Source organism: Papio anubis, chromosome 20 (assembly GCF_008728515.1).
Source record: "Papio anubis isolate 15944 chromosome 20, Panubis1.0, whole genome shotgun sequence".
NCBI classification, from domain to species: Eukaryota; Metazoa; Chordata; class Mammalia; order Primates; family Cercopithecidae; genus Papio; species Papio anubis.
The window spans coordinates 28,924,839-28,981,373 of NC_044995.1; the positions used below are offsets into that span (position 1 = coordinate 28,924,839).

At 38.7% G+C, this 56,535-nt stretch overlaps 1 protein-coding gene across 2 annotated transcripts; it reads right to left on the reverse strand.

The window, feature by feature from the left end:
- Positions 1-5,439: 5,439 nt before the first annotated feature.
- On the reverse strand, positions 5,440-41,858 carry LOC101023860 (zinc finger protein 254). 2 transcript variants are annotated; one of them, XM_021930286.2, is made up of 4 exons: positions 41,245-41,858; positions 23,220-23,346; positions 22,642-22,737; positions 5,440-8,657 (listed from the first exon to the last, which is right to left on the reverse strand). In XM_021930286.2, the coding sequence occupies exons 1-4, from the start codon at positions 41,272-41,274 to the stop codon at positions 7,348-7,350; spliced, it is 1,563 nt and encodes a 520-aa protein (XP_021785978.2). In that variant the 5' UTR covers positions 41,275-41,858; the 3' UTR covers positions 5,440-7,347. The 2 variants fall into 2 exon arrangements, with proteins under 2 accessions (XP_021785978.2, XP_021785979.1); XM_021930287.2 differs by lacking the exon at positions 5,440-8,657 and adding an exon at positions 17,378-17,427 and having other exon boundaries at positions 41,245-41,828.
- Between the last annotated feature and the right edge of the window lie 14,677 nt (positions 41,859-56,535).

Below are 56,535 nucleotides of genomic sequence, written 5' to 3' on the forward strand. Positions count from 1 at the left end.
ACCTCACATTTCAATACTAACATTGAATGTAAATGGCCTAAATGCTCCACTTAAAACAGAACTGCAGAATGGATAAGAACTAACAACCCAACTATCTGCTATCTTCAGGAGACTCACCTAACACATAAGGACGCACATAAACTTAAAGGGGTGGAAAAAGGCGTTTCATGCAAATGGACACCAAAAACAAGCAGGGGTAGCTATTCTTATATAAGACAAAACAAACTTTAAAGTAACAGTGGTTAAAAGAGACAAAGAGGGGCATTATATAATGGCAAATGGCTGGTCCAACAGGAAAACATCACAACCCTAAACATATATCCACCTAATACTGGAGGGCCCAAATTTATAAAACAATTGATAGCAGACCTAAGAAATGAGATAGACAGCAACAACGTAATAGTGGGGAACTTCAACTCCACTGACAGCACTAGACAGGCCATCAAGACAGAAAGTCAACAAAGAAAGAGTGGATTTAAACTATACCCTGGAAAAAAATGGACTTAACATACACAAAACATTTCATTCAACAACTACAGAACACAATTCTACTCAACAGTGTGTGGAACTTTCTCCAAGACAGATCATATGATAGGTTATAAAATGAGCCTCAACCGTTTAAGAAAATTGAAATTATATCCAAGCACTCTCAGACCACAGTAGAATAAAACTGGAAATCAACTCCCAATGGAAACTTCAAAACCACGTAAATATACGGAAATTAAATAACCTGCTCCTGAATAAGCACTGGGGCAAAAACCAAATCAATATGAAAATTAAGAAATTCTTCAAACAGAATGACAATAATGACACAACCTATCAAAACCTCTGGGACACAGCTAAGGTGGTGCTAAGAGGAAAGTTCATAGCCCTAAATGCTTACATCAAAAAGTCTGAAAGAGCACAAACAGACAATCTTAGGTCACACCACATGAAACTAGAGAAACAAGAACAAACCAAACCCAAACCCAGAAGAAAAAACAGAAAATAACCAAGATCAGAGCAGAACTAAATGAAATTGAAACAAAAAAATACAAAAGATAAATGAAACAAAAAGCTGCTTCTTTGAAAATATAAATAAAATTGATAGACCATTAGCAAGATTAACCAAGAAAAGAGAGAAAATCCAAATAACCTCACTGAGAAATGAAACAGGAGATAACTGACACCACTGAAATACAAAAAATCATTCAAGACTACTATGAACACCTCTACACACATAAATTAGAAAACCTAGAAGAGAAGAATAAATTCTTGTAAAAATACAACCCTCTTAGCTTAAATCAGGAAGAACTAGATACCCTGAACAGACCAATAACAAGCAGTGAGATTAAAATAGTAATTTAAAAAATTAGCAATAAAAAGTCCAAGAGCAGACAGATTCAAAGCAGAATTCTACCAGACATTCAAAGAATTGGTACCAATCTTCTTGACACTATTCCACCAGATAGAGAAATAAGGAACCCTCCCTAATTCATTCTATTAAGTCAGCATCACCCTAGTACCAAAATCAGGAAAAGACACAACTACGAAAGAAAACTGCAGGCCAATATCCTTGATAAACACTGATGCTAAAATCCTTAAAAAAATACTAGCTAACCGAATCCAACAACATGTCAAAAAGATAATCCACCATGACAAAGTGGGTTTCATAGCAGGAATGCAGGGATGGTCTGACACACACAAGTCAACAAATGTGATACACCACAAAAATAGAATTGAAAACAAAAATAGCATGATCATCTCAATAGACACAGAAAAAGCATTCGACAAAATCCAGCATCCCTTTGTAAGTAAAACTCTCAGCTTGGTCTGGCGCACGGTGGCTCACGCCTGTAACCCCAGCACTTTGGGAGGCGGAGGCAGGCAGATCACCTGACGTCAGGAGTTCAAGACCAGCCTGACCAATATGATGAAACCTCGTCTCTACTAAAAGTACAAAAATTAGCCGGGCATGGTGACATGTGCCTGTAATCTCAGCTACTTGGGAGGCTGAGACAGAAGAATCCTTTGAACCCAGAAGGCAGAGGTTGTGGTGAGCCAAGATCGTGCCATTGCACTCCAGCCTGGGCAACAAGAGTAAAACTCTGTCAAAACAAACAAACAAAACCTCTCAGGAAAGTTGGCATACAAAGAATAGCTTAAGGTAATAAAAGCTATCTACAACAAACCCACAGCCAACATAATACTGAATGAGGAAAAGTTGAAAGTATTCTGAGAATGGAAACAAGACTTGGATGCCCACTCTCACCAACATAGTCCTGGACATCCTCCAGAGTTATCCAGAAAAAGAAAAAAAGGGCATCCAAGTCAGTAAACAGGAAGTCAAACTGTCCCTGGTTGCTGATGATATGAACATTTACCTCGAAAAGCCTAAGGACTCCTCCAGAAGGCTCCTACAACTGATAAAAGAATTCAGCAAAGTTTCTGGATACAAGATTAATGTACACAAATCAGTAGCTCTTTTATTCTTTTATTCACTAACAGAAACCAAATGGAGAATTAAATCAAGAACTCCCCTTTTACAATAGCTGAAAAAAAAGAAAAAGAAAAACTTAGGCATATACCTAATGAAGGAGTCAAAAGACCTCTAAAAGGAAAACTACAAAACACTACTGAAAGAAATCATAGATGACATCAACAAATGGAAACACATTCCATGCTCAAGGATGGGTAGAATCAATATTGTGAAAATGATCATACTGCCAAAAGCAATCTACGAATTCAGCACAACTCCCATCAAAATACTACCATCATTCTTCACAGTTAGAGAAAACAATTCTAAAATTCATATGGAACCAAAAAAGGGCCCACAGAGCCAAAGAAAAACTAAGCAAAAAACAAATCTGGAGGCACCACACTACCTGATTTCAAACTATACTACAAAATCATAGTGTCCAAAACAGCATGGTATTGGTATAAAAATAGACACACACACCAATGGAACAGAGAATCCAGAAATAAACTGAAATAATTACAGCCAAGCAATCTTCAAAAAAGTAAAAATACATAAAGTGGGGAAAAGACATTGATTTCAACAAATGGTGTTGGGATAATTGGCTAGCCACATATAGGAGAATAAAACCGGATCCTCATCTCTCACCTTATTTAAAAAAAAAAAAAAAAAATCAACACAAGATGGATTAAGGACTTAAACCTAAGACCTGAAACTATAAAAATTCTGGAAGATAACAATGGAAAAACCCTTCTAGACATTGGCTAGGCAAAAATTTCATGACCAAAAACCCAAAAGCAAATGCAGTATAAACAAAGATAAATAGCTGGGACTTAATTAAATAGAGAGCTTTTGCATGGCAAAAGGAACAGTAAACAGACAACTCACAGAGTGGGAGAAAATCTTCACAATCTATACATCTGACAAAGGACTAATATACAGAATCTACAAGGAACTCAAACAAATCAGTAAGAAAAAAAAATCAAAAACTGTGCTAAAGATAATTCTCAAAAGAAGATATACAAATGGACAACAAACATACGAAAAAATGCTCAACATCACTATTGATCAGGGAAATGAAAATCAAAACCACAATGCAAAACCACCTTATTCCTGCAAGAATAGTCATAATCAAAAGATCAAAAGACTGTAGATGTTGGCGTGGATGCGGTGATTAGGGAACACTTTGTAAAAAGTAAAGTAGAGGTTCCTCTTCAAAGTTTTTTCCCCTCATCTAATTAGGAATAAATGGTAACTTTTCTTAGAAGCAAAATTTATTCAAAGACCTGTACTCCTAAATATTTGCCCTGATATGCTTATAGTGGTCCACGCAAGCATTAGGTCATAGCCCGTTCCTCTTCCTTATTTAAAAGTAGTTTTACCTTTCTCAGCATTCCACAAGTTACTCACTCCTTTCTTTGTTCTCCTTTACCTTTGCCTCTTTTAAAAAGTTCTAAGTTGCTAGCTAATCAGGACAAATACAGAATGTGAGGTCCCATTCCAGCCAACGGAAACCGGACACAACAGTAGGGTGGAAGCGTCAGGTTATAAATGACCCTGTCTCCTTTGTTCATTGTACTTTCATGGCAAAACTGCTGGCGAGTGTGCACTTTCTGCAGGAAGTAAAAATGGCCTTATTAAACAAATTAAATTTATGTTCAAGTGCTACATTTCAAACAACTTCTACACTGCTGGTGGGAATGTAAACTAGTACAGCTGCAATGAAAAACAGTGTAGATATTCATTAAAGAACTAAAAGTAGAACTACCATTTGATCCAGCAATCCCACTACTGGGTATCTATCCAGAGAAAAACTAGTCATTATTTGAAAAATATACTTGCACATGCATGTTTCTAGCAGCACAATCCGCAACTAAAAAAATCACAGAACCAACTGAAATGCCCAGCAATCAATGAGTGGATACACACACACACACACACACACACACCCCAGACTACTACTCAGCCACAAAAAGGAATGAATTAACAGCATTTGCAATGACCTGGATGAGACTGGAGACTGTAATTCTAAGTGAAGTAACTCAGGAATGGAAAACCAAATATCATATGTTCTCACTGATATGTGGGAGATAAGCTATGAGGACACAAAAGCATAAGAATTATACAATGAACTTTGGGGACTTTGGGGAAAGAGTGGCAGGGGGAGATAAAAGACAACTTATATGGTGGAGTGTATCTTGCTCAGATGATGGTTGCACCAGGATCTCACAGGTCACCACTTAAGAACTTATTCATCTAACCAAATACCACATGTACCCCAATAACTTAAGGAACAGCAAAATTAAAAATATATATATTCTTATAATTACAGACCAGCTCACATAATACTTCTAAAACTATTACACAGGTCAGGCATACTGGCTCACGCCTGTAATCCCAGGACTTTCAGAGGCCAAGGTGGGTGGATCGCCTAAGGTCAGGAGTTGAAGACCAGCCTGACCAACATGGTGAAACCTCATCTCTACTAAAAATACAAAAATTAGCTGGGCATGGTGGCGGGCACCTGTAATCCCAGCTACTTGGGAGGCTGAGGCAGGAGAATTGCTTGAACATAAAAGGCAGAGATTACAGTGAGCTGAGATCGCACCATTGAACTTCAGCCTTGGTGACAGAGCAAGAACTTCAGCCTTGGTGACAGAGCAAGACTCTGTCTCAAAAATAAATAGATAAACAAACAAGCAAACAAGAAACAAAAAAACCACAAAGTTGTGGGTCTAGCACGAGTACCAGTCAAGTTAAAACATAGAATCCGCATGGGGAGATTCTGAATCATAAGCCCAAAGACTGTACAGTAATAAATTCAACACAAAGCAAATAGCATGAATTTGGTTTCAGCATTTTTGAAAATTTTTGTTTTCTAGTAAATTAGACACCTTATTAAAATAATTTATTTTGTTCCAATATTGCTTTTTGCTGCTAAAAACTTTCAAACCTGTACTCACACAAACATACTTACTCCATAATTTATTTACACCTAAGGTTTATCTTTAACAGATGTATATATATTTAATTTTATGTAAATCAATTCTAAGAGTCCATATGTGCTTGCGGGCAGAGGCCACACGTTCAAAGAAAAATATATTAAATTTTTTAAAAATATTTATTCAGAACTCAGAAATGTATGGATTTTACATGTTTGTATATAATTTTTTATTATGACCATAAAAATGACCCTGTAGTCAATAACAATTGTAAATTTAAAAATAACTAAAACAGTAGAATTGAATTGCTTGTAGTAAAAAGAATAAATGCTAGAGGTAATGGATATCTCATTTCCTCTAATGTGATTATTATATAGAGTATGCCTGCATCAAAATATACCATAAATGGCATACATATATACACATATTATGTATCCAGAAAAATTAAGAAAAATAAATTTAAATCTGAAAATAAGAATAAAAATTTAACCTATAGGAACAATATTCTTTAACTTATTGGCAATTTAAAGTCACTGGCAAAAAAGATTGCTAGAGATGACAGTCCATTATCTTACAAAAGTGTATTGTTATCATCTTTTACCTACACCCTTGAGTAAAGTGGAATAGGTTAATGTTAGTGGCATGAGAACACTTCATTGAATTCACAATAGTATTTAACATGTTAAAAAGTTGAATTGAAAAGCTAAGTTCACACATAATTTATAATTTAAAAATATACTGCATATTATTCCATAGAAGTACAATTAATAAAATAACATATAACTTAATTTTAACTAAAATTAAGAATATTTTTCATTCATAGTGAACACCTACCTCATGCATCACTCAATATTATAAGTTAACCACAAAGAGCCTCTCTAATTTTCATCATGCATCTTACATTTTAATGTCCTTATCTTTTCATAGAAAAGATCATAAATAATGCCTAATAAAAATCTCATATATTTTATGCAGCAACAATTAGTCACATGCTTTCACATGTGAATACACTAGGAATGATGAAACAGTATGAAGTAATTTAAGAGTTTAACACATTATTCACTTTTTTAAAAATCTGTTTTTTAAAAGTACTTTGTAAAGTTATATACAAATAATGTTTACACAAATTGTAGTTTGTATTATTTTCTACACTCAGCACTCTGATTTAGTGTAATGTCTAATGTTTGAGCACCCTAGATATTTCTACTGTGAATTGTTCCCTGATATATAGACTTAATTTTGGATTGAGTATCTTTCATATTTAATGCATCTACAAAAATATATTTTAGATGAACACCTCAGTGGTTTATAATTTGTAGTTTTTGAAAAAATGTTTTTCCAAATTCATTACACTTGCAGGGTTTTCTTCAATATAAACTCCCTGATGTTCAACACAATTTTAACAACTGCCTGAGGGTTTTTCTCTAGTACAAAATGTGTACAATAAGATCTGTGATGCAAGTAAAGATATTACAATCCTTCATATTTGTAATGCTTTTTCAAAATAAATACTCTTCTATACTTTAAAAACATATTTTCTGATCTTCTGAGAGTAGATTTTAATGTTTTTATTTAGTATGAACTCTATGATTTTGAGTAAGATGTGGGCAGGCATTAATGGCTTTTTTACTTTGCCTATATTTGTACATTTGTTCTGAAGTATAAATGCTTTCCTGTGCAATAAGGTGTGAGCATTGGTTCGAAGCCTGGCCACATTGTTCACACTGGTAGTTCTCCAGTATGAATTATCTTACCTACAATCAAGTGTGACAATCATTTAAAGGCTTTGTCACATTCTTCACATTTCTAGGATTTTTCAGCAGAATGATTTTCTTTAAAGTTTGAGGTACTGTCAAAAGCATCAGCACCTCTCTCAGGTTTGTAGTTTCTCTCCAGTATGAATAATCTTATATCTACTAAGAATTGAGGACTTTCATAGGCTTTGGCACATTATTCATACTTGCAATATTTCTCTCCAATATGAGTTATCCTATCCGTGGTGAGGTAGGGCTGGTTAACAGCTTTGCCACATTTTCCCCATTTATAGGGTTGCTCTCCAGTATGAATTCTCTTATGTTTAGTGAGGGTTGAGGACCAGAAAAAGGCTTTGCCACATTCTTCACATTTGTAGGGTTTTACTCCAGTATGAATTACCTTATGTTTAGTAAAAGTTGAAGACCGGCTAAAAGATTTGCCACACTCTTCACATTTGTAGGGTTTCTCTCCAGTATGAATTCTCTTATGGTTAGTAAGGATTGAAGACTGCTTAAAGGCTTTGCCACATTTCTCACATTGGTAGGGTTTCTCTTCAGTATGAATTATCTTATGTTTAGTAAGAGTCGAGGACCAGTTAAAGGCTTTGCCACATTCTTCACATTTGTAGGGTTTCTCTCCAGTATGAATTATCTTATGCGTAGTAAGGGTTGAGGATTGGCTAAAAGCTTTGCCACATTCTTCACATTTGTAGGGTTTCTCTCCAGTGTGCATCCTCTTATGTCTAGTTAGGGTTGAGGACCATATAAATGTCTTGCCACATTCTTCACATTTGTAGGGTTTCTCCCTAGTATGAATTCTCTTATGTTTAGTAAGGGTTGAGGACCAGATAAAAGCTTTGCCACATTCTTCACACTTGTAAGGTTTCTCTCCAGTATGAATTATCTTATGTGTAGTAAGATTTGAGGGTCGATTAAAAGCTTCACCACATTCTTCACATTTGTAGAGTTTCTCTCCAGCATGAATTATTTCATGTGTAGTAAGGGTTGAGAGTTGCTTAGAAGCTTTGCCATACTCTTCACATTTGCAGGGTTTCTCTTCAGTATAAATTTTCCTATGATTAGTAAGGGTTGAGGACCAATTAAAGGTTTTTCCACATTCTTTACATTTGTAGGACATCTCTCTATGATAAATGCTTTTGTGTTGGGTTTTATGTGAAAGCATGCAAAATGATTTGACACATTTTTTACCTTTAGAAGATTTCTTTTCAGTATGTCTTATCTTATGTCTGTTTGAATTTAAAAATTTAAATAAGACTTTCAAATATTTTTCACTTTGAAATACTTTGCTCTGGGCAGTTGTGAAACACTGGTTATGTCCATTATAACCTTCTTTGTTCACCTTACACTCATCCACACTTTTATAGCCTTTTCTTAACTGTAAATTCTCAGGTCCATATTTTTCATATCTTCTCGGTATTACTTTTTGAAAAGAATCATCCATGCCCTTCTCTGGCCAAAGGTCTTGAGCAAAAAGAGGACATATACCTGAAAAAATAATTAAATAAATAAATTACTCCATTTACTAGACTCAGATGAATATAGTTTTAAAATCTTACCTATAAAATTATACAAACTACATAAACAAGATGGCACTGCAAAATACCACAGGCCCTAATTCTTTCATAGACATAAATGTAACAAAAACATACAGACCAAAACACATCTGTGGAAAAGTTATAAATGAGTCAAGTGTGTGCAGTGTCCCAGGTGAGCACAATGCAAAAGAAACACGTGGAAGAAAAAGAAAAGTCTGTTAAATTTACTAAACACATCTTTTCCTGGTTCCCACTATAACATAGTGCCTTTACAACTAAATTGCCAACTCTTGGTTTCTGTTTTAAAAGAAAGGTAAAATACTGGCACATTCATTGTCATTTCTGGCTTTTAGTGGTTTTTCCTGACACTGGTTTCTGTCTCTCATGACATAAAGTACTGAAAGACATGGTGGTATATTTTGGAATGAGAGTTTGAGTCTGCTGAGACCAAAGAAAAATGTTACATACAGCAGCAGACAGACTGCAGTGCCACAGAAATGGAACAGGTGTAGCAAGTGATGACTGACTCTACAAAGTAACATGAGTAAACTCTCTTAACTAAAGAATAAACACAAAATTTCAGACAACACATATCCTAAGAACATGTTTAAGGAACTCTCATAATCAACAGCCAAGAAAATTGTTTTCAGAATATGCCAGGACAAAGCTACATTATAAAGATTTTGACAAGAAGATTTTTTTAATGTCCAAATCTCAATCAAAGATTATAATATATACAAAATAGGACAATACAATACCACCAAAAATATAAAATTTTCTGAAAGAAACCATAAAAAAGATGTATACATTAATTTTAATATTTGGTAATAAACTGATTAAAATAGGAACAGAGACAACTATGGAAAATTAGAAAAATGAGGATGAGAATAAAAAATATTTAAGATATCAAAAAACAGAAATTGTGGAGATAAAATATACACCAAAAAACTGACAGATCCTGAAAGTAAAAAAAAAAAAAAAGATGTAAAAATAAAAAAGCTCAACAAACAAACTAGAATAACAAAAAGATATTTATTACAAACACATACATGAGCACAATTTCAAAAGTCACAGACAAAAAGATTATCTTTGAAGCTGCAAGATAAAACTGATGTGCCAGGTCAGGCACGGTGACTCACACCTGTAATCCAGGCACTTTGGGAGGCTGAGGTGGGCTGATCACCTGAGGTCAGGAGTTTGAGACCAACCTGACCAACAAGGCGAAACCCCATCTCTACTAAAACTACAAAAATTAGCCAGGCGTGGTGGTGTATGCCTGTAATCCCAGCTACTCAGGAAACTGAGGCTGGAGAACCACCTGAACCCCGTAAGTGGAGATTGCAGTGAGCTCATGTCACACCACTACACTCCAGCCTGGCTGAGGGATACAGTGAGACGCTGTCTCCACAAAAAAAAAAAAAGAAAGAAAAAAAAAAGAAAAGAAAAGAAGTGATGTGCCATTTACAAACATACTCTTATGAGATAATCAGCGAACTGTTAACAAAAATTTTGCAGGCCATAAGGGAACTGTGTGATGTAGTCATGAAAAAATTGTGGAAAAAAAAAAATAGCTTCAATTAATTGAGAATAATACCATCAGTGAATCTGTCCTCCCAAATAAAAAAAGTAAACACCTTCCAAAGTAACCAAATTCTAAAAAAGTATATTGGAAGTGCATATGCCCTACAGATAAAAGGTGCTGAAAACAGTTCATTCTACTGAAAATAACATGATTTTTAAAAAATAATAATATAAAAATACATGATTTTCTAGGAAAAAATATGCAAATACACAAAAGTAGAATTTCTTAGCATTACCCTAGTGGTGCAGAAAACATTTTTAATTATTCTCTGAAATTTGAAGGATAAAAGCATATAAATCATCATAAATATTCATTAATGAATATACAATATAAAAAGATACCATTAACAACATCAATGACAAATTTGAGGGAAGGTGTAATAAGAACAAATTTTTGTATAAAACTTAAGTTTATTTACCAGATTAAAATATGTTGTTGTATCTTTTAGAGGTTATATGTAATACTCCAAGGTACCACAAAAATATTTGTATAAATACACAAAACAAAATAAGTGAAAGCCTATCAATACAAATATCAAAAAGACACAAAGAAAGATGGAAAGAGAATAAAAGACAAAGACGCAAGAATCAAATAAAATACTTAATAAAGTAACAATCTATTTCAGAAAATTATTTAAATATATATAAAATTAACTTTTAAATTGAGACATACTTTCAATAAATAATTTTATTAAAATATTTTAAAGACCGAGATTCATCTTGCCTTTCTACAAGAGTCAGTTGAAATCTAATGATAAAAAAAGACTGGAAGAGGTAGGAAGAAAGTGGACATTCCATGAAAATATTAATCAAATGAGAGCAGAAACAGTCAAAATAATCTTACACAAGCTACATCTTAAGTGAAAAATTATAATATTTTATAAAATGTACTTGAAATTGAAACTCCAAAGAAACAAAGAAGGACATCAAAAAATAATAGATTTATTCACTGGGAACCTATGAAAAATTTGTGAGTGTGTGTGCATGTGTGTGTGTCTCACATTAGGGTTCCAAATATATAGAGCAAATATTGACAGAATGGAAGAAACACACAGAAAGCAATATAATTATAGCAAGATATTTTAATACCACACTTACTGTAATAAAAATAAAACAAGAAAGAATGTTCATAAGCAAACAGACTACTTAAAGGCAGTATAAAACAATTATTCCAGAGTTATGGAGAACACTCCTCAACAACATCAGAATACACACCCTTCTCAATAGCTCATACATTTTCCTTGATAAACCACATCTTAAGCCAAAAAGGAAGTCTTACCAAAATTTTTAAAAGTAAACTTCTATGAACTACTTTCTATGAGTAAAAGGGAGTATGAGTATCCAACAATAAGAGAGAAAAACTGAAAAATTTACAAATATATAGAAATTAAACAACACACCCTTGAGTGTGCTTTTATACAAAGGTTGAAATAGTTAATATTGTGAAAAGGTCCATCCTGCTCAATGCAATCCACAGACTTAACGCAATGTTTTTCAAATTTCTCATTGCATTTTTGAAGAAACAGGAAGAGCAACCCTAAAAGTATACAGAATCGCAAGAGACAATAAAGTACCCAACAATCTTCAAAAAATAAAAGGAACAATGCTGCAGGCATTAAAGTTCTTGATTAAAACACACTACAAAGCTACAGAATTAAAACAATTTGGTATAAGTATAAAGGTGAAAAAGTAGACTAATAAAATAGAATGCAGCACATATATAAACGTTCACATATATGGTCATATAAGGAGTCATTTACATACTCATAATTACTGCAGCATTGTTACTGCAAGCCAATAGGTAAAAGAAATGCAAATTTCTTTCACCAAATCATTCAGTAGACATAATTTGAAATATAAAAATTCTGAAATATTACTCAGTCTTCAAAAAGCAGGAAATATTGTACCAACTGTAAAGATAAATGTTGATGGTATTATGCAAAATGAAATGAGTTACACTCTTAGAAACAAAGAACAGAGTGGTGTTCACAAAGTGCCATAAAACAGAAAAAATTGGGGCAGGCGTGGTGGCTCACACCTGTAATCCGAGCACTTTGAGAGACCCAAGTGGGTGGATCACCTAAAGTCAGGAGTTTAAAACGAGCCTGGCCAACATGGTGAAACCCTATCTCTAATAAAAATACAAAAATTAGCCAGGCATGATGGTAGGCACCTGTAATCTGAGCTACTCAGGAGGCTGAGGCACGAGAATCACTTGAACCTGGGAGGTGGAGGTTGCAGCGAGCTGAGATGGCACCACTGCACTTCAGCCTGGGTGACAGAGCAAGACTCCACCTCAAAAAAGAAAAAAAAAAAAAAAAAAGAAACAATTGGTAATCAGTATGTATTAAGATTTAGCTTTGCAAGATAAAAACATTTTAGCAATGTGTTGCATGGCAATGTCAAGATAATTAATATGACTAAACTGAATATTTAAAAATATTTTGTGGTAAATTTTGTTATTTTTTTGACAAGTAAACAATAATACCCAAAAGAGATACAAAGTTATGATAGTTATAAATTATATTCAAATCCAAGTGTTTCTCCCAACAAAAATCATATAGACTCATAAATAGGATGTTGAAATTACAAGAATTTTATGAGTACTCATCTACACAGGATTAGAAAACCATTCACAACAAACCTAAACGACAAATATACAAGTAATTAAAACAACAACAACAACAACAAGGGTAGCCAGGTGCAGTGGCTCATGCCTGTAATCACTTTGGGAGGCTGAAAAGGGAGGATCAAGAGGTCAAGAGTTTGAGACCAGTCTGGCCAACGTGGTAAACTGTCTCTACTAAAAATATAAAAATTAGCCAGGCGTGGTGGTGGGCACCTGTAATCCCAGCTACTCGGGAGGCTGAGGCAGGAAAATCACTTGAACCTGGAAGGCAGAGGTTGCAGTGACCCGAGATCATGCCACCACACTCCAGCCTGGTCAACAAGAGCAAAACTTTGTCTCGGAAAAAAACAAAAAACAAAACAACAACAACAACAAAAAACAAGGATAACATTTACACAGGCAAACAAACATAGAAATAATTCCACTGGAAAAAGACATATGGCTGATTCCTATTTGATTTTTCTCCACATTGTCTTAAATTGTACAAAGTTAAATATTGTCAAGCACAATTATGATATATACTACAAAATCAAAACACAAATAACAGATGTGCGGTGGCATACACTAGAATATATAACACAACAATATAAAATTGCAAAACAAAATTAAAACATGGAATGTAAAACTTAATTAGATACCATCAAGTAGATCAATAAACTCATTAAGGGAATCTTAGAAGAAGGATATGGGAAAAAAATAATACAGTGGTTACTTGAAGATAAAGGGTGAGAACTTCCCAAATTTTGATGTAATAAAAGAAAAAAATTGTAACCAAGAATATTTGATTTAAATTTATTTCCCTTTAAGAATAAGATGAAAATTTAAAATTTCCAAAATAAAAGGTGAGGGAGCTCATCACCAGTAGCACAGTTCTACAAAAAAATGCTACATGGTGGCCAGACACTGTGGCTTATACCTGTAATTCTACAGTTTTAGGAGGCCAAAGCTGTCACAACACTAAAGACCAGGAGATTCAGATCAGCCTGAGTAATACAGCAGAGACTCTGCATGCCGGGCGCGGTGGCTCACGCCTGTAATCCCAGCACTTTGGGAGGCTGAGGAGGGAGGATCACAAGGTCAGGAGATCGAGACCATCCTGGTGAACACGGTGAAACCCCGTTTCTACTAAAAATACAAAAAATTAGCCAGGCGTGGTGGTGGGCGCCTGTAGTCCCAGGTACTCCAGAGGCTGAGGCAGAATGGTGTGAACCCGGGAGGCGGAGGTTGCAGTGAGCTGAGATCGCGCCACTGCACTCCAGCCTGGGTGACAGAGTCAGACTTTGTCTCAAAAAAAAAAAAGAAAAAAGAAATGGGCCGGGCGCAGTGGCTCACACCTGTAATCCCAGCACTTTGGGAGGCCGAGGCAGGTGGATCACAAGGTCAGGAGATCGAGACCATCCTGGCTAACATGGTGAAACCCTGTTTCTACTAAAAATACAAAATAAAAACAAAATTAGCTGGGCGTAGTGGGGGGCGCCTGTAGTCCAAGCTACTCGGGAGGCTGAGGCAGGAGAATGGCATGAACCCAGGAGGCGAAGCTTGCAGTGAGCCGAGAATGCACCACTGCACTCCAGCCTAGGCAACAGAGGGAGACTCCGTCTCAACAACAACAAAAACGACAAAAAAGAAGGTAAAATGAGTCAATTTTGTTTAAAAATAAAATAATACTGGACAGCATCATAAAACCATACATAAAAATAAAGCTCTCTATTAAATGTAAACATGCAAATGTATAAATCTTTACTATCATGATGACGCATAAAACCCTTAAGAGCTCTTCTGTAGAATATTCAAAACAATAAAAATCTGCATAAATGTTAATACACAAAATAAATTTTAATATTAATAAACTGAAAAATATAGAGGTATAATTTTTATATTCAATTGAAGTTGTCATGAGATTAAAATAGATTGTTTTAATTTTTAGATGTTTTATGTGAACTCCATTTTTAACATGATATGGTTTAGCCGTGTCCCAACCCAAGACTCATCTTTAATTTCCATGTGTTGTGGGAGGGACGTGGTAGCAGGTAATTGAATCATGGGGGCAGATCTTTTCTGTGCTGTTCTCATGATAGTGAATAAGTCTCATGAAATCTGAAGGCTTTATAAGGCAGTTTTCCTGCACAAGCTGTCTTTCTTTTGTCTGCCACCATGTGGGACATGCCTTTCACTTTCCACCATGATTGTGATGACTCCTCAGTCACACGAAACTGTAAGACCAATAAACCTCTTTCTTTTGTAAATTGCCCAGTCTGAGGTACGTCTTTATCAGCAGCATGAAAACAGACTAATACACAAGATGATTATGAAGATAATATTTCTAGAAACTATGCAAAACAAAATTTAAAAAATAATTCAAGCTTGTCACTACACAATTAAAAGGCAATAAAACAGTAAATAAGGAAAAATATACCACTCAAACACATAAAACAATAGCAATAAAACTAGTAATTTCATTTTAAGAAATAATTTTAAATATAAATTAATTAAACTACTTAATAAAAAGAAATGTAGGCTGGGCGCGGTGGCTCAAGCCTGTAATCCCAGCACTTTGGGAGGCCAAGACGGGCGGATCACAAGGTCAGGAGATCGAGACCATCCTGGCTAATCCGGTGAAACTCCGTCTCTACTAAAAAAAAAAATACAAAAAACTAGCCGGGCGAGGTGGTGGGCGCCTGTAGTCCCAGCTACTTGGGAGGCTGAGGCAGGAGAATGGCGTGAACCAGGGAGGCGGAGCTTGCAGTGAGCTGAGATCTGGCCACTGCACTCCAGTCTGGGCAACAGAGCGAGACTCCGTCTCAAAAAAAAAAGAAATGTAATATTAGGACTTTGGGAGATTAAGGTGGGCTGATCACTGGATCTCAGAAGTTTGAGACCAGCCTCAGCAATGTGGTAAAACCCTGTCTCAACCAAAAATACAAAAAAATTGGCAGGGCATGATGCTACACACTTATAACCCAGCTACCTGAGAGGCTGAAATTAGAGAATTTTCTGAGTTTGGGAGGTTGAGGCTGCAGTGAGCCATGATCACAACACTGCAAACCAGCCTGGTTGAGAGAGTGCGACCCTATCTCAAGAACAAACGAATAAGGCTGGGCATCAGCCTGTACTCCCAGCACTTTGGGAGGGTGAGGCAGGTAGATCACCTGAGGAGTTCGAGACCAGCCTGGCCAATATGGTGAAACCCCGTCTCTACTAAAAACACAAAATTTCACCAGGCATGGTCGCACACACATGTGGTCCCAGCTGCTCAGGAGGCTGAGACAGGAGAATCACTTGAACCTAGGAGGCAGATGTTGCAGTGAGCCGAGATTGTGTCACTGCACTCTAGCCTGGCCAACAGAGTGAGGCTTCGTCTCAAAACAAATTAAAAAAATTAAAAAAATTAAAGTATGATTATTTCCTTAAACGATATGTGGAAAAATCTTTTAATTAGACATAAGAAGATAACGTTTTTTTGTTTTTTGAGTCAGAATCTCACTCTGTTGCCCAGGTTGGATGGAGTACAGTGGCATGGTCTCTCCTCACTCCAACCTCTGTCTCCTGGATTTAAGTTATTCTCCTGGCTTAGCCTCTCGAGTAGCTGGGATTATAGGCACCCACCACCATGCCTGGCTAATTTTTTGTATTTTTAGTAGAAACAGGGTTTCACCATATTGGCCAGGCTGGTCTCAAACTCCTGACTTCATGATCCACCTCCCTCAGCCTCCCAAAGCACTAGGATTACAGGTGTGAGGTGCCGCTCCAGGCTGCATAACTTCTTCATCATTTAAAAATATACAGGGGAAACACATGACAATAATCTTGGCGCCACTTTCTTAGATACAACATTAAATGCATAAGCAACAAAGAAAAAAACAGAAAAATCTACACTACACTTGAAAATTTCTGCACATCTAAGTAAACATTTAATAGAGGAATAGGACCTCATGGAAAATGGGTGAGAATATTTACAAATCACATGTGATAGGAGTCAATATTCAAAAAATATAAACAACTTTTAAAACTAAACAATAAATTTGAATGAATTTATTTAGAAATAGGCAAATAATTGAAATACATTTTCATCAAAAAACACAAATAAAAAAATTTAAAAGGACACACAAAATTTCTCATTTCTAGAGAAATGCATAAAAATTACAATGAAAAAAAATTCCCTCACACCCATTTAAATGGCCACTATCAATTTTTTAAAAACACCAAATCTGCTGATGATGCAATAAAACCCTTGGCCAGGCAAGGTGGCTCACGCTCGTAGTCCCAGAACTTCGGGAGGCTGATGCGGGCAGATTTCAAGGTCAGGAGTTTAAGACCAGCCTGACCAACATGGTGAAACCCCATCTCTACTAAAAATACAAAAATTGGCTAGATGTGGTGGCACGTGCCTGTAATCCCAGCTACTCAGGAGGCTGAGGCAGGAGAATTGCTTGAACCTGGGAGGTGGAGGTTGCAGCGAATCAAGATCATGCCACTAAACTCCAGCCTGGGTGACAAAGGGAGACTCCATCTCAAAAAAAAAAAAAAAGAAATCCATGTGAATTTTTGGTAGAAAACTAGGATGCACATATTATTTTATAATGTTATAAATGTACTTCAAATAAAAATAAAACTATTATCAAATACAGCAATTACATTTATGAATCTATACCTAAAATATGCAACAAAAGATCTTGAAGACATGTTTGATACAATGGAATATTAATCAGCCTTAAAAAAAAATCTTGTCACATTTAAAGATACACTTTGAGAATATTATGTCCACTGAAATAAACCAGTTATGAAATGATGGATGTTATGATTTTACTTATATGAAATATATAAAATAGTCACACTCATAAAAACAGAAAGTGGAAGCTTGTTTTTCAAGGGCTGGAGAGAACATAAAACAAGTAAATGTTATTTAATGGATATTGAGTTTTAGTTTTAGAAGACGTAAAATTTCTAGAAGTCTTTTGCATAACAATGTGAATATAGTTAACATGCCTGAAATATACAGGTTTTTGTTGTTTGTTGTTTTTTTTTTTTTGAAACAGGGTCTCAATCTGTAACCCAAGATTGAATGCAATGGCACAATTATGGCTAACTGCAACCTCACAATCCCAGGCTCAAGTAATCCTGCCCCTCAATCTCTAAAGTAGCTGGGACTTGGCCGGGCGCGGTGGCTCAAGCCTGTAATCCCAGCACTTTGGGAGGCTGAGACGGGCGGATCACGAGGTCAGGAGATCGAGACCATCCTGGTTAACACGGTGAAACCCCGTCTCTACTAAAAAATACAAAAAAACTAGCCAGGCGACATGGCAGGCGCCTGTAGTCCCAGCTACTCGGGAGGCTGAGGCAGGAGAATGGCGTAAACCCAGGAGGCGGAGCTTGCAGTGAGCTGAGATCTGGCCACTGCATTCAGGCCTGGGTGGCAGAGCGAGACTCCGTCTCAAAAAAAAAAGTAGCTGGGACCACAGGTGTACACCACCATGCCTGGCTATTTTTTAGGAAAAAAAAAAAAAAATGTTTGTGGAGAGGGTGTCTCCATATTTTGCCCAGGTTTGTCTCAAACTTTTAGGCTCAAGCAATCCTCCTGTCCTGGCCTCTCAAAATCCTGGTTTTAAAGATGTGAGCCACCACCATGCCTGGCCCTGATATGTACATTTAAATAGATTTAAGAACGTAAATTATATGTTAAGTGTTTTTACAACAAATATTTTTTTTAAACTGGAAAAAATACAATATACATCTTTTTAAAAATTATCTTCAAATCACCAAAGTGTTTTTCTCACACAAAAGAAATACATATTTATCATTAAACACATGGTGAAAATAAGACTATTTCCAAGGCTACTCACTTAGACAAGATAAAACTAACATTGAAAATGAGCTAAGAGGCCGGGCACGGTGGCTCATGCCTGTAATCCCAGCACTTTGGGAGGCCAAGGCAAGCTGATTACCTGAGGTCAAGAGTTTGACACCAGCCTGACCAACATGGCAAACCCCATCTCTACTAAAAATAAATAAATAAATAAATAAATACAAAATTAGCCGGGGATGGTGGCACATGCCTGTAATCCCAGCTACTCAGGAGACTGAGGCTGGAGAATCACTTGAACCCGAGAAGCAGAGGTTGCAGTGAGCCAAGATCACACACTGCACTCTAGCCTTGGCAACAAGAGCAAAACTCTGTCTGAAAACAAAAAGAAAAGAAAAAGAAAATGAGCTAAGAAAGAATATATACAATATATACAAGTAAACTATAACCAAATTTGGGTCATATTTGTAGCTATAAACACACACATATCATCTGACTGTGACAGACATATGGCTCATTTATCTTTTAATTAAACCAGACACTGACTTAAAGTATACAAACAGAATTGTAAATTGTCTAAAATTATAATGCATGAAATCAATAGACAAAATAAACTGATATTAAGAAACTTGCACTAAAAAAAAACACTAATATAGAACCGTAAGACAATAATGAAAGAAATGTTTACTCATAAAATCTAGTTGGCAACAATAATGTACATTAACAAATAATTTGTCTAGATAACTGCAATGTTTGGCTGTAACTGTGCATTCAGGGAAGGCAGGCGTTTTAAATTACTGGCATCTGTTATGTGGTAATAAAATTTTAGACAAAATGCAGTAAAATCGTAAATAGGAGATGCTAATGAGAAACTTTTAATAGATAAGCATTTAACAGATAAGATAGTCAATTTTTGTTTTAAATATGTTATTTTACACAAAAAAAAAACTACTGTAGTCCAAGTTTAGAAGCAAAGAATAGTCTTACATTGCTAAATTATGTATATATTTAGCAGAATATGGTTAGAGCCTCACATATAAAACAAATATTGGGGGAATAAATTATGTTATTATTTAGATACAGGCTGATAAAAGTGGTTGAAATTTCTATAATTCCTTTTCTTTTGAGATGGAGTCTCCGCTCTGTCTCCCAGGCTAGAGTGCAGTGACACAATCTTGGCTCACCGCAACCTCCACCTCCCAGGTTCAAGTGATTCTCCTGCCTCAGCTTCGCTAGTAGCTGGGACTACACGTGCGTGCTGCCATGCCCAGCTAATTTTTTGTATTTTTAGTAGGGATGGGGTTTCATAGTGTTAGCCAGGATGGTCTCGATCTCCTGACCTCGTGATCTACCCGCCTCAGTCTCCCAAAGTGCTGGGATTACAGGCATGAGCCACTGTACCCGGCTCTATAATTCCTTTTTGCCTGCCTGCATACTAATTATCTAATTTAACTCAGGCACAACATGTATATTCTAGTATATTGCCCTAAATGTCTGAATCTAAAATTACAGACATATTTGAAGTAGAAAATAGTAAAAATTTATATGGAGAGTGACATTAATAAGATAAAAAATTAAAGGTGCCCTATTTGCTTATTCTCCAACAGCAAGAAAATCTGTCAGCCATTGCTGACAAAAATGCCTTTATGAGAGAACCAGGCATCATGGTTCACACCTGTAATGACAGCTACACGGTACATAAAAGTTGGAGAATTGCTTTCAGTCAAAATATTAAGACCTGCCTGGGTTATGTTACAAGACCCTAGCTCAAAAATAAGTGCCTTTAAAAGAACTCTGAGATCCAGGAAAGGAGTTGTGAAACTCTGCTAAAGCGCAAGATTGAAGGTAATCCTTTTTAGAAGGCAGGCCCTCATTCAGGTGGCAAACTACAGAACTACTGTTTCTGGCTACAGACAAGAAATTGTTCCACCGAACTTGGTTCCCCTGAGAATTTTAAACTTACTCTGTAAATGTCCCAAACTCTTCCCAGTCACAGTGTGGGGGAGGTCCTGCCTTTCCAGAGGCCTGGAGAAAGATACCCATTTATAGCCATGCTGGCAGGCCTACAGACCTTGACTTTTACTGTGGTCCCTGGAGCAGTTCCATGACTCAATTCCAGCTCCCTGAGCCATAGCTCATGGCCAGTTTTGCCTATGTAGAAACCCAAAGCTACCTGGGAAAATCCGCTCTTGTACTTGTCATCCACATCCTGATATAAAACCCACCATACGCAGGCCTGACTGCAGAAACCTGCCCTTGGGTCTGCCCTGCAGAGCAAAGTCCTGAAGGATATTCACTCTGTCCAAAAATTAAATGAGAATTACAACTATCCACGCTCCTTTTAACAAGACAACTAAAGGTGGACCCTTGTGCAAACTCAGCAGTCTTAAGGCCAAGCTACAACCCCTCTTTACTACAAACCCAGAGGGCATTTTATCACTCTGCGGGCCCAACAAAAATACATTTTTACTTTCTGAAACCAGTTTGTAAAAACTTGAAGAGGTGTTTGCTCCTTCAAAAAAAAATTTTTTTTTTGAGACGGAGTCTCCCTCTGTTGCCCAGGCTGGAGTACAGTGGCGCGATCTCGGCTCACTGTAAGCTCCGCCTCCCAGGTTCACGCCATTCTCCTGCGTCAGCCTCCCGAGTAGCTGGGACTACAGGCACCCGCCACCACGCCCAGCTAATTTTTTGTATTTTTAGTACAGACGGGGTTTCACAGTGTTAGCCAGGATGGTCTCCATCTCCTGACCTCATGATCCACCCGCCTCGGCCTCCCAAAGTGCTGGGATTACAGGTGTGAGCCACTGCGCCCGGCTGCTCCTTCAAATTTAGACACTAATGCAAAACTAGCTTCTATTTTAACACAGCACTCGAAGTATATAGAAGACAAAATAGTCAAAAGAAAAACTTAAAGTCATTGAAATTGAAGACCAATAAGTAAAATGTTGCTGTTTGTAGATCATGTAATCACATATATAGATATAAATATAGTATATTAAAACCTGTTTAAACTAATGAATACACTCAGTTAATTAGCAAAATATAAAATTAACATGCAAGTATAAGTGATGGTTCCATACACTTAAAACAAACTATCTGATAAAATAGAGGAAAAAAACAATCTTACATACAATAGCAATGAAATAATCAATTTTAGAACAAATTTAAACAAGGAGTTCATAAATCTTTTAAGTGAAAGATACATCAATGAACAAAATTAGAGGACACAAATAAATTTTAAAATATTTTATTTCTATTGAAAGAATAAGTATTGTGAAACTGCCATATTATCCAAAGTGACCTGTAGATTCAATGAACTCCCTATCAAAATTCCAGTGTTTTTCTTCACAGTAATAAAAAATACAATCCTAAAATATACATGAAACTACAATAAACTTTGAATAGCCAAAGCAATCTTGAGGAAAAAAAAGGAAGCAGAAGGACATCCTACTTTATAATTTCAAACTAGATTTCAAGACTACAGTAATGAAAACTGGGATGAAATGTGCAGGAAAAAAAAAAAAACCAATAGAACAGAAACTACTACTGTCACACATTTCAGATGTGATGCAAAAAGAGAACTTAAAAAACAGTTTAACAGAGTATCTCAAAATTATGGAGATATCTGTCTGTCCACAAAACAAGAAAAAAGAAGTCAGATTTACACTCTTTTTGTATGCCATGAACAGTACTTTGGCTGTCACTGTAAACTTGAAGGAAGATCATTGAAGGGAAAGTAGAATTCTTAGATTTTATAGGCATAAGTAGAAGATGCCCCTATGTAAGAGTATAATTTAAAAAAAAAATCTTTAGGCTTCCCAGAAACTGTTTCCTTTGAAACACAGCTTCCCAAATTAAAGAGTGGCTTTCTTCTTGACTTTGGACCTCTCAACCATGTCATCTGTTGTATTCATTCTTACCTACCTGGGGACTCATCCACCATCTCATGTCGCGTCATATTCCAGGGCTCTTTTCCTTGCTCCAGACAGGTGATCAGGTCTGGCTTAGAGACGGCAATACCTGTTTTATTAAAAATAACTAACATGAATCTTGCTCATATTCTCCAATTACCAACTTAGTAATGTGCTCAGTAAAGAGGATATAATAGAATATTCTAACAACTTTATTCCAATATACTAATTTATAAAAGAGATTTTTAAATATTCAGAAAATATTTTAATTTTTTAGGTTCTTAATTTCACTGCCTGGTACTACTGAATCAAATTTAGTGATGCCAATTAGATTTTAAGGTATAACAATATTTCATGCCACTAAACTTCTGAAATTAGCCTTAATCTAAAGTGCAGGACACAGATCAGCTCAGGAATGAGGAAAGTTCAGGTCAAGATGAAACATCTTGAAGAAATTCTTTTCTCAAGACAAATCCCCAGTATTTTCTTGAAAACAGAAATCTGAAAGCATAAATTACCAGAAAACATTCTACAAAAGAGAAATGAAAGCTTTAGTTTATATTAGGAATTTTGTATTAAAGTTATCCTCACCCAGGAAGGCCAGGTTTCTGTAGTTCTCTAACATCACATTTCTATATAAATTCTGCTGTGCAATGTCTAGGTGTTGCCACTCCTCCAGAGAGAATTCTATGGCCACATCCCTAAATGTCAACAGTCCCTGGAAAACACACACAAACACACATATTTACAAAGTGGCTATGGGCAGAAGTTTTCATGTGATTCAAGGTAAAATTAGAGTAAACAGAACTGATTCTGACTTATAAGAGTGATTGAAATTATCCAATAAAATAATTGTCAACACAAACATTTTCTAATGTATTCTCTAACTCTGAGAAAAGACAGTGGAAAAATATTCACAACATCAGTGTATATATGATAATTGTCTGGATGATAAAACATAAAATTGAAGGCATAAACACTAACATACATTTTTGAGTGCTATATTTACATAATACAGAATGAGTTATGTATATTTTTCAGAGGAAAAAGACATAGTTCTTTATATTTTTCAGACAAAATAGACAAGTTAGAAGGTTCACTCAAATTTTAATGTATACAATAAACTGGACATCTTGTTAATGCAGATTTTTTTTTTAGGAGATCTGAAATAAAGTCTGAGTTACTGAATCTCTGCCAAGCTCACCAGTAATGCCAATGTTTTGGCCCCAAAAGACTATTTTGTCAAACATCCAGTAAGTGGAACAGCCTGTGTTTTTTTGTTTGTTTGTTTCAGTTTTTCTAGCCTGTAAACAAAGATGAGAGCTTTCATTTACCAAAGAAAAATAAATGCAAAGAAAATCTAAAAAAAAACAACAAAAAAAAAAGGCAGCCAGATTAAATGTGATAGTTTATGCACATCAGTTCCCATAAAGATGCTTAATGATGAAGAGAAAAATAACTCTATAGTGAAAAAAATCTGTAAGAGAGCTTATTGAGTTATTAACATCAATATCAACTGCACTAGGACAAGTTTTTATAGTGTGCTGATGCACCCAGAAGGACACAGCATCACTACTGAGATATTATCCCCACTAAAGTAAATTACAGTCTGAATTTAAGCATAAGAAAACATCAGTTTTATGGAAAGTTCAAGATACAGATCTTTCATGTTCTGCAATTTTTAATAGTGATTTTAAGTAGTCTTTCTATGGCACCCTAATAAGGAGGTCTCTCTTGATAATTTTTTCAGAACTTTCTGGGTAATAAATGCCATCCTGTTTAAATAAGCATTTTCTTAATTGTGTAATGCATACAGATAATAAAGAACACAGATAGAACCTCAACATTACACGTTCTACATCTTTACTAAGAACCCCAGGGTTTCCCCATAGAAATATTGAGTATCCACACCTCTCCATGTTCAACAGCCACAAGGAGAACATTTTTAATATTGCACACCACAAATTCATGGTGAGAATTCTGCATGGCATGTAAGAAGCCATGATGTAGAGAAGGCTCTGGTATATAGAAAAATTTTTCAGACACGCTTAACTATCATAAACATTTTTAAAAGTAGTTAAGATAAACTCATTAGGGAGAAAAAACACAGGTATAGAAGTGAAGATTTGCAAGTACTAAATGCATGGCATTCCAAAAAGCAGAGTAGACACAGCTCTCGATCTAAGACACGTTTAGCTGAAGAAAAGTCACTTTTTCTCTTTCTCCTCCTCCTTTAGAATTCTTTCTCAGATGAGATTTTCTGGACTAATTACACCTGCATCTTGAGAATATGCCTTTAAAATTCTGAGCACCACGTGTTCACTTGTTACCATCACACGCAAAGTCAGAAGGCCCAAGACAGAAAAAGTCTACCCGTTTCTGTCCTTTATAACAATAAAGATTCAGGAACAATGAGCTGCTCCACAGAGATAAAAATTTAAGTTTCTCTTTTTTATGTCCCCATGTGCTCTCCCCTGTTACAAACACCGGCAGTTTCTGCTACAGTAATAGAAATATTGAATCCCAGCACTTTGGGAGGCCAAGGCAGGTGGACACCTGAGGTCAGGAGTTCGAGGCCAGCCTGGCCAACAGGGTGAAACCCCATCTCTATCAAAAATACAAAAATTAGCTGGGCATGGTGGCAGGCACCTGTAATCCCAGCTACTCAGGAGGCTGAGGCAGGAGAATCACTTGAACCCGGGAGGCGGAGGTTGCAGTGAGCCGAGATCGTGCCATTCATAAAACTCCAGCCTGGGTGAGACAGCGAGACTCCATCTCAAAAAAAGGGCAAGAAATATTGGCCACAGTGTCCTGTCCTTATCAAACCCAAACAGAATAGATTCCTGGACCATTCTTTAGTGCAAAGGTGGAACTTAACTCTGATGAATGTATCTTGAACTCCACGAATTTGATTCTGGCACCTGAGAGTCACATGAGGCACTTAATTAAAACAAATAGATGCTTTCACCCAGAACAGAAACTGTGAAAAGGGTACAAGTAAAGAGACTTCTGTGAATTGGTCATGAGATTCTAATTAGAAGCCTGAGCTTATAACCACTTACCTAAGCATTGTCACTCTAGCTTTAATGAGCTTATAAATCACTTAGTAAACATGGCCCCACTCTATGTAATGTGATTCTGCAGGTTTGGAAATGGACCATAAATGGGTGTTCTAAACAAGTCTTCTGTCAATGCTGGTGTCACTCTCTCTGGGTTCATTATTAGCATTAGTTAGAAAAATGAGGCACAGCACAGAGCTCCTTACACTCAGCAGTTTTGTAACAACACAAATACTTCTGATGCAAATGAAGACAACCATTCTCTATCTTAAAGTATCGTATTATTTTCTGGCTCTTTAAAGTTTACAGAGAAAACAGAAAGCAGCAACCTCTGAGTAAGTCTGCATTTGGAAAACAACATGTGCACATGTCCTAATGCAATGTTTATTAAGCAGGTACTATGTGATCAATAGGATGTTACAAAGCACTGTGATAGCACATTATTTGATTCTAATAACACTCTGTGAGTTGATACTAAGTGTCCAATAAGTCCAAGGATTTAGAATAAAGACCCAGCATTTTTATTTCCTCTTCTGTTTATCTTTCATTGATTTTTTTTAAATGCACAGAATAAAATCTAAATGCAGACAGTTGAGAAGGATACAAATAGAGTTTAATGAAATGTAGATGAATTTTTACTGTGTTTATATTTGCTATTTTGTGACTTGTGAATCAACTACTATATCTGCAGGAACAGAAAACAAGCTGCTAAATGGAATGTCTCTGTAAACACTGGTTTTAATATAAAATTAATAAATTAAGACCCTATAATACATGTTATATTTTCTATTTATCTGCCACTGGGTTTCAGAAAATTGTGAGCACCAACTCTAAAAAGGCAACAGGATTCATCAGCCAAAACTCTGATCTCTTCTAGTTAGTTGTGTGAGGCAAGACTCCAGGGTAGGGAAAGACCTAAATAAGGCCTTCAAAAAGGGTGAATCTGAACAGGGCTGGGGGAGGGTGTAGAGCTGATGTAAAATTCTGTTCTTTATGCCACTGGGGAGTATTTTTATTTCTGTTTCTTTTTTTAAGCTTACCTAAAAGAAAAAAAAAACAAAACTTAAATCTCAGAGTTTGTGTAATTTTATCTTTTTTTAGCCTCACTGCCCTGTCAATTTTTTATCACATACTAATAAGCAATTTAAACAAATCCCTTAAGGTTTTCTAGAATAATTTTTAGAAGATAAGTATTCTTAGCAAGGCAAAAAAAAAAAATAACTTTGTTTATTAATATATGTTCAGGTATAGACATCAGAAGTCACAATATAAAGAAAATGGCCCAAATAAAGCCCAAATTTTTGCACACATCTATTTATTGTACCCACCATATGATGCATAATTAAATCATTTATCCAGTTGCTAGTCTGGACTAAAAGTTCCTGCATGGTAGGGACCATGACTGCTTCATCTATTTTTCTAATGACTATGTGAAATGGAAGCAATTAGTTTATCTGTTTGAGTCTGCAGACCTCCTCCTTGTTTTTCACCCAAGTATCAGGGAACTGGAGAAACTCTCATCTGGGTACCAACCAAAGACATCTCTTGAACAATCACAGGATGATTCATTTCGTTTCTACTAAGACAGAAGCAAAATTAACCACTCTTGTCAGCCTGACACAATTCTGTTCTGGAGATTCTCAAATGTCTCAAAGATGCCTAGGTGATTGTGAGAGCATTTCCAGTGACTCTGGGCTGACGGTTCAATAATAAGCCAGCAGGAGAGACTCAGGCTGATTCTAAATAGAAAATGGAAGTACCCTGGTGGAGCTCCAGAACCTGGATCACCTGTCCTGATTAGCTAGCTTTTGGGTATGTAGAAGTGCAAGAATACTCTAGCATCACATTCTCCAGGTAGGTATAGTTGTGCTCAGGGATCTGGCTACTTTGTGGCCTTGATCTCTCACTCCTAAGATGCTTGTTTACACTTAGAGATTCTGTCATCAGATTCTATTTACACCTGGAGCCTCTCACATAACTAGCAGGTGAACACACAAGATGTGAAAAGGTCAAAGAGCCACACTCTCAAAGGAGGGATCTGAAATGTCTATGTTGACATCTCACAATGCAGAAAATGCCTCCTGCTAGTTTTCTGTACATTCTCAATCTAAAGTCGGACCCTGTTTCATAAAAAAAGAAACAGAAATAAAAAGGCAGAGACCAGACCTTATTTGCAGATTCTAAATAAAATAAACATCACTCTGCATTTTTGGCTGTTACAGAAAGTGCAATACAATCAAAAGATCTACTCATAGAGGCTGCTCTTGAAAATTCTAAGTAATATTTTACCTTAAAAAAGGCTGATACAGGTTGCGTCCCATGGCTCATGCCTGTAATTCCAGCACTTTGGGAGGCCGAGGCAGGTAGATCCCCTGAGGTCGAAGATCACCTGAGGTCAGGAGTTTGAGACCAGCCTGACCAACATGGAGAAACACCATCTCTACTAAAAATACAAAATTAGCTGGGGAAGGTGGCCCATGCCTGTAATCCCAGCTACTTGGGAGGCAGAGGTAGGAGAACCATTTGAACTCAGGAGGCAGAGGTTGCGGTGAGCCAAGATCAAGCTATTGTACTCCAGCCTGGGCAACTAGAGCAAAACTCCGTCTAAAAAAAAAAAAAGCTGACACAACATGACTATAAGTAGATGGTTTATTTGGGCCAAGTTTAAGTATTGTAACTTGAGAAGAAATATTCAAGATGCCTGGAATTTACACTTTGATTAGTAGCAGTTACAAGTGGATTTGCGAAGGCAAAAAAAAAAAGAGACACATACAAACTTGTTTGTCAAAAATTCTTGTTTAAATAAGTAATTTTAATTATTGATTGACTGTACACTAAGGGTAAGGGTATACAATATAGTGTCCAGTGTGTCATTATTAATTTAACTTACACCTACTTGTGGCAATAATGAACAGTTTCAAGAGATGAATACATAGTTAAAAGAAGGGAGAAAGATGTAATTGTGCTCTTATTTTAATGTCTCTCTGAGTTTCATAAGTAAAAATAGTTGCATTCTCAAACAAAAGTTTTGGATTTTTTTTTTTTTTTTTCCAAATTTCAAGACCTAGATTTAGAATTTAGAGCTGCAGACTTAGGCCCCAGATGGGTGGAGTAGCAGCAGTTGTTACCTGCAATTGTGAGCATTTTAGCGAGAGAAGGAAAAGAGAAGTGGAGATTCTCATGTCTCCATATCAACTCATTGTACACCGTTACTATGATTAGGTTTCTGGGCTCCATGGTCTCTGAATCAGTTTCAGTTCTGAAGATACAAGAGTCACTGAATGAAGTAAAATGATTAATATCTGCTCTATAAAGTTTGCAGAAATCTGGTCTAGCCACTCTAGATACCAAATAGGCAGAGATACAATTCTGCCTGCATATTTAGGTGACAACATGCACTTTACAGCATAATTGTGAGTTGACTGGAAGACTACGAGGGAAAGTCCCCTCTACAGTAAAGCTTGGTTGGCACCTTATGTGTTTATGTCTGGTAATTCTACACAGCGTTTGGAAAATATAATTTTTAAAAAATTATCTTTAGCCCCAGAGAAACCACAATCATATAACAGAAAGAAAACTTTCATTACACAATTAAATCTGAATGTCACATATATTAGTCAGTCTACTTAAGAGATTGAAAAGACAGAAAGACAGTTACCATAATTAGTTCACAAGCAGAAGATTTTACAGCACCATGTCATACATAGTTCATCCTAAATTCACCTGGTCACTGGGGAGGCCATCCATGTATGCTAATTGGTTATATTCAATGACAAAATAAGCTTTTCACATCTTCATGACAGAAGGCAGTTTTGCAACTTCAAGCCAGGTAACTGTTTAAGGTAGACTTTCAATCTTCTACAATAGTGATTGAATAGGGTGCTATCCTTTTGGCTACTTGCATTTTAAATCAGTGGCTCTCTACTCCCTGAGGACTGGGCTAGAGCACTCTTGCTCCCCCTCTTCTGGTGGCCAGTGTCCTCTTTTGTTTCCTACCATCTGCCACTGACGTACAGCCCACAGCACAGGGCTCACGGCTGGCAGTTCACATCTTAGGTGAATGCCAATTGTCACAGCAGCACTTCAGTATCACATCAAAGAGTGAAGCCTGGCTGGGCACGGTGGCTCATGCCTGTTATCCTAGCACTTTGGGAGGCCGAGACTGGTGGATCATGAGGTCAGGAGTTCGAGACCAGCCTGGCCAACATAGTGAAACCCCATCTCTACCAAAAAAAAAAAAAAATAGCTGGGCGTGCTGGTGGGCACCTGTAATTTCAGCTGCTTAGAGGCTGCAGCAGAAGAATCGCTTGAACCCAGGAGGCAGAGGTTGCAGGGAGCTGAGATCATGTCACTGCACTCCAGCTTGGGAGACAGGGCAAGACTTTGTCTCAAAAAAAACAAAAAAGAGTGAAGCCTGAGCTGCAGAAGGAGAGCCTACAGGCCTCTCGGGTAGAACTGCACCTTCACAATATGGTAATGAGAGCATTATTTAAGCCACAGTTTCTATTTATAATGGTTACATGGAAAAAATACTGCTGGATTTCCAGCATGCATCCAGATAAAGATAGCTCCAAGAGTTCTCACTGTGATAGCCCATGTCTTTCAGAGATATTATGGGATACTAATAGGGATTCTAAAACAGACATACAAAGCATTCAAAAGAAAAACAGCTCTCACTCCAACAAAGATTATACTGAGAGAAAAGGAAGTTAAAAGCCTCTTTAAAAAAAAACCTGACATTAGATATAAGATTGATCAAGTCAGCCAGAAAATATTCCTCTAAAAAGAATTTACCTCTAAATACCCAGAGTGCATAGCTACTCTCAGCATGAGTAATATGAGTATTATGAAGAAAGGGGGCATATTATCAGTGGAATTTTAAGTTTGTATTCATCTCTGCTGCTCTCATCTAGCCACTGAAGGCAGAATCTATATTGAAATATATTTGACAACTTCCACCAGTACTTTTGATAAAAAATTAAAATCTGACTGTGATAGTACAATGGAATATATGTGAGCCTGCAACATAGCTCACTAGAGTTATTACAGTTTTTGGGTGGCCACATCACTTGCCTTTATTTGTCCTGTAATAGCAGCATTCCAATTTGTGAAACGAAAGACACTAACATTATGCTTACTTATAATTATCCCTATTGGTTAAATTAATAAGCCTATCAGACTAACATCTACTGTAACAATTTGGTAGTAAATTTTCTTTGGATATTAAACATAAATATGTAAGTATGAATAATTTTAATGTACTACTCATAATGTATGTGGAATCTTTAAAATTTTTCTGTAACTATAATTCAGTTCGAAAACTACATTTCAAAAGTATGAGTCACAACACTAAAATAGCTATTTAAGGAATTCACTTAAAGTAAATATTATGGCTTTATTCATATTATTGTAGAAAATACTAGTGAATGTATATGAATGAGGCTGTCTACAAACACTGCACGTAACTATACTAATTGTACTGAAGTAATAAATAGAAACCAAGGTATGACAACAGACTCCACTGTTCAGTTTATAAACTGAACTTTTGTTTGTTTGCTTGTTTTTTTTATTTTATTTTTGAGACAGAGTTTTGCTTTTGCTGCCCAGGCTGGAGTGCAATGACATGATCTCAGCTTACCACAACCTCTGCCTCCCAGGTTCAAGCAACTATCCTGCCTCAGCCTCCCGAATACCTGGGATTACAGGCATGTGCCACCCTGCCCTGCTAATTTTGTATTTTTAGTAAAGATGGGGTTTCTCCATGTTGATCAGGCTGGTCTCAAACTCCCAACCTCAGGTGATCTGCCCACCTCAACCTCCCAAAATCCTGGGATTACAGGCATGAGCCACCACGTCCGGCCATAAACTAAACTCTTTTTGCTTTTGTAGTATAAATACTTCAGCCCGCAAACAATCACCATGGATAATCAGGTTTCTGTCAAACAGCTTACTCAGTATCTTTTAATCGTTATAATTCTGTATTGCTAAATTTTATCTATTTTTATGCTCAGCTTTTGTGTGCTCTTGGAATGAGCTTTACTCTGAACAAATCTGTGTCAACTTTAAAAGACTAAAAATCATAAGAATAATCTTTTGCCAAAGCAAAAACAAAGCCATTAATCTCAGGTCCCAGATAAAGACAATCCTGAGACAAAAAATATGACAAAAGGTTTATTTTGCTGTTAATATGACTTACATATATTTCAAAAACACAGGGATAAAAATCTACACATAATCTAAATGTTTTAAGAAAAGAGGTTTTAATATTTTCCCTTATTTTAATGTAGACTAAGCCTCTTATTTCTAATTTATATTTTGCTTTACAACAGACAGGTCTCTAAACATGTCCTTGAACTCTTGGACATCTGAATTTTGCACACTGTGTGCACATGTAAGAATGATTATGGGAGAAAAAGCAGAAGACAGAAAAGTGTTATATAAAATTCATGGGTTCACATGAATAAAGCAAGTTCTTAGAGACTTATGAAGAGTTTCAGATTCTGACACAATAATAGTGGGAGACTACAACATCCCACAGGCACTAATAGATAACTGAAGAAGACAATTAACAAAACATTAGGATCTAAACTCCACACTTGACCAAATAGTCCTTATAGACATCTACAGAAGTCTTCATCTAAAAATAACATAACATACATTGTTCTCATCATCATGTGGCACATACTCAAAAACTGACCACACAATCAGAAATAGAATAATCCTCAGCAAATTCAAAAATCTCAAAATTATACAAACCCAAACACAGCCCACAGCTGAACAGAAATATAGTTCAATAAAAATATAACAACTGATACAATTACATAAAAATTAAACAACCTGCACTTGAATAACTTTTTGGTAAATAATGATATTAAGGCAGAAACCAAGAAGTTCTTTTAAACAAATAAGAACCAAAGAACAGGCCAAGCACGGTGGCTCATACCTGTAATCCCAGCACTTTGGGAAGCTGAGGCAAGCAGATCACATGAGGTCAGCAGTTCGAGACCAGCCTGGCCAACATGGTGAAATCCTGTCTCTACTAAAATTACAAAAATTAGGCAGGCATGGTGACACACGCCTGTAATCCCAACTACTTGAAAGGCTGAGGTAAGAGAATGTTTGAACCCGAGAGGCGGAGGTTGCAATGAGTTAAGACTGTGCCATTGCATTTGGCCTGGGCAACAAGAGTAAAACTCCATCTCAAAAAAAAAAAGAACCAAAAAACACATCAGAATCTCTGCAATATAGCTAAGATGGCATTAAAGGGAAATTTATAGCATTTAATGCTCAAATCAAAAAGTTAGAAAGATCTTCATTTTACAACCTGACATCATCAATAAAAGAATGAAAGAAGCAAGAGCAAATCAATCCCTAAGGTAGCAGCAGACAAGAAATAACCAAAATCAGATCGAAACTGAGATTTAGACATAAAACTTCACAAAGTATAAAAAAATCCTGGAATTAAATCTATGAAAAAAATAAATAAACCACTAACTAGATTAATGCAGGAAAAAGGGATGACCCAAATAAACACAATTAGAAATAACAAAAGAGAGACATTACCACTGACCCACAAAAATAACTTGAAGTCTACTATGAACACCTCTGTGCACACAAACAAGACAATCTAGAAAAAATGAAAAAAGTATTGAACAAATACATCCTTCCAAGAATGAACAAAAAAGAAATGAAACCCCTAAATAGATGAATAAGAAGCTCAAAAATTGAATTAGTAATAAATAGCCTACCAACCAAATAAAGCCAAGGACCAGACAGATTCACAGCTGAATTCTATCAAATGTACAAAAAAGTGCTGATATTATTTCTACAGAAACTATTTTAAGCAATTAAGAAAAAGTAACTTCTTTCCAACTCATTATATAAGAACAGCATTATTCTGATACCAAAACCTGGCAGAGATAAAACAAAAACAAAAATAAATTCAGGCCAATATCTTTGAACATTGATGCAAAAATCTTCAACAAAACACTGACAAACCAAATCCGGCAGTATATCAAAAAGCTAACCCAGTATGATCAAGTAGAATTTATTCTGGGAATGCAAGGTTGGTTCAACATACACAAATCAATAAATGTGATTCATCACATAAACAAAACTAGACAGAAACCACAAGATTACCGCAATAGATGCAGAAAAGGCTTTCGATAAAATTTAAGATCTTTCATGTTAAAAACCCTCAACAACCTAGCCACTGAAGGTACATACTTTAAAATAGTAAGTTATCTATGACAAACCATCAGCAAACATACTGAATGGACAAAAACCTGAAAGTGGACAGGTGCAGTAGCTCATGCCTATAATTTCAGCAATTTGGGAGGCCAAGGCAGGTGGAACACCTGAGGTCAGGATTCCAAGATCAACCTGGCTAACATGGCAAAACCCTGTCTCCACTAAAAATACAAAAATTAGCCAGGTATGATGGCAGGTGCCTGTAATCCCAGCTACTCGAGAGGCTGAGCAAAGAGAATCACTTGAACCCAGAAGGTTGAGGCTGCAGAGGGCCGAGATTGTGCCACTGCACTCCAGCCTGGGAGACAAAGTGAGACTCTATCTCAAAAAGAAAAACAAACAAGCAAGCAAACAAAGCATTCCTCTTTGAAAACCGGCACAAGGCAAAGATGCCTTCTCTCAACACTACTATTCAACATAAAATTGGAAGTACTGGTTATAGTAATTAGGCAAAACTTTGGCAATTTGGCCAGGCACGGTGGCTCACGTCTGTAATCTCAGCACTTTGGCAGGCCAAGGCGGGCAGCTCACGAGGTCAGAAGTTCGAGACTAGCCTGGCCAACATGGTGAAACCTCGCCTCCACTAAAAATACAAAAATTAACCAGGCACAGTGGCAGATGCCTGTAATCCCAGCTACTCGGGAGGCTGAGGCAGGAGAATAGCTTGAACCTGGGAGGTGGAATTTGCGGTGAGCCAAGACTATGCCACTACACTCCAGCCTGGGTGACAGAGCGAGACTCCATCTCACAAAAATAAAAATAAAAATAAATAAAAGGCATTTAAACAGGAAGAGAGGAAGTCAAACAATCCCTATTTGCAGACAACATAATTCTCCATCTGGAAAACCATCTAGTCTTAGCAAAACAGCTCTTTAACTTGGCAGAAAAGCTCTTTCTTGGCAGAAAAACAACTTCAGTATCATTTCAGGATACAAAATAAGTGTACAAAAATTAGTAGTGCTCCTGTAAATCAACAACATCCAAGCCAAATATGAATCATAAACACAATTCCTTCACAACTGCTGCAAAAAGAATAAAATATCTACAAATACCAGGAAGGTGAAAGATCTCTATAAGAATTGCAAAACAATGCTTAAAGAAGTCAGAAAAGGCACAAATGGAAAACAACTTTATGCTCATAAACAGAAAAGATCAATATCCTAAAAATGGTCATAATGTCCCCCAAAATATTTACAGATTTAATGCTATTCTAATCAAATGACCAAAATATTTTTAACTAAAAAAAAAAAAAAAAAAAAAAAAAAAACTACTGTAAAATTCATATAAAACCAAAACAGAGTCTGAATAGCCAAGGTAATCATAAGCAAAAACAGCAAAGCTGAAGGCATTACATTACCTGTCTTCAAACTATACTGCAGAGCTACAGTAAACAAAGCAACATGGAACTGGTACAAAAACAAACTCATAGACCAATGTAACAGAATAGACAGTCCAGAAATAATGTCACACACTTACAACCATCTGATCTTCAACAAAGGTGACAATAGAAATGTGGAAACAATTCCCTATGCAATAAATGGTGGTGGAATAACTAGCTAACATTATGTAGAAGACTGAAACTGGACCCCTTTATTACACCATATACAAAAATCAACTCAAGATTAATTAAAGACTGAAATGTTTATTTTAACATTATAAAAAACCCTGGAAGATAACTTAGGAAATACCATTCTAGACATAGAATCTAGTAGAGATTTCATGATGAAGATACCAAAAGCAATTGCAAAAAAGCAAAAATTGACAAATTGGACCTAATTAAACTAAAGAGCTTCTTTACAGCAAAGGAAACTATCAACACAGTAAATAGACAACCTACAGAATAATAGGAAATATTTTCAAACTATGCTTCTAACAAAGGTCTAGTATCCAGAATCCATAAGAAACTTAAACAAGTTTACAAGAAAAAAAAGACCTCACTAAAAAGCAGACAAAAAAACATGAAAAAGATGCTTCTCAAAAGAAGACAAACATGTGGCTAACACACATATAATAAAATGCTTATCAATAATTATTGGAGAAATGCAAAGAAAAACCATGAGATACCATCTCACGCCAGTGAGAACGGTTATTAAGCCAAAAAATAGATTATGTCAAGGTTGCAGAGAAAAGGGAATACTTATACACTGCTAAAAGGGTACATTGCGGTGGCTCAACCCTATATTCCCAGCACTTTGGGAGGCCGAGACGGGCGGATCACGAGGTCAGCAGATCGAGACCATCCTGGCTAACACGGTGAAACCCCGTCTCTACTAAAAAAATACAAAAAAAAAAAAAAAAAACTAGCTGGGCAAGGCGGCGGGCACCTGTAGTCCCAGCTACTCGGGAGGCTGAGGCAGGAGAGTGGTGTAAACCCGGGAGGCGGAGCTTGCAGTGAGCCAAGATCCGGCCACTGCACTCCAGCCTGGGCGACAGAGCGAGACTCCATCTCAAAAAAAAAAAAAACAAAAACAGAATTACCATTTCATCAAGCAACCTCATAATTGGGTATATACCCAAAGAAATATAAATTATTCTGTCATAAAGACACATGCACAAGGGTTCACTGCAGCACTATTCACAGTAGCAAAGACATGGAATCCACTTGAATGTCTATCAATGGTAGACTGAATAAAGAAAATATGGTATGATCAGGCACAATGACTCACGCCTGTAATCCCAGCACTCTGAGAGGCCAAGACAGGTGGATTGCCTGAGCTCAGGAGTTTGACACCAGCCTGAGCAACATGGAAAAAATCCCATCTCTAAAAAACTACAAAAACAAAAATTACCTAAGGCATGGTGCTGTATGCCTGTAGTCCCAGCTACTTGGAAGGCCAAGGTACAAGACAATTGCTTGGCCCAGCGTGATGGCTCACACCTGTAATCCCAGCACTTTGGGAGGCCGAGGCGATGGATCATCTGAGGTCAGGAGTTCAAGACCAGCCTGGCCAACATGGTGAAACCCCGTCTCTATTAAAAATACAAAAATTAGCCAGGCATGGTGGTGGGCGCCTGTAATCCCAGCTACTCGAGAGGCTGAGGCAGGAGAACTGCTTGAACCCAGGAGGCATAGGTTGAGGTGAGCCGAGATCACCCATTGCATTCCACCTTGGGCAATAAGATCAAAACTCCATTTAAAAAAAAAAAAATTAATCACATAGGAACACTTCTAAGAGGTACCAAGTTTCATCACATAAAATGTAGCATTAAACTCAAAAATCAAAATAACAGGATATTGGGCTGGGCGCAGTGGCTCACGCCTGTAATCCCAGCACTTTGGGAGGCTGAGATGGGCAGATCACTCAAGGTCAGGAGTTCGAGACTAGCCTGGCCAATACCGTGAAACTTCATCTCTACTGAAAATACAAAAACTAGCCAGGTGTGGTGACACATGCCTGTAGTCTCAGCTACTCAGGAGGCAGAGACAGGAGAATCACTTCAACCTGGGAACTGGAGGTTGCAGTGAGCTAAGATTGCACCATTGTACTCCAGCCTGGGTGTTGCAGTGCGACTGTTTATCTCAAAAACAATCAAACACACAAAAAAACACAGGATATAGAACAAAGATACTCACTATAAAAAATTTACCCTGCTAAAAAAAAGGAACTGAAGTTTTCAGGAATCTATGTAACTCATCAATTATCTACCACATTGTTTTATGGAAATGTATTCATTGTCTACAGCTGAAATTGAAGAGAGATTTTTTTTTTTTTCTTTTTTTCCTTGGTAGCTACCAGTCTAAAAGCTAGATGAAATTCTGTTTGAAATCACTCAGCCACAGGCCAAGCATGGTTCATTCCTGTAATCCCAGCCCTTTGGGAGGCCGAGGCGGGTGGATCACCTGAGGTCAGGAGTTTGAGACCAGCCTAACATGGTGAAACCATCTCTACTAAAAATACAAAAATTAGCCAAGTATGGTGGTATGTGCCTGAAATCCCAGCTACCAAGGAGGCTGAGGCAGGAGAATCGCTTGAACCCGGGAGGCAGAGGTTGCAGTGAGCCGAGAGGCACCATTGCACTCTAGCCTGGGCGACAGAGTGAGATTCTGTCTCAAAAAAAATTTAAAAAAAAATCACTCAGCCATAAAAAAAACATGCCCGAGAAACTTGCTAAACTCACTCTGAGAAAGAAAAAGGGAAATGAAAATTTTCAACAAATAAAATATATTATTAAATATTAATGTTTTTGAAACTCACCTCTTTTATGCCCTTTGTAAATATTTTCTTACCTTTCAAGCTCTACTAATAAAACGCAATACACAGTTTAAAAACTGAGGTGAGCTGGGCACAGTGGCTCAGGCCTGTAGTCTCAGCACTTTGGAAGGCCCGGGCAGAGGAGTCACTTAAGGCCGGAAGTTTGAGAACAGCCTGGCTAACATGATGAAACTCCATCTCTACTAAAACTACAGAAACGAGCTGAGTGTGGTGGCGCACACCTGTAGTCCCAGCTACTTGGGAGGCTGAGGCATGAGAATCACCTGAACTCAAGATCTAGAGGTTGCAGTGGGCCGAGATGGCACCACTGTACTCCAGCCTGGGTGACAGAGGGAAACTCTGTCTCAAAAAAACAAAAACAAACCTTCGGTCAAAATACGTGAAAAAACCTTTTCAAGACACAGATATGTCTTAATCATGTGTCAAGTCAGGCAACCCAAATACTTGAGAGACTGTCCCACCCCATCCTACTCACTGAAGTGCTCAATAACCCCCTCTCAGGAGACTCTGAACTACGCTCCATTGAGTGCCTCAGACGCATTTTATTCCTCAAGTTTTTACACCATCTCACTGGGGTCAGTTTTTTGGGGTTTGTTTTTGTTTTTGAGAAGGGGTCTCACTCTGTCGCCCAGGCTGGAGTGCAGTGGCGTGATATCCGCTCACTGCAACCTCCACCTCCAAGGTTCAAGTGATTCTCCTGCCTTAGCCTCCTGAGTAGCTGCGATTACAGCTGTGTACCACTACACCCAGCTATGTATTTTATTTTATTTTATTTTTTTGTATTTTTAGTAGAGATGGGGTTTCACCATGTTGGCCAGCTGGTCTTGAACTCCTGACTTCATGATCCGCCCTCCTTGGCCTCCCAAAGTGCCAGGATTACAGGCGTGAGCCACTGTGCCTGGCCCTGGTTTGGTTTTGTTTTGTTTGTTTCTAGAATTTTTTTTACTATTTTTCTGCCCTCTAAAGGAAACCAGGAGTTAGAAATTACTTGTTTTCTCCTCAATACTAGTATCTGATTGGCTGACCAGCAATGTGTCTTTAAGAAACGAAAGCCGGGTTGGGTGAAGACAATATTAATGTCTCAAAAAATTAGCTTTAAAAAAAAAAAAGTGCACCAGGAAATGCCTCTTAGACTCAGGGCATCCACCTGCACACTTGGGAAGCTACACTCAATACCTCAGATTTTCCTATGAGAGAATATGACCCAAAGCTGATATTTACTAGACACTCTAGCAGACACAGCCACGGTGGGTATCTTAGTTTATCCCAATACAGTTCTGAAACCCAGGTCCAAGAAAACCGAACGGTGACTGAAGACACATCACACTATAGTTTCCAAAAGGAAAACTTGACCCAAAAACATTCTGATAAGATACCTGTGTCTAGGGAAAATAGAAGAAAAAAACACACAGCGATATTTTACAATACAGTGTCAAGAGATTATTCTTTGCTTTCTTCTCATAGGAAATATTTACAAAAAGAAAACAAATCTTTTTAAATGTGCCATCAAATGCCGTCAAAAAATGATTAATTGACCAGGCGAGGTGGCTCACGTCTGTAATACCAGCTCTTTGGGAGGCCGAGGCAGGCGTATGGCTTGAGGCTAGGAGTTTGAAACCATCCTGGCCAATACAGTGAAGCCCGGTCTCTACCAAAAATACAAAAATTAGCCAGGTATAGGGGCGGGCGCCTGTAATTCCAGCTACTTGGGAGACTGAGACAAGAGAATCGTTTGATCCCATAAGGCAGAGGTTGCAGAGAGCCTAGATCGCACCACTGTACTCCATCTGAAGCGACAGAGCAAGCCTCTGTCTCAAAAATTTAAAAAAAAAAAAAAAAATTAAAATAGGTATCAAAACGTATACTAAAGGACAAATAGATGATAAAGTGAATTAGGGAGGGGAAACTGGCACTTGGGAATATCAGACGAAACGGGAAATTTAGTATTTTCCTGCAAGCCAGAGTTAGGGTGGAGGAATAGGGGATGAGGGGTGAACTTGAAGCCCTGCTTGGGACACATGTGAAAATTTCAGAAAAAAATCAGTCCCCTATGGAATGTGAAAATAATTAAGTGGCAGGCAATTAGATTGAGGTGGCTCTAGTCCCTGGATTTCTACTTCTAAATATAAAAATCTAAACTCAAGAGCATTTTTTGGTATATTACTACATTAGCGGAAACGAAATTCAGGCTTAACCAAGAATAAGCTGCCAATTGAGCTCTGATTACGTTACCAGGCTATTTCTACTTTGAATGTAAAAATCAAGAAAATAGGCTGGGCACGGTGGCTCACTCCTGTAATCCTAGCACTTTCGGAGGCCGAGGGTGGATCACCTGAGGTCAGGAGTTGGAGACCAGCCTGGCCAACATGGTGAAACCCCATCTCTACTAAAAATAAAAAAATTGTGGTGGCAGGCGCCTGTAGTCCCAGCTACTAGGGAGGCTGAGGCAGGAGAATCCCTTGCACCCAAGAGGCGGAGGTTGCCATGAGTCGAGATCACACCACTGCACTCCAGCCTGGGCAAAAGAGTGAGACTCAAGCCCAAAAAAAAAAAAACCTAGATAACTGTACCTAGCCAATTACTGAATTTGGTTTTCTTTATCATGAACCTTATAACAATCTTTTCTTCAAGCCCCTTCCATGGACCACAAATTACAAACCACAGCTGGGTGCTGTACAATTTTTTCAATTATTCTTTTATTAAATTACTTAGTATTTTTGCAGTAACGCCCCTAAATTTTTAATGGGAAAAAAGAGGGCCTGGGAACCCCAGACCAAAGCTCTTCCCGTTCATGAACACGCAACCCGAGTCAGGATTCTCCCCTGACGACCATCCCTGGGTCCCTGCACAATTTGGGAGAGACGCGGGACTGCGGGTCACTGCGCAGGGAAGAGACAGGACGCCTGGGGATCTGGCTGTCAGCGTAGCCGCCATCTTATTTCTGCAGGGGACTGAGGCCAGGCTGGGCAAGGAGAACTCCGGGCGCAGATTGTGGAGCTGACTGCGGGGAGGCCTGCGTCCCGCCACAACCGCTTCCCACCAGTTCCAATCAGCCCCCTCCCCTCTCTCGGGATATCGGACTGGAATTCTTACCATTTCTAGGCTTCTAGGGGGTCCCGGCATCTTAGCTGTGGATCTCCAATACCTGCTGGTAACAGCGCCACAAACGCGGGGCCTCTAGGAGCAGAGGATACAGATCAGTGGAGACAGACTTGCAGCTCCAGCGGCAGCGAGAGACAAAGGCCCCGCCATATCCCGGAAGCCGCCCTGTCCGCTCCAGCTGTGTGCCTGATTGGACAGTTCCCAGCCCAACGTCCCTCATTGGATAACGTTTAAGGCCCCGCCTAGTCAGACCCTGAGTGATAGAAGATGTGATCACACGCTGGACTGAAGAGTGACAGCTTAAGCTGCAGCCTTATCCGGCAGGGCTTCCTCCCTGAGCTGAGCCAGGCCCACCCCAGAGCATGCGAAAATTCTATATCCGTTTTGCTCTCTCTCTTTTTCAACGTATTCAAAATGTGAACAAACATATTTTATGTATATTAATAATACATAAAATTTTTGTTCAAGAGAAAATCAACTTTTACTTTAGTAATAATGTATTATCAGTACAAAAGCTAATTTAATAAACCGTTATAAGTAAATCCATCAGCTGGGCGCGGTGACTCACGCCTGTAATCCCAGCACTTTCGATGACCCAGGCGGGCGGATCACCTGAGGTCAGGAGTTCAAGACCAGTCTGACTAATATGGTGAAACCTCATCTCCACTAAAAATACAAAATTAGCTAGGCGTAGTGGCATGTGCCTGTAATCCCAGCTTCTCGGGAGGCTGAGGCAGGAGAACTGCTTGAACCCAGGAGGTGGTGGCTGCAGTGAGTGTAGATCGCGTCATTACACTCCAGCCTGGACAACAAGAGTGAAATTCTGTCTCAAAAAAATAAAAGAAAAAAAAAATTAGCTGGGCATGGTGGCGCGCGCCTGTAATCCCAGCTTCTCAGGAGGCTGAGGCAGCAGAATTCCTTGAACCCTGGGGGCTGAGGTTGCAGTGAGTCAAGATCTTGCCACCGCACCCTAGCCTGGGCGACAGAGCGAAACTTTGTCTCAATAATAATAATAATAATAACAACAACAAAAAAAATGAAGTCCATCGAATTTGTCTTTTTGACCATTCTAGATTTTTATACATATTTTATGATCTCTTATCATTTTTTATTTTTTATTTTTTGTCTAGACAAAGTCTAGCTCTGTCGCCCAAGCTGGAGTGCATTGGCGCCATCTCGGCACACTGCAACCTCTGCCTCCTGGGTTCAAGCGATTCTCCTGCCTCAGCTTCCCGAGTAGCTGGGATTACAGGCATGCATCACCAAACTCGGCTAATTTTTTGTATTTTTAGTAGAGACGGGGTTTCACTGTGTTGCCAAGCTGGTCACGAACTCTTGGCCTCAGGTAATCCACCCCTCTCAGCCTCCCAAATTACTGGGATTAAAGGCGTGAGCCATCGTGCCCGGCCATTTTTTAAGTTTTTATATTTTATTTTAATTTACATTATTTTTATGTTTTCAATTTGAAACAACCTTAAAGTAATTTCAAAGTAGACAAAATGTTTCTAACTTTCTTCATCAAAAGCATATTTTGCTTTTGTTTACAGACTTTCTTTTTTTATTTCCGGGAGAGAGGCTTGTTCTTTCACCTAGGCTGAAGTGCGGTGGCGCAAACTTGACTCACTGCAACCTCCGCCTCCCAGGTTCAAGCGAATCTACAGCTTCAGCCTCTGAAGTAGCTGGGACTACAGGCGTAAGCCATCAGGCCCGGTTTATTTCCGTATTTTAAGTAGAGACTGGAATTTGCCTTGTTGCTCAGGCTGGTCTGGAACTCCTAAACTCGAAATGATCCGTCTGCCCTGGCCTCCCAAAATGTTGGGATTACAGATGTGAGCCACTGCACCTGACCTTTGTTTATACACTCTCTACAAAAATTTGGTTTTCATACACCTAGAAATCTTAGTTTTATATATATAAATTACATTAACCCTTAACAAACTAATTTTTTTTTTTTTTTTTTTTTTTGACGGAGTCTTGCTCTGCCGCCCAGGCTGGAGTACAGTGGCCGGATCTCAGCTCACTGCAAGCTCCGCCTCCCGGGTTCACGCCATTCTCCTGCCTCAGCCTCCCAACAAACTAATTTTTAATGAAATCCCTAGAAAGTAATTTTGAACTGTTTTGTATCAATATTTGTAGATAAAAAACATTTTATGTTTTTTAATGTTTATTCAAATTTTCTGTTAAGTAACAGATCTAAATATAGTTAGCTTTTCTATATCATGTTTAAAAAAAATTGTGGGCTGGGTACAGTGGCTCACGCCTGTATTCCCAGCATTTTGGGAGGCTGAGGTGGGTGGATCACGAAGTCAGGAGTTCAAGACCAGCCTGGCCAATATGGTGAAACCCCCATCTCCACTAATAAATACAAAAATTAGCTGGGCATGGTGGCGCGCACCTGTAGTCTCAGCTACTCGGAGGCTGAGGCAGGAGAATCCCTTGAACCTGACAGGCGGTGGTTGCAGTGAGTCAAGATCAGGTCACTGCACTCCAGCCTGGGTGACAGAGTGAGGCTCTGTCTCCAAAAAAAGAGAAAAGATTGTGGTCACTCATGATGGTTCATGCTTATAATCCCAGCACTTTGGGAGGCCAAGAAATGAAGACTGCTTAAGCCCAGGAATTCGAGATCAGCCTAGGCAACACGGCAAAAACATGTATCTAAAAAAATACAAAAGTTAACTGAGCATAGTGGCCTGCACCTTTAGTACCAGCTATTCAGGAGGCTGAGGGAGGAGGATTGACTGAACCAAGGAGGTCGAGGCTGCAATGAGCCCTGATCAAGCCATTGCACTCTACTCTGGGTGACAGAGTGAGACCCCTTCTGAAAAATAAAAAATAAACCAAAAACAGCCAAAGCACAGAAAGTTAAACTTATGGGGTTTGGGGTTATTTTGTTTCTGTTTATTATTATTATTATTTCCAAAGTTTCTAAAGTACAGATGATGTTTGGTTACATGGATAAGTTCTTTTGTAGTGATTTCTAATATTTAGGTGCACTCATCTCCCAAGCAGTGTGCACTGTACCCAATATGTAGTCTTTTATCCCTCACTCCTCTCCCACCCTTGCCACTGAGTACCCAGAGTCCATTTATATAATTCTTATGCCATTGCATTGTCATAGCTTAGTTCCCACTTATAAGTGAGAACATACAATGTTTGGTTTTTTATTTCTTAGTTAATTCACTTAGAATAATGGTCTTCAACTCCATCGAGGTTGCTGCAAATACTATTATTTTATTCCTAGTTATGACTGAGTAGCATTCATTGGTGTGTATATATGTATGTATATATACACACATATGTGTGTGGCATATGCCACATTTTCTTTTTCCACTCATTAGTTGATGGGCATTAATTAGGCTGCTTCCATTCTTTTGCAATTGCAAATTGTGCTGCTATAAACATGCATGTGCAAGTGTCTTACTCATATAATGACTTCTTTTTCTCCGTGTAGATACCCAGTAGTGGGATTGCTGAATCAAATGGTAGTTCTACTTTTAGTTTTTAATGAATCTCCATACTGTTTTCCATAGTGGTTGTACTAGTATACATTCCCACCAGCAGTGTAAAAGTATTCCCTTTTCACCGCAGCCATGACAACATGTATTATTTTTTGATGTTTTAATTATGGTCATTTTTGCAGGAATAAGGTGGTATCACACTGTGGTTTTGATTTGCATTTTCCTGATCATTAATCATTAGTAATGTTGAGCATTTTTATCAATGTTTTTTGGCCATTTGTATATCTTCTTTTGAGAGTTAATTAAGTCTCATCTGTCTTTGTTTCATGTTGCATGTGTTTTGGGGTTCTTGGTCATGTACGCTTTGCCAAAGCCAATGTCTAGAAGAGTTTTTCCAGTATTATCTTCTACAATTTTTATAGTTTCAGGTCTTAACATTTTTGATCCATCTTGAGTTGATTTTTGTTTTGCTTAGTCTTACTTTATCTATGCAGGTTCTTTTTTGTTTCATATGAATTTTAGATGTTCTTAGTTATGTGAGGAAATTATGATGTTACCTTCATGGGAATTGTATTGAATTTGTAGCTCGCTTTTGGTAATATCATCATTTTTACAATACTAACCCTACCCCTCTATAAGCATGGGATGTGTTTTTATTTGTTTGTGTCATCTATGATACCTTTCAGCAATGTTTTATAGTTTTTCTTGTAAAGATCTTTCATGGCCTTCTTTAGGGATAATCCTAATTATTATTACTATTTTTTTGCAGCTGCTTTAAAAGAGGCTGAGTTCTTGATTTAAATATCAGTTTGGTTGCTATTGGTGTATACCAATGCCACTAATATGTGCACATTAATTTTGTATCCTAAAACTTTACTGAATTTATTTGTCAGATCTAGATGCTTTTTGATGAGTATTTAGGGTTTCCTAATTAGATAAGTGTAACATCAGTGAACAGTGGCAATTTGACTACCTCTTTACCAACTTGGAGGCTCTTTATTTCTTTCTTTACTCTAGTTGCTCTGGCTAGGACTTTCAGTACTATGTTGAATAGAAGTGATGAAAGTGGGCACTATTGTCTTGTTCCAGTTCTCAGAGGAAATGTTTCCAACTTTTTCCTGTTCAGTTTAATGTTGGCTGTGGGTTTGTCACAGACGGTTTAAAAAAAAAATTGAAGAGACTGATTCTAAGCCATATATGCGTGGCAATGGCCTATGACACAACTGTCAGGAGGTTCTGAGAACATGTGCCCAAGGTGGTCAGGGTAGAGCTTACTTTTATATATTTTGGAATGAGACATCAATCAAATACTTTTTTTTTTGAGATGGAGTCTCGCTCTGTTGCCCAGACTGGAGTGCAGTGGCATGATCTGGTCTCACTGCAACCTCGGCCTCCCAGGTTCAAGAGATTCTTCTACCTCAGCCTCCCGAGTAGCTGGGACTACAGGTGCATGCCACCATGCCCAGCTAATTTTTTTGTATTTTCAGTAGAGACAGAGTTTCAACATGTTAGCCAGGATGGTCTCAATCTCCTGACCTCATGATCCACCCGCCTTGGTCTCCCAAAGTGCTGGCATTACAGGCGTGAGCCACTGTGCCTGGCCAATCATATACATTTAAAAAATGCACTGGTGGGCAGGTGCAGTGGTTTGAGCAACAGACCAATAAATAAATAAATAAATAAATAAATACATTGGTTTGATTCAGAATGGTTGGACAACTCAAGCAGGGGGCTCCCAGGTAAATTTAAATATTTTCCGGTTGTCAACTGGTGGAATTTATCTGAAGACTTGGGATCAACAAAAGGGAATTTTTAGGTTAAGGTAAAGAATTATGGAGACCAAGTTTTACTGTGCAGCGAAATCTCTCAGATAGCTGACTTCAGAGACAGAACAAGTTGTAAAATGTTTCTTATCAGACCTAAAAGGGTGGTTGGCTCTTAGTTGACTATCTCCTGGATCTGCACAGGAAGAAAGGAAAACAAAGGGGGAAGGAGATTCTCTACAGAATGTGAGTTTTTCCCACAAGAGACTTTGTGGGGCAATTTCCAGATATGGCAAGGAAATCTAATTTGGGTTTAAATACTTTTTTCTTGTCTCATGAGAGAGTTAGACTGAAAAGTAAGTCATGACATATAGGGTCAAATAAACTGCATCTGATGAGAATTTATGGTTTGTAGGGCATGACTCCCTATATCCCCTAGGTACAAATTTGGGCAAGATAAAAAATCAGAGGTCAGTCCTCAGTCCTCCTCTTGGCCAAAAAGCATTCCACAGAATGCATATGCAAGCTAACAGCAGCAGGTCCCATGGTACTAGGAAGGGTTCTTCCTAGAGTTGTCTGATCTGGTCATTAGGTGAGCTCCCACAATGCTAGGAAGGCTCATTTCTAGAGTAGTCTGGTTGGTGGTAGTTTTAAATATTAGCAATTTGGATAATGCTATGAGGACATAGTCTGACCTGATGTAACAGTCAATTGTTTAAAGGGTGAGATGGAGTCAGGCCTAGGTTTAGTCTAAAATAAAAAATCTTGGATAAAATCTATTTTCTGAGCTATCGTGATGCAGGTCTTTAATTGTGCCTTTCCTTCTGCTGCATCCAGCATAACATCTTCAAAAAATATATAAAAAGATAGCAAGGATTAGGCACCCAAAAGGTTATACATAGAGTCAGAGGGCAGTAAACAGCCTCAGACTGTTTACTAACCAGCCAAAAACCCACTGCATGTATCATCATACTTTTTGATCAGACTCACAATGTGTTTATCCTCCTTATAAAGGGTTATTTGGACCTTGTGATAAATCTTACTTGAGAATTGTGGGACCAACATTAAATTAGAATTTAATAAATTTAACTTTTTTCCAGCCAATTTATCTCCATAGGTATAGCATCCTGAGGAGCGTATAAATTCAATGCAAGAAATGTCTGGTCATCAGTGTCTAAATTGTTATAGGCTTGTTAACAGTAGACAAATCTATTTTTCCTCCGATTTTTGTATTGCACCATATACTGGTATTTGGGAGGGAAAAGGTTTTGTCACAGGAGAAGTCATATAATTCTACAGTGTCAGTTTTCCTGTGGCAGGATTCCCTATGGCTGAGGGCCTTAACAGTCAAAAGACTTAAAAGCTAATTAATTGTCCCAGGCCAGATAGGAATGGATGTGGACAGGAATTTGTTATTTTTCTTTTTCTTTTTTTTTTTTTCATGAGATGGAGTCTCGCTCTGTCGCCAGACTGGAGTGCAGTGGCGTGATCTTGGCTCACTGCAACCTCCACCTCCTGGGTTCAAGCAATTCTCCCGCCTCAGCCCCCTGAGTAGCTGGGACTACAAGTGAATGCCAGCACATCCGGCTAATTTTTTGTATTTTTAGTAGAGACAGGGTTGCACCACATTGGCCAGGATGGTCTCCATCTCTTGACTTCGTGATCCACCCACCTCGGCCTCCCAAAGTGCTTGGATTACAGGCTTGAGCCACCATGCCCAGCCCGTTTGTTACTTTTTAAAATTATTTTAAATAAAAAGGCCAACAGAAAAACTAAAAGGAAACGTTACAAGACGGATTTATTTTTAACTTCTGTGTTGAGCTGCTGTGAGCTTGGTTTTTCTTAAAGACTTTTTTTTTTTTTTTTGAGACGGAATCTCACCCTGTCACCCAGGCTGGAGTGTAGTGGGGCAATCTCTTCTCACTGCAAGCTCCGCCTCCCAGGTTCACGCCATTCTCCTGCCTCAGCCTCCCGAGTAGCTGGGACTACAGGTGCCCGCCACCATGCCAGGCTAATTTTTTGTTTTTTTTTTTTTTTTTTTTTTTTTGCTTAGTATAGATGGGGTTTCACCGTGTTAGTCAGGATGGTCTCGATCTCCTGACCTCGTGATCCGCCCGCCTCGGCCTCCCAAAGTGCTGGGATAACAGGCAAGAGCCACCGCATCCGGCCCAGTTTTTGTTAAGGACTTAAAGGAATTGGCTATATGAAACATAAGCACTGTTCTGAAAAATTAAATAAAATAAACAATTTTGAATGATTTCAAAAATTAATTAATTTACCATAGTTATAGTGTTTCTACGTATGAAGAGATGTGCTCTGCCACAAGGGTTTGTGATAAAGAATTAATTTTCTTAATTACTATATTTCACGAGACTCTATATTATCTTTTTTTTGAGACAGAGTTCCACTCTTGTGTTGCCTGCCCAGGCTGGAGTGCAATGGCACACTCTCAGTTCACTGCAACCTCTGCCTCCAAGGTTCAAGTGATTCTCATGCCTCAGCCTCCAGAGTAGCTGGGACTACAGGTGCACACCACCACACCCAGCTAATTTTTGTATTTTTAGTAGAGACGGGGTTTCACCATGTTAGCCAGGCTGGTCTCGAACTCCTGACCGCAGGTGATCCACTCGCCTTGGCCTCCCAATGTGTAGGGATTACAGGTGTGAGCCACCACACCCACCAGAATTATTTCTTTTAGTAGTTTAGAAATCTCAATTGCCCATTCAGACTGCATAGGAAAAGCCTCAGTCCAAACAGCAAAGGTGTCAACGAATTCCTAATAAATATTTAAATCCTTTACATGGGGGCATCTGTTATAGTCTATTTGCCAGTCTTCACCAGGGTACGTTCCTCTATGCTGAACAGGCCTTACTAAAGGAGGAGGTAAACATTGGTCATTTGGGTTGTTCCAGGCATATAGTTCACAGGCCCGAGTGACCTGGTCTACTCTTTTAAGTAATTCTTTTTCTATAAAAAGCCAAGATATTAATTTAAACAGGGAATTTATTCCCAAATGAGTAGAGTCATGCAAATGTTTAACTATTTTTTTATTGATTAGCACCTCGCATCAGGTCTATCGGAGTGTCTAGCAAAATGCCTGCTATTTCAATAAGAGTTCCCTGTCATCCACTGGTGTCTTTTAGCTTACAGAACTCCTTGTACTTGGTGTGGGCTTAAACCTCAGGGTGTTGTTCTAAAGCCAGTTTATTGGCTTTATCTACCAAAAGAGAAGTTGCTACAATTTCCCTGAGGCATCCAGGCATGATAAGAAAGTTATATAAGAAAACCAGTCATTGAAAAACAGCTTAGAGATTAGGTAAAATGGCATCTATGGGCTTGTCAATCTATCCCCATGACCATACAGTTTTGGGGTGATAGAGACCCATTATAATGGGTCAAAACAGAGTAAGCAGTCCAGAAGAAAGTTAATATTCTTTTTTTTTTTTTTTCTTTTTTTTGAGATGGAGTCTCACTCTGTCGCCCAGGCTGGAGTGCAGTGGTGTGACCTCAGCTTATTGCAACCTCCGCCTCCCGGGTTCATGTGATTCTCTTGCCTCAGCCTCCTGAGTAGCTGGGATTACAGGCATGTGCCGCCACCACGCCCAGTTAATTTTGTATTTATAGTAGAGATGGGGGTTTCTCCATGTTGGTCAGGCTGGTCTCAAACTCCTGACCTCAGGTGATCCACCCGCCAACCTCAGGCTCCCAAAGTACTGGGATTACAGGCATGAGGCAACGCACCCGGCCTTTTTTTTTTTTTTTTTTGAGACGGAGTCTCTGTTTCCCAGAATGGAGTGCAGTGGCATGATCTCAGCTCACTGCAACCTCCACTTCTCAGGTTCAAGCAATTTCTGGATAATTTTTTGTATTTTTAGTAGAGATAGGGTTTCACCATGTTGACCAGGTAGTCATGAACTCCTGACCTCAAGTCATCCACCCACCTCGGCCTCCCAAAGTGCTAGGATTACAGGTGTGAGCCACCACACCTGGTGAAACTTCATATTTTTACCTGCCATGGCAAAGGTTACCGAGGCTTTTCCAGATATATGGCTAGTTGTCTGATGGAAACAGTGGTGGAAGGTCTCAGGTCCCTTCACTCTTGGGTACTTGCCTGGCTGTTTTACCCATCATTAGTTCAGGTGCTGATGGCTCTCTTCAGAACACTGGACAAACCCTCTTCCAATGGTCAGTTTTCTTACAGTGCACACCCTGATTTATGCCCAAGGCACAGTGACTCCGACGCCCAAGTTTGGGCTTCCCACTTTTCAGCTTCCCTTGTTCAAGCCAAGACCCAGGAGGGCGACCCCATTTGGGAGGTTAGCTTAAGGTTGCAACCAAGAGCTGCAACTTGTGGGAGGTTCTTCTTCCTCTTCTGCTTCCTCCGCTTTGTCCCTGTTATTAAAAACCAAAAATGTCATATCCAAAGCTGTTCCAGAGAACTTTGGGAACCCATAGCTGCTTTTAGTAGTTTTCTATAGATATTAGGGGCAGATTTGGTTATAAAATGTACTCTCAGAAGGGTTTATCTTTTCCTTGAGGCAAGACCAGTGTTAGTATATTTCCTGATTGCCTCAACTAAAGGCTATTAAAACAAAGTTGGATTGTCATCTTTGCCCTGAGAAACTTCCTTAACCTTTTCATTGTTAATGGGTTTTTTCATACATTTCTTCATCTGTTTCAACAAACAAGTGACCACATGATCTCTTCTTCCAAGTCCTCACACCCACTTTGATAGTTCCACTCTAGATCTTGATCTGGAACTGCTATACCTCCTGTCTGATATATATTATGGTTCAGGTTATGAGCCAATACCTCACCTGCATGAGTCCTAGCTGTCCCCAAAATGCATTGTTTTTCTTCCACTGTACAACACAGAGACAACAAAATATACAGATCCTGCCATGTTAAACTGTAGGTCAGAGTTAACTTCTCAAGCTCACCCATGAATTTTCCTGGATCTTCAGAGAAATGACCAAACTTGTCTTATTATAGAGCTAAACCAGACAGAGAAAAGGGGACACATCCTCTCACAGGCCTTCTTCCCCATTTGCAACCTCTGTAAGTGATCAAAGATTTCCCCTTGGAAGTTGATAGGCAGCCCCACTACAAGTAGTACTCACAGGGCTAAGTTCTTCAGGGACTGGTGGGTGTAGAGCAGGACTAGATGAGTAAGGAGGAGGGACAAATGGTCCTCAATAGAACTTTCAGGTGTACTCGTGGGAAAAAGGACCAACACATCTGAACCTTCACACCTGAGAGAAAGAAGTTCTGCTTCACCCAAAAATGCCCACTGAACCAAGTGGCGGGGGGCTTGTCATAAAGGATCATCTTGTATGTCCAATTCTTTTTCTTCTATTTCTCTCATGAAACATGGACATGCCTGCTGCAGGGTTTCATTCTGACTGAGCAGCAAAAATACTCGAACATACGGTATTTTATCCCATTTTCCCTACCACTTACAGAACAAATTGAGTTGAAGTATAAATACCCATTAGAGGCAATTTTTCTTGTATATTTCTGAAACTATTTGCTGTTTTTCCATGCATACCATCCTTAAGAAAGGGCACGCTCTTAACCCAATCTGTAATCTCTGTTCCTGAGGTTTTAGTAACCTGATGTTTCTCTTTTGTCGCAGACAGCCCTGAAGATGAGTTTTCACCCCAGAAAACAGAAAGGTCAAGATGTGTTTGAAAAAGCGGATGGGGAGCATTGGGTCAGGAAAGACCAGGCTGTCTAAGCATTCAGAGACACCTATGTAACTGTCCTTGCAATTAAGAGCCAGGCCCCAAAAAGCTTCCCACTGCATGTGTCTTTAACCTAGGCGCAGGCAGAAGAGAAAAGTCACATAACCTAGGCCCTTCACCTAGTTATATGTCACAGTCACCCCAGTGGGAAGCATCCAGGCACGGGGAAAAAATTATGTCGGTGCTGAGACAAGTGATCTGTCACAATCCCCACTGTTGACAGGTCTCAGAGACAAAAAATAGTCATATCATCTTGTTTAGTAGGCCAAGGATATTCACTATGTTTCCTGTGGACAGGGAACAGGCAGAAATATTACATCACTTGTGTGTTGTGCCTAGGGATTAGTCACTCCCCCTTCTGTGGTCAGGGCCCAGGCAGGAGCAAAGAGTAACATCATATAGGTGCTTGGCCCAGATATGTTACAATGTCTCCTAGGGAAAATCCCATGTAAAAGTCCAGAGTAGGGGGCCTTCTCTTTTGGCTTTGGAGCTCCCCTCCCTCTGTCTCTGTACAGGGGAGCTTCTTCCTTCTGTCTTCTCCCTTCCTTCTTGCCTATTAAACTCTCCACTCCTTAAAACCAAGAAGAAAAAAAAAAGTGGAGAGTAACATCAAATCGATGATGGGTTCAGAAATACGGCAAAAATGGCCCCTGTAGTCAGGATATAGGTAGGAGATTCATATTACCTGGGTGTTGGACCCAGCAATATGTTATAATAGCCCATGTGGGCAGGGCATAGAAAGGACAAACACATTACCTGGGTGCAGGGACCAGTGATATGTCACAATGTCCTCTGTGGCAGGAACAAGACAAGAGTATAGGGTCACATCATCTACATACTGGTTCCAACAATATGTCCCAATCCTATCTGTGTGCTAGGCCCAGGCAGGAGTCAAATCCCTTAGGTTTTGAGCAGAGATGTGTGTCACAATCACACATGCAGAAAGGCTCAGGAATAACATGAATAATTCCTCACATATTCCCATTATAGGTATGAGAGGCAAGACCATTTGGAAGCTGGATCTAAGTGCACAAAACACAATCTCAATATGGATGAATTCATGAAAAAGAGCCTCAATCTCTCCTTCAGACTGTCTTCTCAGTAAAATCATGCCTCACAGGTGTGCTGAATCTTGATCTGAATCAGCAGCCCAGCTGTGGACCAGATCCACATATGGGAGTCAATTTTGCAACTTGCCACTGCCTCCAGGGGTGAGATTCAGAACTTCAGAAGTAGGTTGTATTCTTCTAAAAGGATAACATATTTACTGTTGACTGGGTGTGGAAACCAGTATCACAATGTCACCTGTGTGCTGGGCCATGTAAGGGCATTCAATGCGTTACCTGAGGACTTTATGCAATATGCATGTGAGTCACAATTCACTCTAAGACATTTGTGATGGTATGGACCCTTGAAAGTATGTGTTGCTCTGATCCCAGAAATGAGAGTCAACATCTCTTCAATTGGCTAATCCATATAGGAGAGTCCTCATCTGCCTATGAGCTACATTTAGAAGTGAGTCATCATTTGTAGCTTTAGAAATGAGCCATTCCTGGCTGGATGTCTGCATATCACAGTCACAATTCCAACTGTGGACTGCATCTGCATATGAGATTTAGGACCTCACCAGTGGGTTCTGTCTATGTTGAAGTTACAATTATAATGAGTGGCAGGATGTTCTTTTTTTCTTTTTCTTTTTTCTTTTTTGAGACAAAGTCTCGCTCTGCTTTCCAGGATGGAGTGTAGTGGCACAATCTCGGCTCACTGCAACCTCCGCCTCCTGGGTTCAAGTGATTCTCCTCCCTCAGCCTCCTGAGTAGCTGGGACTACAGGTGAGTGCCATCACACCTGGCTAATTTTTTGTATTTTTAGTAGAGATGGGGTTTTACCATGTTAGTCAGGATGCTCTCAATCTCGTAACCTCATGATCCGCCCACCTCATGCTTAGATTACAGGCACAAGCCGGCCTCCCAAAGTGCTGAGATTACAGGTGTGAGCCACCACGCCTGGCAGGATATTCCTTTTTTTTTTTTTTTTGAGATGGAGTCTCACTCTATCACCAAGGCTGAATGGCAGTGGTATGATCTCGGCTCACTGCAACCTCCGCCTCCTGGATTCAAGCAATTCTCCTGCCTCAGCCTCTTGAGTAGCTGGGATTACAGGCACCTGCCACCACGCCTGGTGAGTTTTTGTATTTTTAGTAGAGATGGGGTTTCACCATGTTGGCCAGGCTGGTCTTGAACTCCTGATCTCGTGATCCACCCGTCTCAGCCTCCCAAAGTGCTGGGATTACAGGCTTGAGCCACCGTGCCCAGCCAGGATATTCTTTTAAGAAACACAATCTTGGGCTGGGAGCAGTGGCTCATGCCTGTAATCCCAGCACTTTGGGAGGCCAAGGCGGGCGGATCACCTGAGGTCAGGAGTTCAAGACCAGCTTGGCCAACATGGTGAAAACCCATTTGTACTAAAAATACAAAAATTAGCTGGGCTTGGTGGCATGCACCTGTAGTCTCAGTTACTCGGGAAGCTGAGGCAGGAGAATCACTTGAACTCAGGAGACAGAGGTTATAGTGAGCTGAGATCATGCCACTGCACTTTAGCCTGGGTGACAAAGTGAGACTCCATCTCCAAAAAAGAAAAGAAACACAATATCATCAGTGTTTTTGTCCCTTGATGACATTCTATGTGCCACCCGAGGGCTTTATACAATATTTGAGAGAGTGGTAATTCTCTATGACCTTGGCAAAAAGAAGAGACTAAGGATTATTTTTGTTTTCCTAAGCCTAGCTAGGAGAGAGTATAACTCTTTTATTGCCTAGTTCAAGGTATAAGAATCATCATAGCAATTGCAAGTTGAAGCAAGATGTATGTCCCAATGACATTGGTGGGTAGGAAGTGAACAGAATAGTGACATCACCTGGGTCTCATCTAAAGGTATGTCACAATCTTTTTTGAAGGCAAGGACCAGACAGGAGAGTCATATCACATCACTTAGGTTCTTGGCAGGGGATGGATTAAAATCTAATCCTATAAGATGGCCACAGGTAGACTGGGTGCAGTGGCTCATGCCAGTAATCCCAGCACTTTGGGAGGCCAAGGCAAGTAGATCACCTGAGGTCAGGAGTTAGAAACCAGCCTGACCATCATGGTAAAACCCCGCCTCTACTAAAAATACAAATATTAGACCAGTGTGATAATGCATGACTGTAATCCCAGCTACCTGGGAGGCTAAGGCAGAAGAACTGCTTGAACCCAGGAGGCGGAGGTTGCAGTGAGCCAAGATCACATCACTGCACTCTAACCTGGGCAACAGAGTGAGACTCTGCCTTAAAAAAAAAAAAAAAAAAAAGACGAGATGGGCACCAGCCACAAGTCACATCACCTGGGTGCTGGTCCCAGTGATACGTTACAATGGTCTCTTTAAGAAACACCCTGAGAGGATAGACACACACCGGGTGGCTGATCCCAGTGATATGTCACAATCTTTTATTTGTGCACGGTGCATGTAGGTGAGGAGAGTCACATTTCTTAGGTGATGGATGCCAAAACAGGTCACAAGGCTGTCTGTGGGGAGGGCCCAGGCAGAAGTCTTTCATCCACTAATGTCAGATGCAGTGATATGTAACAATATGTAAAATATGAAAGGTTCAGCCAAAAGATGAGTTACATCATCTAGGTGCTGGGCCCAGTGATACATCACAATTCCCTTGTGGCAAGGTACAGGCTGAGGAAGAGTCACATCACTACCTAGGCAATAAATAAAAAGTTATTTCATAACACTCTTGTGGCCAGGGCTTATGTGGAAGACTCATGTTAACTGGGTGGCAGACCCAGCTATATGTCACAATGCAAAATGTTTGCAGGGCACAGACAAGAGAAAAGAGTTCCATTATGTAGGTGCTGTGCCCAGTGATATATCACAATCCCTTTTTGGTAAGAGTCCAAGCTGTAGAGGAAGCTTCACATCACCTAAATGCTGTATTCAGCAACATGTCACAATTCCCTCTGAGAGGACAAGCCGGGAAGAAAAGTCACATCACCTAGGTAAAAGACCCAGAAATATTTTATAATGCTATCTTTTTGTAGGACTCAGGAAGAAAACAGGAGTCAGATAATGTAGGAGCTGGACCCAGCTATATGGCACAATCACCACAGTAGGCAAGGCCTTGGCATGAGAGGAGAGTCACATCAGATAGGTGCTGGGCCCAACGATATATAACGTTTCCTACTGTGGACAGGTCCAGAAAGATAAAAAGAGTCCTATCATTTAGGCGATTGACCCGGAGATATGTCACAATGATGATTTGGGCAGGAACC

Coding starts and splice junctions, on each gene's coding strand:
- LOC101023860 (XM_021930286.2), bottom strand. CDS start 41,274: ATGCCGGGACCCCCTAGAAGCCTAGAAATG. Junction 23,347..41,244: donor CCCCTAGAAGCCTAGAAATG/GTAAGAATTCCA, acceptor TGTGTTTTCCAG/GGACTGTTGACATTTAGGGA. Junction 8,658..22,641: donor GATGGTGGATGAGTCCCCAG/GTAGGTAAGAAT, acceptor TTATTTTTTCAG/GTATATGTCCTCTTTTTGCT.